Consider the following 69,255-nt stretch of genomic DNA (forward strand, 5'->3'; position numbering starts at 1 on the left):
CTCTATGCCACACAACTTTAAGTGATTTTATGCCTAATTGTTGCAAGTTTGAGGAACGTGCTTTCACTTTTTTTTCTTATCTTATGGAACTATATGCCTCCTCAATACTTTCAAAAACAAAATTACCAACAAAGATAAAATATTCCTTCCTTCATCTTTGTACATTTTTTTTTAATCAATGTGAGAATTTTTACTTTATTTTTTTTAGATCGTGCAATATGAAAGTTTAAAGTTTCTTTTAGATTGTATAATCAATCATTATTTTTTGACTTTTAAATTACATAATTCAAAAGTTATTTTAACTTTTATATTACACAATCTAGATTACTTTCATCATTTTAATTGTCACCTTCAGTAAAATTCTATAAAGAAAATCATCAGCAACATAAAGCTAAGAGATCACATACGCCAAGTGTCACCTTTACCACTGGTCCATTTTTTGACAAATAAATGGATTGCGCAATTTAAAAATATTTTTTGTTTCTAAAAAATTGTGCAATCTATAAGAAAAAAACGACTTTTAGTCTTGCAAAATTCAATTTTTCTTTTTAAAAAAAATGACTTTCAGTAACTTTCCAATTATGTTATTATGAAACTTTTCTAGATTGCAACAATGCACAAAACATTTTTGACTTAAATTGATAAATTTGGAAAGTACAAAATGAAAAAATTTATATTTATGGAGTGTAGAAAAAATGTAAGCAGGTGCAGACAAAATGCCCCAAACTAGGCCCAAGCTGGCCCTAAAGCCCGTATATTGAACACTTTTTAAACATATAACCTTATTTGACTCTTTCTTCCTACACCTCCATACCTTCTTGTGTCACCCCATACTAAATGTGAAAATACTCTTTTATCCATTTTTTTGTGCCTACCCCCTTGGATTTGAAATAAGTCTATGGATTATGTAATCCAGAACCGGATATATTTCATATTACATAATTCGAAAGTCAATTTCATATTTAGAAAATAGTTCTAGATTATATAATCTGGAAGCTAATCACACATCTGAAAAAAAAGGCTTCCGAATTACATAATCCAAAAGTTAATCTTATGTATAGAAAAGACTTCCGGATTATGTAATCCGGAAGCTAATCTCAAAAGACTTCCGGATTATATAATTCGGAAGCTAATTCTGGATCTAGAAAAAGACTTCTGGATTATGTAATTCAAAATATTAAAAAGAGTATTTTTGAAATAAAATAAATTATGAGAATGCACAAGAAGGTATGAAGTTGCAGGAAGAAGCAGCCCTTAGTTTACAATAGAAACAACTTGCGTAGTGTAATAAACGAAGTTCATATATGAAGAGCCTACTATGAATTGCTTTATTGAAAGGGAAAAAAAAAACAAAAACAGTATTTCACTTATTGATTACTGGGACTTATGAATTATTTGATTTTAGTAGCTCAATTATATATTTTTTAAAATTGAACAAATTTAAATCGTAAATTTTTTTTATTTTAAACATTACATTTTTTATTTTTTATTAAAATACTTTGAGAATCTGTAATGGATTTAGGATATAAAATAATGTTAAATTTATAAAATAAAATAGTAATAGAAAGTTTATATAAAATTGAAGGATTTTTTCAATGACAGGATAGAATTTGAAATGGATTTTTTTTGTATTTTTTTTTTTTTTTTGTATTGTGGATCATATTTAATATTGCTGTTAGTAGAACTTTAAAAGAAGGATGGAAATGCTTAAAATATATTAACTAGTTCAATTTGTAAAAAATAATTAAGTAAACAATTAAAAAAGCACATAGAAGAAAACATAAATTTCTATAAATACAAACAATGTTATTCTAACAAACAATACTCATTATTTATCTTTCAAAGGTGTCATAATTTTTTCACAATGCCTTCGGTTGAGAAATTTGGATCTTTTGGCCCACATACACAAGTCCACTTATCTAACACTTACTTTAATAAGTTTCATCCTGCACCCCATCATTCTTCTTTCTTCACCTTAAAAACATGAATTGACGAAAATGGTCCTATGATGTTTTTTTTTTCTCTCCAAACAACTTTCTATTACCAAGTATCATTTTGAAAAAATTGAAATAATTTTTTCGCTTCCGAAAACTATAATATGGAAACCAACTTTCCATTCCAGAACATTCCATCCAAAACACAAAAGTCTATTAATAAAAAATCTATTAATATTTTCTTTTCCAAAATCTATTTTTTAATTTTGGATTTTTAATTTTGAAATGGTGAGTAATTTTAGAATTTGATAAGTTGATTGGGTAAAATAATCGAGTATAACAATTGCTCTATGATTTAGTGGCCTACACCTCATCTTAGACACATTAAAGTTTATCCCATATACAAACTTATTCTAGTCTTATATTTAATTATATTGAAAAGAAAATATTTAGCTCAATTAAAATATGTGCAACTTTTTAAAGTCTTAATAATAATAAAAAAATGTTTTTTTTTGGAGGAGATACAAGAAAAACTCCCAACAATAAACTATGAAAAACCCTATAATAAATTATGATAATATTTGTAATCTAAATCTTTAAGCTGATAATTTTGTGAGGATTTCCTTATTTTATATTTTTGTTCTTACTTATTTTTATTTTATATATAACTTCAAGTCACAGATATGAAATATTTTATTGATTGTGCTTTAAGTAAATCTTGAAATAATATGAAGTGTGTACAAACACGTACTTGTCACGTTTTCAATTTTTTGAACCACATTTTTTTTCTCAATTTGATAAAAATAAACTGTTATAACGTTTAAAAGAAAAAGTAATACTTAATTAAAAAATTTAAAATTAGTAAAAGAATATTCAAATAAACTAAAAATATTGAAACAAAAATATAATATTAAAGATAATTTTAATGTTGTTATAAGTTTGTAACATATTTTATAAAATATCAACAGTGTAAATTAAGTTTTTTTAAATGTTTTGTAGGTGTGTGATTATTATTTTTTCATTTTTGTTTAATTTTAACCTAGTTTGTTAATGTGACTGGGTCATAACATAATAGTTAAGGTGTTGTCTGATAAATACACTATCGTGGTTTAAACTACACTTTTGACACCATACTAGATAAAAATAAATATATAACGACATTATGCCAATTATAAATTACACCTCATTTGTCATATTTATTGAAATATCATCATCTAGAATCTAAATATTCAGCTAAAGTAGATAAAAACACAAAAATACACTATTACTATTACAATTTGAAGATACATTTAATGTATTAGAAACAAAAGATACTAATAATTTTGTATTTGGATATGGGTGTATCAAACCGAATGTATGATTGATTTAAATTAGTATTAATTGATTTTAGCATGAATTGATTTTAAGTGTAGTTCAATAATTCGATAAAATAATAGATAATATGATATATTTAATAATTTTGATTAAAATACGAATCTAGGTAATATGATAAGTTTAACAACAATTTTTTATGAAACAAATTATAATATATAATTAAAATATATATATTATATTAAGAAGTAAGTTTAAAATTAATTTATTTTTACAACAATTATTTTTAAGATGAAATATTTTTATTTATATATTATAAATTAATATTATATTTAGAGTTAATGAATGTTTATTAAAAAATAAATTTTTAATAAAATTAATTTATAAAATGAAATTTGTATTCAATTTAATATTTTGAAATATTTTTATCTTTAAAGATCTAAATAATATCTATGAAAAATATTTTAATATTTTATTTATATGAAAAGGTATTTTCAAAAAGAGCATTGTTCACGGAAATCGTCTCTATTGTCGTGTTAAAGTGGTGTTGGGATTAGTTTTCAATTTTCATTAATCTCAAACTCTATATTTATATTTTGAAATCCTTGAATTTTCCATTCTTAGTACATTTAGCAATACTAAATTTGAAGAGTAGATATTTGATGAGGATTAAAACAACACTATATTTCCAAAAAAGAGAGTCAATAAATGAATCCATTAATAATGAGGCGAAAAAAGCAACAAATTGTGGGCCTTAGGGTTTTACGGCAAAGCTTTATTCAACAAAAGTGTGGGCCTCTAAGCCCAATTTTTCTGACACCTGTACTAAATAGCAAGACGCGCAACTACTTAACTACATTAATTTAATGTTGCAACAACGCCATTCAACTATCTTCTATTATTGCTGCAGAGTAATGACCAAAAATAAAAAACTATACTATAGCTGCACAGTTTATGCATTGTAACTTTTTTTTCTTTGATTTTAATTTTTAAGATTTTCAGAAAATAAAGACTTTATAAATAACTTTGATTAGCAAAATCTGCACAACATTTTTAAAATTTCGAAAGGGAAAATAATCCGGTAATTTGTATAGTCTTTTGAAAAGGGAAAAATAATATTAATGTTTATAGTTACTTGAATGTGGAATACACGAGATATCAATTAAAGTGTTTCAAAGTAAATTATGTGACAGCGAAACAGAAACTGCAGAATAATTATCCAAAGTTTGGAAAGAGTGTTATTGTGATTCAAATGATGTTCTTGAACATGATTATGCTTACCTTAATTAAGGAATAATAAGACAAGAAGCACCAAAATTAGAAAGGAATAATAATAAGATAAGAAATAGGATCCCTCGCCATAACTTGTTCTAAGTTTTTAGTATTATGAATTTGTGTAGAAAAAAATCATGAAATAGAAACTAATTTTAGAGATAAAAAGTAATTAGTTACTATAGTGATTAAATTAGATACCATTTTAGAAAAAAAAAATGGTTTCTAAATTAGTTTATATTAATGTTAAATAGTTTCTAAATTAGTATCTAATTAACTACCAATGTTTTAACTACCAATTATTTATATTTTAAATTTGGTAACAAAAATCTTGGTAGCTAATTAGATATCAATTTAGAACCATTTAACAATAATATAAACTAATTTAGAAACCAAAAGTTTTTTTAGTTTCTAAAATGATCTCTAATTTAGTCACTATAGCAACTAATTATTTTTTATCTCTAAAATTGGTTTTTATTTCATGATTTTCTTGTAGTCTTCGTCCTCGAAGAATGAACTATTTCATTTATTAGTGATGAAAACATTGTGAGTGTAAAGTTTATTTTATAAGGTTAAATTAAATTTAAAGTTTATTTCTTAATATGATATCAGAGTCATCTAAAGTCTATCATAACGAGAATTTATCGAACTTCTATTGGATCATCCACAAATATATAGTCTCATAATGTTTCACATACTATATAAGTAAGCCTAAAACTCATATTTATAAATCAATTTTATAAGGTTGACTTAGTTCAATTTTTAATAATAAAAAAAATTAAAAGAAAGAAAAGAAAGCTTACAGAGTAATTAGAGAGAAAAAAGGAAACATTCCTTTCTTTGTTTAGGCCCCAGTTGTAGTTTAGGACCACAAGGGAACTTTAATAATCACTACTTATCAAAATATTGATCATTGGCAAAGTTGAGTCTGATAAAGTTTTGAAAGAAGGATTGAATGAGTATAATCTAATTAAGGCTTAAAAGGTGTATCTCTCTTATTAAACAATTCGTCCCTTTCCACTTTAAGTAACAACCACTCGATTTCTTTTTCCTCTTCTGCTCACAAACACTTGCTCATTTTATAATACCACACAAAAGTTTGCATTAACTTTTATCAATTATTTCAGACACTACCTGAACATAAGCAGAAAAGATATTGAAACAGATGCTACTTTACTGTTTGCTTTTTATAAAATATATATTAATCTGGATATAAAGAGAAGTTGGAGTTGATTGAATCCTACTTCTTAATTATTTAGTTTATAAGTAGAAAGGGAGAGTTTATGATTTATATTTAAAGAACTTCCAAGAAAGTTGGTGTTTCAGGCAAATTCAAATGCAAGTAAGACATTAGCAATGAGTTAAGTTGTGTAAAAGTTAGAAAATGTATAAGAAGTGTTTTGTCCTTACAATGATTCTGGTGATAAAGGAAAATGTCTGCAATTTGAAAATGGTTTTTCTTAGCCTGAAAGAAAACTGAATAGAAACAGGTAAAAGACACCAACCAGGGAAGCTTAAGTAAGAGATAAAGAGATTCATTAACTCTAATCCTAACTGAAATCAATTAGTTCTTAATCTTAAGTTTCTACTAGTTTGAAATGTACCCAACATCAATATCTTCATTAACATATATTATCATTAGTTACTAATTGCTTTATAATACCCAGTTAATATAATAATCAGACTAGTGAAAGATCTTTCTAAACACATATGTTCCTAATTTTTGTGATTTTGTTAAATTAAAAATTAATTATAATATTAATTAATGAGTAGAAGTATTATTGAATTTTGTGTCAAATATTTAGATTTAAAACAATGATTTAAATAATGTTAATTATTTAAAACGAAATAATTTTTATTGACAAATTTTATTCTAATATATATACACTTATTTAAATAAAGACATTGCATACTCAAAACATTTTTATCTTTAAAAAAAAATAATGAATATTTACATAGATAAAATAATAGATAATTTTTTTAATATTTTACTTCATAAAAAAATATTACTATAATTATAGTTTATGAATCTAAAGAATCCATTCAAATAATATACAAATCCTTTAATAAGTTATTCCATTACAAGAAAATCATGAAATAAAAACCAATTTTTAGAGACAAAAAACAATTAGTTGCTATAGTGACTAAATTAGAGATATTTTAAAGACTAAAAAAAATTTGATTTCTAAATTATTTTCTATAATTGTTAAATAATTTATAAATTGGTGTCTAATTAGCAACCACTTAACATTAATAAAAAATAAATTTAGAAATCAAAATTTTGTTAGTCTCTAAAATGGTCTTTAATTTAGTCACTATACCAACTAATTATTATTTTTTTCAAAAATTAGTTTTTATTTCATAATTTTCTTGTAGTGTTATATAGAAGAATAAAAAAACACATTGATATTTTCACTTAACGTATTCTCCCATGGAAAAAATTGTACTTCTATTATAAACATGTATTATTGTTGTAAAAAATCTAGAGTATGTCATGATTTTAACAATTTAAATATAATTAAAAATGAATGAGATTAAATCTCTATGATTAAAAATAAAAATAAATATATGTTTTTATTATTTATTATACAATTGTTTATAAAAATTAATTAATACTTTAAGGAATTAAAATTTAGATTATTAAATATTAATTAAAATATAAAAAATATTGTAAACTTTATAATTTTAATAAACTCGTAACATTATATAAAACTTCCATATATTTTTTTATAATTAATATTAATTATATTGTGGATATTATACGTAAGTAGATACAAGTATATAAAACTGAAATAATATTATGATTAAATCTGAAAATAATTATAATGTAATTAAATCTAATGAAATTTATTATATTTTCTAAATAAAGTAAGACTTTTTGAAAAAATAAAGTTTATTTTGAATTATGGATCTGAGGAAGATTTTCATACTTTTTCTTGATAGAATAATTATTAAATGTAAATAAAGAGAGAGAAAATTACACTACTGATACTCATACACATTTTACCTAATTAGTTTCAACAATTAATACAAAATAAAATCGAAAGTTAATTAACAAACATTTTACTTATTCTTAGAGTAAACTCATGTAGCGTCACATTTTGTTATCGCCAAAAAGTAGTCGTTAGAGAGAACGGAGAAAATTCTAAATTTGAATACAGAGGTTTAATTATGAGGTTAAATATGTATTTTTGTTATGATCTTGATAATCAAAGTTGTTTTAAGAGAGTAAATAATTGATTAAGCACAATAATTATTGACATATTTTTTTTAATATAATAAAAAGTCATTTTTAATATAATAATTTTCATTTTGTAATTTTGTTTAAATTCTATTCATGATTAATATGATTGAACAAGTATTTGATTTTAATAATTATTTATTGAGAGAAAAATTAACATTAATATATAATTAATCTTAAATAAACCATAAAAAATAAATAATAGAAGACTTGTTTTAAGATTAATTACATATTAACTTTAAATAAATTTATATTTAATGAATACACATAATAAACACTACAAACTAAATACATGTTCATTACTTTAATCATTAATTTTTTTAAAATAAAATTAAGGGAATTAAAATTTAAACTAAATTTATAATTTTTTATCGTATTAAAAATAAAATATGGGAATATTATTGCATTAACCAACTTTTACCCAAAATTATTTTAAATTAGTTTCTTGCATGTTGTATGCGAAGTAGGTGAAAGATTCTTCCAAAGTACTTTATTTGTTGTGTTTAATACATCTACCATTTTTTGTTATCTATTTCTTATAATGTGATTTTTTGTGGTGAATGCTATCTAAGAACAACTTTCAAGGTGATGACATTAATAATAAAAAAATGGGAATTTGAGGTACTTGAATTCTTAATCTTCTCCCAAGGTGGTCACGAGCAAGGTTTTTGGTTTTTGTCATTTGCGACTAAGACACTTATAACCTAAGGAAACAAGCATGCACAATTGGAAGAAAACAGGCATTAAAAATCCGAAAACCCTTGTTCCTTTATTTGTTTGCATTTAACACAACAACAAAACTTTTCCTTATTGAATGTGAAATTAGGATAGAGGTAGATGCCTACAAAAAAATGAATGAGGATATCAAATACAGCAGAATCAAATTAAGTAACAAGAACAGCAGAAGTAGGGTTCATGAAATTAAGTTTAGAAGAAGCAAAGAGGGGACAAACAAGAGCAATAATAGGAGGAAATTGAAACTTGTAAGGATGAAGAAAAAAGTACATCAAATACCTCACATCCATTCCACACTTTAATTATGAAATTTTGGTTTATCCTTATGAAAAATTAACCTCTAATATTTAACAAAACGTGTTCTTCTTCTTCTATGTTGTGATGCTAAGAAAATCTATGTTTATCAAATATTAAACATCAAATAAAATTTTGTGATAGCAGTGAAAAAAAGTCTAAATATTGCTGTTATGAGGATTTATAACAAACATTTTCTAACATTTCTCTTTACACATTTTTTTTACTGGGCTATAAGTATTAAAAGGTATGTAAAAAATGTGTGTACCGAACAAGGTTGTCATTAAGTATATATGTGCCAGAAACCATTGGTTAAGTGAAGCCAAATTAATCACATTAGTGCATATTAGAAAATATTAATTTTGACATGCATGTAAGTTGGGTTTTCTTTTGTTAATCTTAAAAGACATGTTTTCAATAATTTTTGCAATCAAAATTTACATTCATGGCTGTGTCTTTTTTCAGTTTGACTTTTAGTCCAGCTGGGAACACTTTACTGTCTTTTTACTTCTTTTCCCTTTTCCTGCAACCAAACTCCCCTCTTTTTTCGCTCTTTAAGGTTGGAGCTGTGGTACCCTCTGCGTCGGTAAGAAATCAAACATTGCACGTTATCGTATGATGTTCATTATTTGTGTCTCTTCCTTTAACCTTCTCAACTCCCCATTCCTTAATCCCCACTTCTATCCATTTTTCCTGTCTCCTGAACTGTCCATGCCACAGTTGAATCTCCTCGCCATTGGGTCTCAGATGTTGTTCTTTTCTCTTGGATCATCCACGTACCAGCAAAGCCTCACACTTGATTCTTAAGAGGTCAGAAACCAAAGCACACACCTTTCATTATTATGTTCTTGTTATATTGTACCATCATTTGATTCTGTTCTATAAAGAAGTTTTTTTTTTTATTTAAGAAGAATAAAGTTTCACCTTTTGGGCTTTCTGCTGAAAGGGGTTTATAGTATTTTTTTTTATAGATAAATATTAATGTGTGGAGATGTTTATTTATTTTGTGATGTATGTAACATACCTCTTTTGCATGATGGTAAGATTCTGGTCAAATCCCGTTTAGTTATTTATTTAATTTCTTTGTTTTTGAGACAGATATTTTTCTTGGAATGGCCATTGCATTCCCTGCAGCCACGCTTTGATAATACTCTCTCATTGTTAAATTCTGTTGTATACTTAAGGTATATATTATGTTTAGGTTAAAAATGAATTGACAGTTCGTGAATCAGTTTATTAACAGTTCAATTAGCTCATAATTTTTGACTTATTTGTGAAATCAACCTAGTTTAAGCTTTTACAATTGGCTCATTAGTCCATAGGCTGATTCATATATAGTATTGTAGTATCCTGTAAGAATGAATATGTATAATTACAATGTTTTGATTTAATATATATTAGCATTCCATTTTGTTTTTTGTCTCCTCAATGGGATGTTTGTTTCTCAACAGTTAACTTGAGTCAATGTGAAGTAGTTTTTTGCTTCTGCATCATTTGCTCGTTTGGATATTATGACTTGCCGATTTATGTGCGTCTCAGATATCATTCCAAAGACGCACTAAATCTTTTTAATGGAAGAGTTTGTTTTTGTTGTGATACAAATTTGAACCCAATTGATTGAGCCTTAATTTAAAGCTCAGTTGGTGCATTTACCTAGATAGGCTTTGCTCATATGATTTCCAATCCTGACTGCGGCTGAGCCATTCTTAATCCTTTTATAGCATGGCATCAATGATGAAATATTGAAATAGTGTTTCTGTATGAACACGAGCTATTATCGATTAAAAGTAGTGAAAAGTGTACATCACTTCAGGTTACTTGCATAGCAGCAATTATTTACTCAAAAGTTATCATTGTTGTGATTTATTTTTTGTTAGCTCATCCTTTCAGTTTGACTATAGTAGCATACTTCTCCTTAACGAAATCTTCATTCAGGCTTCTCACATTTGAAGCCTTCTCATCATTATGGACCATAAGTCTTGGCTTTGGGGGAAAAAATCCACACAGAAGACAATAGCAACTGACAAAACAAATCTCACTTCAAAAGAAAATGGAGAGGTAATTTAATTGTGTCTCACATCAACTGTTTCAGTTCTCATTATATATATTTTAAACTTCTCATGAAGGCCACCGAAAATTTATGTTCATGTATTGATTAAGACGGCTACTGTAGTGTTCCTTCCCCTTCAATGCCTCACATCTTGAGTGGACTAATTAGTAAAGGTATTAATCCAGAAGGGCTTTTTTTCCTGTGCCCTTGATCTTGAAATATTTTGTAATTACAAAATGGACAAATTAATTGTTTATGTATTTAGTTGTTAGAAGAAACCTGGAATTTTCTTCCCCAGAGTTTTGTGAAATATAATGCTTTCTTTATTATTTGCTAAAATAGTTAGTACTTTTGTCTTGTTTGCCTTGCTGTTTTAGGTACAGGAACCTCTATCTGATAAAGAAAAATTGGAGAAAGACTTAAAAAGATTAAATGATAAGCTTGCTTTTACAGTTTCTGAATGTACTGCTAAAGATGAGCAGCTGAAGAAACAAACAAAAATTGTTGAAGAAGCAGTGGCAGGTAATGTTTATGCATTGCTGTGTGTGTTTGTTTATCCTTTCCCTTCACTTTGCGAATTTGAACAATAATAATCATAGATTATTTATTATTCTTAGAGTAGTTTTACCAGTCTCTCATTAAAGATTCCTTTGAAGGATGGGAGAAGGCAGAAGCTGAAATATTTTCTATGAAGCAACATCTTGAGGAATCAATACGGCAGCAATTAGTTTATGAAGAAAGAGCGGCCCAATTGGATGGTGCGCTCAAGGAATGCATGCAACAGTTACGTTTTGTTAGAGAAGAGCAAGAGCAAAGGATGCATGATGCTGTGATAAAAGTTTCTAAAGAATTCGAAGAGACACGCACAGTTTTGGAGGAGCAACTATCAGAGACCAGTAAAGGGCTTGCTAAATCTGGGGTTGAAAATTCTCGTCTTAATAAATCTATTATCGCTAAAGGAAATTTGATTGAAGATTTGAAAAGACAATTGGCTCATACAGAGGCTGATCATAATGCATTGATGATTAGATTAGAGTCCATGGAGAGAGATAATGCTTCCCTGAAGTATGAAACTCAAGTACTTGAAAAGGAACTTGCTATCCGGAATGAGGAAAGAGAATTTAATCGTAGAACAGCTGATGCTTCTCATAAGCAGCACTCACAGAGTGTTAAAAAAATTGCCAAGTTAGAATCAGAATGTCAGAGGCTGCGTGTTCTTGTACAAAAACGATTGCCAAGTCAAGCTTCCTTGGCAAAAATAAAAAATGAATTTGAAATGTTGGAACAGGATTCACTTCAAATGAGAACGAAACACTTGAACTCAACCAGTTTAGTGGTTGAATCTGCACTTGACAGTTCCGAGACTGCCATTAGAAGAATGACTACTTTGACTGAGCAGCTAAATGCAGTGGAAGAAGAAAACAAGACATTGAAAGAATCACTAAATAGGAAAATAAATGAAGTCCAATTCTCAAGAGTAATGCTTGCTCGCACGGCTTCTAAACTGATGCGACTTGAGTCAGAGATTGAATCTAGAGGCCATGAAACCTTGGAGCAGCCTAGAAGTAATCTTGCATGTCGAGATTTATCTTTGTCATCAATGTCTGACATTGGCAGTGATGACAAGGTTAGCTGTGCTGACTCCTGGGCTTCTGCATTGATTTCGGAATTGGAGCACTTTAGAAGTATACGGCAGAAGGAATCATTCTCATGCAAAAGTGTTGGACCCTCAGATATAAGCCTAATGGATGACTTCCTTGAAATGGAAAAATTAGCAGTGGTCTCTGTTGAAAATGCCACTGAAATTTCGCATGCTTCTGTAGAAGAAAACAATGAAATAGATGGCTTCTCAAAGACTAGACTGAACCAGATTGGCTTTGGAGTAACAGGTAAGGAGATTGTTCCTGTGTCTGATCATCTGTCAGAGTTCTCCATATCAAATCAGGAATCATGTTCCAATGACATGTTAAAGGGAGATATTCCTGGTTGGCTCCTGGAAGTAGTTAAAATGATAATGGATCAAAACTGTGTCACTCATAAGAACCTCGATGACATACGTGAGGATATTAGATTGGCTTTGAGCTATCTAAAAATTACGGATCAATATAGGTTTGATTCAAGCAAAGGATCAGGTCACTTTGATGGATCTAAGCCTCTCCATTTTAGTCAGCACACTTCATGGGAACCTTTGAATAATTCTGTGGAAGATCTGTGTGGTACTGATGCTGAGATTTTATCAATAAAGGGAACTGAACAGCAATCTCAAAGGGATATGGGCCAGTCAATAGGTAAGATAATTGAGCTTATTGAAGGGATTAGCATGCCTGCTGAGGATTATGATAATTCAGATTCTCTGTACAAAAGAGATGAAAATATCCGTACACACAAGAGTCAAGGAATGCCTACAGGCTACATGGTCCGTGTTTTCCAGTGGAAAACATCTGAACTAAGTAGTGTCCTGCAGCAATTTCTCCGTGTGTGTTACGATTTACTTAATAACAAGGCTGATCATGAAAAATTTGCTACAGAACTGACTACAGCCTTGGATTGGATTATGAATCACTGCTTTTCACTTCAGGATGTTTCTAGTATGAGGGATGCCATTAAAAAACAATTTGAATGGGATGAGACACTAAGTGAAAACGAAGTTGAAATGGGGATGTTTACAGATGCATATAAGTTGCATCTTACTAGAGAACAGTTATCATGTCTGCCTGCGCTAACTAATTCAGATTGTCATGATGTTCCAACTAAAGAGATGCCATATGTTGACAAGGAAGAAATTAAAAATATTGAAGATAAAGTAATCAGTTCTGAATCTGAGAAGGAAGCCTTGGAAGGGATGCTCCAATCAGCTACAAATCAACTTCAAGAATCAGAGAAGACTATTGGCGGCTTGAGATTGGAGTTACAAACTGTGAAAGAAGTGAATAGAATACTTGAGGATCAAATACAAAATCATGAATTCATAAATGCAGATCTTGACACTCAGCTTACAGAAACCGAACTACAAGAGGCTAATCACAGGGTTTTAGCATTAGAAGTGGAACTGGAGAACAAAAATCAATATTGTGAAGAATTAGAGACCAGATGTGTTGAACTTCAGCTCCAGTTTGAAAGGTATCCATAATCTAATCTTTCAATACTTATTACTATAAGATATGATTTTCAAACATTTAGTTTTTAATCTCTTATTTGAAGATTGACACTCACATCAAATTTATATTCACAGCATGACAAAGAAAGACAATGACATTAATCAGAAAGATGAGCCACTGCAAACTGTAAGCTCTTCTCAATCCCATTTTATTCCTGTTTTGTCTTTACTATATATGGCATTCTGAAAGATTTAATCAATTTGAAGCACTTTCATCTAGATATAGATTTGGCATTGAATAATATATAATTCTGAGGCTAACTTGGATTTTAAAACTAAATTGGGAGATCCCAAATTGGAGGATGATGAACAAATTACTTCTTCAGTTCATTGATTGTTTTTAAGTGCTTTTGAAGCATTGAATGCCAAAACTATATCCAATATACAATTCTCCTAAATCTAAGAAATAGCATGGAAATACCCAAGTCCTAGGCTGCTGTGATTTTAGTCTGGGAAGCTGGAATAGGATTTTAGATTAGTCATGAAACGAGACAATAATTTCAGGAGGCTATTTTATCTTTTTTGCATTTATGCAGAAAATATTAACAAAAATGTTTCCCTTTTTCGTTTTTACTTTTGATGAAGGTACTAAATTATACTTCTTACAAATGTTACCTACTGTTGTGACTTAGTAACTTAACGGATCAGGAATATCTAACTGAAGTAGTCTGATCGATGTGTCCATCTATCATACCATTTCTAACAATCAATCAGGATCCCCATACTTCCTGTTGCCACTATATCATAGCCTTTAGCAACTGTTAGATATGAACTTGTAGCAGAACACTAAATGTTCTTTCAGACTAAGATTGTAAATGATGGATGAATAATATGGTTGATGAAGGTAGAGATCCCTCCTCTTTTATTTTTTATACTGCTTCACTAGACTTCATTGTTAGATGAATGCTAGTTAGCTCCAAATTTCATAAATCTGACTATATGCTCTGATTCCCTTGTTTGGAAATCTATATGCTCTCTTTTGAGACCAAGCAATAAAACTCAGGCAAAGCCTTCCCTCCATAATTTTAGCTACCTGTACAGAATAAGTTATGAATCAGTAGTGTTGTGGGATGGACAGAAGAAAGTCAGTTCCACTAGGAAACAATTTCTAAGACCATAAATAAGCAGTAGCGCCACTCTCTTTAACACCTAATTCTTTCTTTATTATTGGTTGAAACTGATCAGAAATCACTAATTTTAGTAGATCTCACTTCTCATTTAATAAACCACTCCTGATTTAGAAATAAAACCCACCAAATTTTGCGATTTCAATGAATTTCAGCCAATAATACATACAGGTGTTAGAAAGATTGTTAGGGAGAGTATTGATAGCATTTCTCCTAGCTGAATCCTTTAACAAATGGATACAAATAAATGAAAATGAAGCCTGATTCTATGCTTAATGTTTGGAGAGTATTGATCATACAAAGTGGCAAAAACTGAGAAAAGCAAGAGCCACCTACCCTTGTGTATGAAGAATTGCTACCATTTGGTATGGTATAAACTTAACAACACCATTATGCAGTAACTAAAATATTGACTTGATTGCTTACATGTGCATATCTATCCGGCTCCTGCAGGACTGGGAGATAACAGCCGCCTCCGAAAAGTTGGCAGAGTGTCAAGAAACCATTCTTAACCTTGGGAAGCAGTTGAAGGCATTAGCTGCACCAAAGGATGTCTCCCTTTTTGACAATGCCATTGCCACGCAACGTCATACAGTTACAAACACGAGTTCTGTCCCCCTGAAAGAAATGAAAGTGAAAACTCGATCTTCTCTGTTTGATCAGATGGTGGCAGATGGTGGTACTAAAGCAAATGTAGGTGTTATCACAGCAAGTGAAACAAGCTCCAATCCCATCAGCATTCCTGGTTTCAAACAGCCCCTGGAAAAGGTTTTACTTTTGAATGGACTTAAAGGCCAGGAAGACACTGCTAGTGTTAATTCTTTGGCCATCGTGCCTACCAAGAAATCTGGTGGTAGAAATTTTTGGAGAAGGCTATTTGGGAGAAAGAAATCCAAAAAGAAAGCACAGTTTTCGTTGAACACATGAAAAGCATTTGTAGTGCTGTTTTAGTAATTCCTGAGACAGGGTAACAATTATATCTTTGCTATATATTTCTAATGGAGTGATGTTTGTTGTCTTTGGTCTTGGCTCTCTTGTTTATACTACTGAAAATTAACTGCTGAAAATTCAAAGTTATTGGATGAATGAAACAGTTGTACACTTACCAGGTTTTGTGAGCTCGTGTCAATCTTGCTATAACTTTTTTCTACGTGTTGGGCTAGAGTTATAACAAATTGGGCTTTCTGTGTAAATTTTATTGATGAAATAATTACTAAAGGATGTAAGTTGGAAATTTCAAATAGACTATATATAAAGACATTTTATAATGTATATAAAAACTTTCTAATATATCCATTTGACTATATAGTGTATCTTGTTTGAGCGCAAGTATATTTGTTTAAGGGTGAGTTTGTACTAAATTGAATTTGCAAAAATAGCTTTCGATATTTTGTTCCAAACCTAGTTAAGATAAAATTCAACTTACAATTGGATCAAATAAAAATAAATAAAAGCCTTCTCAGTTTTACTTTTTGAATGGATGTTGGAGGCCATACAACTCTAAATTTGAGTAAGTTCGTGTGAACTTAATTTTGCATTATCTTTCTTTATAATATCAGTTTCTATTAAAAACAATTGTGATCAACAAATATTTATCATAATTATTTTTGAGAATATTTTTAAACAAAGATCTTTAAACATAAAATTTATTATTTATATAATTTTACACTAAAAAGAGAGATAAGATCGCCACTATTTAGAATGAGATTTTCTATAAAAACTTTCAAAATAATAATAAAAGGCTTATATTTTAAATTCTCTCCCACTAAACAAAATTAATTGAGACTAACGAAAAGATATTTAAAATCTTTAAATGACATAAATGTTTGGTGTTTGGTAAAAGATACATCTACGTGTGATAAGTAGCTTCGACCAGAAGATGAAAAAAAAGAGTTCCAAGCTAATAATCACTAAAGCTTAACAAGTTACTACTGGCACTGACGTAGGCTTCGATTAGCTTCCACACTAATTTACTTGGCCAATCTGCAATAACATGATAAGTATTGATTGCAGGAATAGGGAATGTAAATAATCAAACAATGACATCTATTTTTGCATGTAGCGCGGAAAAACAAAATAAACAAGCATCTGAGGAATTCAGGTTAAAATTGACTGATTGCAATGAAATGAGAATTCAAGGAAAAAATATCAAAACCTGCGGAATAAATCGTATAATTTTCCTCTAATTATTTCCAAAACTTCATAAGAAGCACTGGACATGCCAAAATAAACATGCACCGAAGCATGTTGGAGAGAAAAAAAATCAGTTAATTAAATCAATCTCTATAAAGTATAAATTTTGCAACATCCGGAAGTCCTGCTTCCTCGTAACATTTGGCTATCCGCTCTAAGTAGCCATCCCATTCTCCCTCTACAGAAGCCAAATCCAACAAGAAAGCCGCCTCATCTAGTACAACCTGCAGTTGATTTAAAGATAAAAGCAAGATCAGCAAACACCCCAGCCATGAATGTTTGATGCTATAGACATGAATTAGATATTCAAATTAAATTAACAAATGGTTCACAATATGTTGCACCTGTGCGGGGGCCTTTCCTTTTTTAAGATCTTCTTGCCTTCCCTCTTCGGTCACCTTCTCTTTAATGTACTCAATTTGCTCATCATCCCATTGGGCTATATTAGCTACGTCCTAAACAAAAGATGAAAATGACAAAAAGGGTAACACAGGAAAGTATGTACAGAAAGAAAAGAGATTGGGCACAATTTTACAGTTAAACCAGAAAACCAAACTGAGGATGATTTCATACCTCATACTTGCAACCCAGAGTCCACCACGGTGATTTCAAAGCTCCCCTAGCAGCATCTTTAGCTTCTACTTTACGCCCAACCCTGTAGAAAATTATTAAAAAGAAAGGCAGCAGAAGATGAAAACAGTAAGCTCAGTTTTCCCATCTTGAACAACTTGAAGAAGTATCGGAAAATGTTAATACCAACCTCAGCAAAACCTCCGCATTGAACACAAAAGGTCGAGCAAATCCTGGAAAATGCTCCTTGTTGGTATAAAATTCTCCAGTTACCAATGCCGAAACCTTCCCATACACAGACATAATCAACATGCATAAACTTGTACGAATGGCTAATAATTGAGTTGCAAACTAAAATGCAACGGAGTCTTACATGATCTCCTTCCTCAAAATGCCGCATCACTTTGCGCTCTATGATATCTGGAAATATACCGACCTGAAAACAAGTTAGGTTCGTGCATGATTTTCCACGAAGGTCAAAAACACTGTCTGAAATTTTGTTAATACCTTTTTCAGAAGATAGACATCAAGGTTAGAAATTCCAGACTCTGCAAAATCACCAGTTCTGTAAAGTTTCTTCCCAGCATCACCCGAAGCATTAAATACCGCTTCATTTCTCTCTTGACTGTTCTTTGCATCTTCCTCAACTATCATACGGTGTATAAATTGGTCTACCTGCAAGTTGAAAATAGACAGTTGAAATTGATTCCCAATTAATCAACATCACAATGAAGTAAAACCAAACACAGTGATGCAGTGACTCCACTTACACTCTTAGCTAAAAGCCATACTCCATGTTTTCTTACTTCCACCACTGGCATTTCCATCCTGCAGGTGTTTGTTCATAACCATGAGATGATTCAAACAGTAGTAAGTAAACCACGGCAGAGAACAGCCATTGAGCCTTACTCGGGTGGAGCCGTGGGCCACCGCAGCAGTGCAGTCACATCACCTACCAAGAAAGCAGTCACAAACAGTGCTGAACTTGAAAATTTCTCACAGTACATAACTCGTTAACCCTAAACCCATACCAGAACTATTTTTTGACAGTGGAATAGCAAGAGGTATTAATCCTTGCCTGGCACCCGGTGAGACAATAGTTTCACCTGTTAAATACAAAAGCATAACAAAAATTAAACCTAATTAGATTATTAAAATCACTCCTCAGAGGAAGGAATTCAAAACACATCTCTACCAAAATAAAGACAAAATAAAGATTCACGGTTATCCTAAACTTAAGATTCATGAAGGAATTGATTTACCTCTGGTTTTCAAAATACTTAGCAGATGTGAAAGATGTTGAGGAGGCTGAGTCGCAGCTACATCCTTCACGAAAGAAACGTGGTCTACGGAGGAAGAATGAAAATGAGAAATGAAAAGAAAAGTGCGAAACGGTTTAAAGGATAAGAACAAAAATGCATTACCAGAAATGGAAGAGTAGGAGGAAGAAGAAGAAACGCGGAGGGAAATTCTGCGGCGGCGGAGAAGCAGAGGCACGACTCTGCCACGTGGAGCTCCGCCGTATAAGACCACGCCGCCGATCTTCATTGTCTATTCGCCTCATTTGATCCCATTCTCCCTCCCTTTATCTATTTTTCTTTTTTTTTCTCCGAAAAAACATTGCCACATAAAACGAAAGGTGAGTTGATATTCCAGCAAAAACAGTTAAAACATGGGAAGATTATTTTTCTAAGAAAATAATTATATATTAATAATGTAAAATAATATAAATATACAAAGAGAAAACTGAAAAATGTGTAAAAAAAAATCTAAATTGGTAATAGTTATAAATAAAGTAAAATAACTATTTGTTGAGAGGAGAAGTAAAGGTTGTGATAGAGAAATGGCAGCAACAAAATAATGAAAGTAGTTACAATGATAACATGGTGGTTCTCAATATATAAATGGAGGAAGAAAGAAAATCAAATCATGAAAAATGAAAGAGAGAAAAGATGCAATGAAATATTTGGACCAACTTATTTTATAAATTTATGGAAAATAAGAAAAATGTATGAAATAAATTAGTTTATATAAACACATTTGTATATTTTTTTATTTTTTAAAAATTTGTATATAAATTAACTTTATCAATTCATAAAGAAATCCATTTAAAAAAAAACTTATGAAAGATAGTGGAAAAGCTCATTCAATGCCTCCTGCATTGGGGATAAGATTATTTATTTTCACAGATTCTGAGACACATCAAATGGCATCACTGACTTCTATTGGACATCGATTGACGTTTCCAATTACACAGAGAAAAGAAAAATATAGGAATTAAATTGATTGATGTATAAGAATGAAAAAATAGTTTCATTATTTAGCTATTTTTATTGACATTATTTATTTACTATTATAAAAACATCTAGAAAAATGTTTTATTAACATTTTTTCTCAGTAACAGATACTTTACACCACTTGCGTGACATTAATTGACGTTGCAGACGTGATATTTAGTGAGGATGTGACACTGACTCTATATTATAATATATGACATGTAGCACACACAAAACTGGTTACCCGTGTGGTTGTAAGTGGTTACTTATGTAACACACGCAAAATTGGTTACCTATGTATCTGTAAGTGGTTACTTATGTGAGGTTTATGTCACCCACTCTTCATAAAAGAAAATCAATTTTTTTAATAAGAACCATATATTACATCGGTTAAATGACTTAACCGGTGTAATAACCCTACCAGAACTACCCAGACACAAGTTCCTCCACATATACTGGCACACAGAGAATTGGTTACCCGTGTGTCTGTAAGTGGTTACGTATGTAACATTTGTGGTCACCCACTCTTCATGAAAAAAAAATCAAATTTTTTTAATAAAAAATCATGTATTACATCGGTTATATGACTTAACCGATGTAAAAATCATATATTACATCGGTTAGATGGCTTAATCGATGTAATAACCCTACTATAATTGGTTACCCAACCACATCTTCCTCCACATATACTGGCACACGCAAAACTGGTTACCGGTGTATCTGTAAGTGGTTACCTATGTGATGTTTATGACCCACTAACTCTTTATGAAAAAAAAATCATTTTTTTTAATATAGATGATATATTACATCGGTTAAGTCGTCTAACCGATGTAATATAAGTCATTGTGAGTAAAAAAAAATATATTACACCGGTTGTTTTTAAGAATCGATGTAATATATATTTTTTATCCTATTTTGAAGCTTGCTCATTCGTACACAATCTTACTCTGTCACATAATTATCATGTTTGCAGCGTCAAATGTGTGTCAATGTGCAGAGATGTCAATATATCAGGACTGAAACATTTATTATTTATTCGTTTTTAAACCATAAATATTATTTTTATTATTATTAATATTGCTGATGTTGTTTTACTACTTTATTCCAGAAAGAAAAAATTGAATTGTTATGTGTAGTATTATTGACACCATTTCATAACTTAAGACTTTTGGATTAATCTATTATTCTCAATTCATAACTCATTAATCATGGAAAAATGTATATTTCCCCCTTTCAATAAATTAAATACTAATTTATTTAGCTATATTCTAAATTAGTTTGATATTTTGAAAGAATTTAATCAGATATATAAAGTACGCTATTTAATAAACTTTTAACTTATATTTATTTCCTTTATATTATCATCTTTTGTATTTTAATATATATTTTGTTATTAAAATTTATTTATATAGTAAAATTAATATAAATATATCTTTTTATGGTGTTTTAAATTTATTTACTGTCTTATTAATTTATAAGTTATGAATTTATCAACTAATAATTAGTTTATCAATTGTAAACTATTTTTTCAGCTATCCGTTGATTTATAAATTAGTTTTTTCATATAAGTTGTTTTACTTAACATATCCACGTAAATTAGTTTTTTTTGACACGGTTTTATTACATTTGAATTACAAAACTTGGTGTGAGCTTTATTTCAAATGTTGAAATTAAGTATTTTTAAGTTTAATAACATTTTTATTAAAATAATTATATTTTTAATTAAACTTTATTGTTAATAATTTTCAAATATGCAGAAATAATTGTTAAATAATTATAAATATTTCACCTACCAATTATTTTCAACCAATTCATTAAGATTTAATTAATTTAGTCAAAGGTATCTGCTTATCAATATATAAATTCTTTAGATATGATAAAGAGACATTTGATATACTTAATTAGGAATATAAGTTAATCAATTAAAATTAACGAACAATTAATTTCAAGTGGAAGAAGAAGATACAAATAATTATAGCTTATTAAAACATGGAATTAGTTTTTTTTAATAGGAAAAAACAAATCTTAATTGTCAAATGTTTTGGAGCCTAAATTAAGAGCTCTATTGTTTTACCATTTGTTCTTTCACGATTTCATTATTTTACTTCATACCAAACAACCATAACTAATTGAAGATTTGTAAACAAATAAAACTCAATATTACAATTTTATATATTTTTTACCGATATGACCGACTGAGATGTGATGACGTGTCTCGATCTCCTTATTCGAGATGACCAAGGCACACGTTGACGTGTTCATGCTTGATCGAACTAGCCGACACATCACGCACGGTCTGACTGATAGACACGTATAACCATTAACGCTCAAATCAAGGTTAGTGAAGTTAAACTATCATTAAGAATTATGTAATTCAACCTTAAGTGTGATATAATAATATAAATAGCACACATTCCAATAAACAATGTACGTCATTTATTACGGAACACCTACCTGAGTGTCGATCACCCGCTTTACTAACTTGAGCGTAGAAGTGTCTTTCAGGTACCGCATTTGGTATTCACCCGAGACTGATGACCAAATAAGATACACGAAGCGCGAGAAGGATCCCAGCCAAGCACCTAGTAACCTGCCCAATCAAAGGAGGAAGACGAAAACTGCAATAGTTCTCCAGGTGTCATCTTTCTAATAGAAACAATTTTCAATATTTTTTCAAAATTTATACATATATAAACAATGAATGTATATTTTAAATTAATAAGTTTAAAGCTTATTTCAAGGCCCATTATTACGGTGAACACAATATTGTCACAAACAACAAATAAACATCACCATAACATCAACGCAATATTTACTACTTTTTATTACTATTTCTACAATGTTAATACAACGTTTTTTTTTTTACAAAAATTAAATACAATATTTTGTGTTTTTTTCTAATTAAATTCTGTTTTTTATTATTTTCATCAAACATCATATGTAATATCAAGATAAAATTATATATGTAATAACAGCTCAAAATAATATTGTGCATAAGTTTTGTCCTTATATTTTGATCAGCAAATACGAAAATAATTTTTTTTTATAGAATTATTTATTTTGAATCAATAATTTCGAATTCAAATTATTAATACGCAACTATATTAACTTGATAAAATGTCCATTCTTATTAACCATACTGAACACATTATATTTTGTGGAGATTTCGCATGACATTATTTTTTTTTGTCAGAGTTATTCTTAGTATAAAGAAACATTTCATTACTCAAAAAAGGATAGAAATAATATAATATTTTTGAGTTTTTTTTAGTAAACTGAAAATATTATTTAATGTTAGAGATTATTTTCCTTAAAATATTAATAATTTTCTATTTAATAAATTATTTTTTTAAAGATGCTATTTAAGTATTCCATAATTCACACTGGGATCATATAGTATCTTCGACGGTTAATAAAAAAAAAAGTTTTTCTTTGAAACCTGAGTAGTTGCAACTGAAGTGTGAAAACGGAAACAAGGATAATAATATTTTAAGTTGTGAGTGGCAACAACCGAAGAAAAGAAATCTAGGGAAGAAAATTAGCAAAGGGGATAAGAGCGTGGTTTGTTGTTGGTTTCCACAGTGCATATAAATTCAAAATCGCGTTCCCCCCATTCCAGTCACTTCCCCCAACAAACAAAATACGGAAAAAATAAAACGAAAAAAAATATAAGAAAAGGTATCGTGAAAAGCGGCGGAAAAAAATTGAAAGCATTTCCCTAATTTTGTTTTTAAGGATTTTGAGACGTGACTTAGGGTTTCAACTTTCAACTCGCCCCGCCAATTCCACTCCTCAAACTCAAAATCCTTAACCATCGGCAATTCCTCCTGCATGATTCGGATCTCAATCCGATTACCATTTGCGAATCGGCTCCGATAAGCTTCGCCACCATTGCCGCAGTCAATGGCGTCGAAGCCTTCGCCCTCGCCCTCTTCTTCCAGATCGGAGCTCATCATCGATCCTTCCGTACTCTTTCTCTCTCTTTATCTCTTAAAATGCATTCATTAACTCATCCTCGCCCAAACTCGTGCTTGTTGACTTGATTTCGCTTCCGATTTTATTTCTTTATTTTATTTCCAGTTTTGCTTCGATCTGGTTTGATTATGTCTTTGATTTGTGTGTCTCTCTCGCTTCGTTTTTAACCTATTTATGCCGTTTCAGTATAAAGTAACTCTGCTGCATAACTTTTGGGGTAAATGCTTCCTAAAGTAGGCTGAAACTGGAATGTAACTGCATTGTATATTGAATAGGCTATTCAAGATGCGCTTTGGTTTTCCATTATTTAGGGAAGCTTATCGAGCATTTATGACTTTCCTGGTTCTTTTGGTTACATGAGATTGTGGTTGTTTTGAGCTGGAGTCTTTGTGCATTGGTTGTGTTGTGTCAGATTAATTGTTTACTGCAATCACTACACGCCGGCTGTGACTGGGGAATTTGTTTGGGTTTTTCTTTTGTAACGTAGCTGTGAGTGTTATATGGTGTTATCGTTTCAATGCAGGGTGACAAAGTGGACGCTGTTAGTCAGACTGTTAAAGATGTGTTGCCGGTTATTGATTCTCTAAAGAAACAAGTTGCCGTGGAACGGATTGTTTATGTAAAGGTGTAATAGCTGAGCTTATGGCTGTAATTAGTTGTTGATTTTGATTGGACCATATTCGTTTTTCTCATAATGTGCGTTTGTATATCAGAATAGAATAGAGGAAAACAGACTGAAGCTGGTTGGTGTCACAAATCATGTCTGCAAAATGGCAATGGAGAGAAGGAACATCAGCGTTGGTGATTCTAACAGAAGTCTAGACCTACTTACAAAGAGGCAAAAAGATGCAATTGATATGCACAATGGCGTTCATGCAAGTAACGGTGATGTAGAGAGCAATGGCTATCATGAAGATAGCCATGGTTCTACAGCAGTTCTTCTAGGGTCTAACGTTGCTGTTAAGAATGCTGTTCGTCCAATCAAATTGCCTGAAATAAAAAAGTTGCCTCCTTATACTACGTGGATATTTCTGGATAGGTTTGTTTTTTCTTAATCTCTGTTTTTCTTTCTTGTTTATAACACCTACAATGCTGTATGTCACTTTATGTTAGGTTGCCACTACTCACTATTATCATAGGGTCAGTGTTGCAAAGATGAGGATGTTGCAGTTGACGATCCAACAAAAAAAATAGGATCATGAATGAGTAGTGTAGTGTGAAAAGAAAACCCATTAAGAAGAGTAGATTGGATGGAGTATAAATCCTATGGTAGAGGAGAGTCAAGGAAAACTATAGGTGAAATTCATGATAAGGTCCTAGATCTAAATGTACTTTCTGAGAATTTGGGTCATGAGATGAAATAATGCTTTCAATGAATTCATATAGCTGATTTCACCTAGTGGGTAAAAGCTTTGGTTGTTGTTGCTTTGCTGTTTTCCTGTCATTGGTGTGATTTTTAACTAGTGGTTAATTCTGGGATAACCTGAATTATGACTCATTGCCATCTGTTTGCAAATGTAATCCAAATGTCTCAGGTGAACGTATCATAATAACTGAAAGAAATCAAAGGCAGAGAAAATGGTTATTTTTATGTTTACCTTTTCATTTAGCCCCTCAAATTTTCCCCATTTTTGTATCATGGTTTCTCTTTTTTAAATTATTTAATTCCTATATATATATATTTTTCTGTTTATGATATTAAAATGGGATCTTTTGAAGATACTTTTTTGCTTGTGTCCATTCTGGTACAGAAATCAAAGAATGACTGAGGATCAGTCAGTTGTAGGCCGAAGACGAATTTATTATGATCAAAATGGTGGAGAAGCACTTATATGCAGTGACAGTGAGGAGGAAATTATGGAGGATGAAGAGGAGAAAAGAGAATTTATAGAATCTGAAGATTATATACTTCGGTTGGTATAGCTTAGTAAACTATAATTTGTTGCTTTCACCGTCTCTTTTTCCCTTTAAGATATTTTCTGTTTGGATGTAGGATAAAGTTTCAATGTATGCCTACTGTGTTGTAACATGTTCACAAGATAAGTTTTTAGAGCAGGAAGCTGTGTGTCTATTTTGTCGTATCTCCCCCGTATTTTTTCTTTCTTTCTGTGTTTTAGAGTAATTCAGAAGTTATTGTTTTCTGTTGGACCTCTGTTGACTGTCTATGTCACGTGGGTTTACTCTTTTGTGATTATTTTTCATGGGAGGATGGGTGGCAATATCTTTCAGTTATTTTCTTGTTATTATATTTCCTATGTACAGAGAATAAAATTAAAGAAGATCTTTTGTTAAATGTATAATTCAAACCTTTGTTGGAAAAAGAAACCAGTGCATATACTTTTTGTATTGACAGAAATATTATATGCTTGTTTAATCTGTTAAATAAACTTGTTGATCCCATTAAGATCTTAAAAACTCTGCAGTTATTTTGCTACCTTCTGCTCTGCTTTTTTTGGTGAAGCCTCTTTTGGTCATGTTTGCATGTTGCTTCATGAATTTCATGTTGCATATATAATATTTAGATATTGCTTATCTTGTGTTGCATGACAGACAGTTTTGTGGATTTCTTAATGTCTGATTTGATTTTACAGTATGACTGTCAAAGAATTTGGTTTAACTGACAACGTTATGGAGTCATTGGCTCAGTGCTTTTCTAGGAATACTAATGAAATTAAGGTATGTTGTTATCATTCGATGAAAACTGGTCGTAGTGTAAGCTTTCGTCCAGCTGTTTCCCATTTGCTTTGTGCTGGCTTTACAGAGATATGAAACACCATCAAACATCTTATACAGGCAAGGTATGAAGCTCTTAGTATTCATCAAGACAATGCTGATGGGTCTTCCAAGGCTGTAGATTCTGTAGAGAATTCTCAGACTGGCAATTCTTTTCTGGAAAAGGATCTTGAAGCCGCTCTTGACTCTTTTGACAACCTCTTTTGTCGACGATGTCTTGTGAGTTATTTTTCCCATGAAGGCATTGTATAGTTTGCATTATCTTTCTCTAGATATCTCATTGGTTGCCATATTCTACTTTGCAGGTTTTTGATTGTAGATTACATGGATGTTCACAGGATCTTGTCTTCCCTGTAAGTACTATTTATTGGCTACTTTTGATGAAATTGTGTACAGTTTCTATTTGAGTTAGGACTTGATACTTTAACAGGCTGAGAAGCAACCTATATGGATCCCTCCTGATAGTGAAAATGCACCCTGTGGGCCAAATTGTTTCCGATCGGTATGCATTTCAGTTCTTAGGGATCTGTTTATAATTTTTTTTAACAATGAACTCAATTTGCTTAAATCTTGATTTAGGTGCTTAAGTCTGAACGATTTGCCAAAACATCTTCTGCCCAGGCTGATGGTGAAGATAAGTGCTCTGGTGGCGTTTTATCTAGGAAAAAGCCTTCTACTAAAAGGCGGGTAAAAGGAAGCCAAAGTGAAAGTGCTTCATCTAATGCAAAAAACATTTCTGAGAGTAGTGACTCAGAGAATGGTCCTGGACGAGATGCTGTTTCAGCATCTCACTCAGCTCCTCCTAAAACTAAATCTGCGGGGAAAGCTGGAATTGGTAAGAGGAACAGTAAGCGAGTGGCAGAACGAGTCTTAGTCTGCATGCAGAAAAGGCAGAAGAAAACAATGGTTTCTGATTCTGATTCCATTGTAAGCAGTGTTCTTTGTTACGCTACTTCATCTTCAATTATAACCAAAATAAAGAAGAAACGATTATTTTATCACATAAATGTGTCATAATGCTTTGCATGGCAAGATCTAGGAAGAATGTACTTATAATAATCTGTAAATAATGCAGAGTGAAGCTCTTGAGCGTTCATCAAATGATTTGGTCACTGATCAACATGCTATGAGCAGTGAAGACAAGACAAGGAAAGAAGATTTTGTAGATGACAACGTTTGTAAACAAGAAATCATAGACAATAAATCTTGGAAAGCTCTTGAAAAGGGGCTTTTAGAGAAAGGAATGGAGATTTTTGGTAGAAACAGGTCAGCATATGTTTAGATTAGGGATGCTTGTCTTAATTTTTCTTTATTAAATATAAATATATAATATGATACAAAGCATGAATGCTGTTACTAGTGCTGATATGAATATAATAAGAGTATGACCTCTTTTTCAATTGTGTAAATGAAATTAATCTTGTTTTCAGTCAATTTCACGGGGAATGGATGGGTGCAATTTTGATGTATTGCATCAAATTGTTTATAATTGGTTTATTGGTTTTCATTTTTTAAAATCTTATTCTTGAAACAAATCTCAATGACATTCCTTGGCTACTTGAAATAAGCACAAGCCTCTTGGTAATGTATATCTCACTTTTATTTATCAACTATCAAAGCCATAGATTTTAAAATGAAAACTGAAAGGTTCGCAAGAGTGTTTGAAGCTTACTACTTAACTAGATTAAACCCACACAATGCATGGGAACCCTAGACAGCTTTTATCAGGGAACTTAATTAATTTGAATTATAGTTATTTAAAATAGTTCACTTATAGACACCTATTATGAAAAACTAAAAGTCAGGTTCATACTCATGGCCAACAAAATTTTCTAAACATGTTATGATTTAGGATTGTGTTGTTAAAGGCTTTTTTAAACCATAAAGTAAAAATACAAAATTCCCTTGCGCAATGCTTAATTATTTTTTTTTGTAGAAGATATTTTTAATCTAGATTTTAAGTCTAGAAATTTTTCCTAATGAGAGTTTGACATCATAACATTTATCAAACACATTATCGTATTTAATTGGCATATGATGTTAGTATAAATGGATTTAAAAATAATATCCACCAAACCAAAAGTTTTGACTTGTTTTTTATGAAGAGTGACAAATGATGCAAAAATAATAATGTCATTTGGTTTCCTTAAGTACTTATTCTGAAGTGGTAACAAGTGATAATGTGATACCATTGTTTCTATATATAAGACACATAACTTATTTGAAGTTCTTAATTTAGTAGCATTAAATTTGTTAACAATTTGTATCTTTTTTCCAAAATTCAAAAATTGATGCGCATCATATTACGCTTTCCTCTTATTTAAATTGCACTAGTAATCTTCTCCAATCCTCCTAAGAGAGAGAATGATTTGGCCTATTACTAATATATAGTATTTATTGTAAAGTAATTAAGGGTATTTCGGTCAAAATAATTAATCCAAGACACAACTTGAAAGTAATCTTATAAAATCAAACTAACAAATTCTTAAAAAGTGTCTTGCCTACCGGGATGGAAGTAGTTTTAAGTGTTTGCTTGTGTTAGAATCATTTATATTATTTTTTGAGTGAAAGATGTTTTGTGTTGTATTTATGTGTAACTCTATCATGTTTTTCTCTCTTTCCTTTAGCTTTTTGTTGTAAGCCCTTGATCCATATGCTGTGTATTCAAAATAGTGTTGCTAGCATTTTTCAAGTGTAAATGTAAAGTATCAATGAGAAACTATTAAAGTAATTGTCAATAAAATTTATATACTTATTATATTTAACATCTTTTTTGCGTATTCTAATCCTACCTAGTTGTTACACTATTAATTAATTATTTGTAAATAAATCTCATTCTTCAATATGTTTGTATGTTCAAGGAAACTTTGTTGCAGAGTGCATCAATTGTCCCATGGTGTATGCCAGATGAGTCAAGTCACAATCAAAACATGGCACTTGAGCTATTATTCTTTTAAATAGAAATAGTTGTTCCTTGATTATCAGCTATAGTTTTTGGTCTAATGATAAGTGCTCGATCCAACAATTAGTCAAGTTGTGGTTTTGGTTGTATAAGGTTGGATGGAAAGGCTTTTGTAGTTAATGGTTTGGGCTGAGGTAGGATGTTTAGGTGGTTCTAAGGTGGAAAACATTTTATCTAAGGCTTGCATGATGGTAGATCCTACTGGGTTGGAAGAGATAGATAATTTAAAGGTTGAGCTAATTGTCTACAACTATTATGAATTGATTGACTGATGATCTATTCCTCAATGAGAAAGTGAACGAAACTGGTATATTGTATTTTTAGCCTTGGTCTAATGTAATGAAAAAGTTAATGGTTAACAAGTTTTATTGTTAATTTTGTTTTTAATGTACAATGAAATTTATTAAAACTAGGAAAATGAAAATAAGCGAAAACTAGTTGTGACATAAGCTACTAATTTGCTGGTATAAAAAAAGATGTTTAAAGAATAAATGTGGTTCCAAATCAAGCTCAAACTTCTTACATAATAAATCACAAATATAGGGTAAAGTAGAGAATGTGGTTAGGGTCTACTTTAATTTTAATAAATGTAGTTTCAAATGTATCACTTTGCCCACTTGTGTCTTGTTTGAATTTTGTTATTATTTTTAGGCATATTGACTGTCAATGACCTACTAAGTTACAATTTTTGCTTTTAACTGCAGTTGCTTAATAGCTAGGAATCTATTAAATGGTCTAAAGACTTGTTGGGATGTTTTCCAATACATAAATTGTGAAGATGGAAAGATGTCTGGTCCTCCTGGGGATGTTGCAAATTCCCTTTTGGAAGGCTATTCCAAGGTTGATTTAATGCAATTATACTTAATGTACTTTTCTCTTTGGTCTTTTTAACTTGCAAATAGTGCTTAAGAAAGCCTTTTGTTGTAAAATTAAGGGTAATAATGAAGTGAGAAGAAGGTCTAGGTTCTTACGTAGAAGAGGAAGAGTCCGTCGATTGAAGTACACCTGGAAATCTGCTGCTTATCATTCTATCAGGAAAAGGATTACAGAGAGAAAGGATCAACCCTGTCGGCAGTATAATCCATGTGGTTGCCAATCAGCTTGTGGAAAGCAGTGCTCCTGTCTTCTTAATGGAACCTGTTGTGAGAAGTACTGTGGGTAAGCTTTTGACTTTGCTGCATACAACCTTGATGAATGAGAGGCATGTAGAATTGTAGTGTTTTACTTCTTTTCGGCATTTCTCGCTGGCTAAACAAAGTCTCGGAAGGTTTGTTTCACTGCAGCGTTTTTCATTAATGGAAGCATTAAGATGGAAATAAATATTCCAATATTTATTAGGTAGTTATGGAAATATAGTCCTCAGAATCTTTATTTCCAGGAAAATGACCCATTTTAAGATGTTTCTATTTCCATTAGGAGGTGGGTATTTGATATTCCAATGAGAATGAAAATTATTGCCTATAATAACTACATTCTTCTCCCTTTCTTTTTTATTTTTTAATGTTCAAATTAAAAAAATTATATTTTTTTTGTAGTTTTTTTTTGGTAGTTCTTAGATACCAACCAAACATGTTCATGGAATACGGTTCTTGTGAATACAAGATGATGGCGTGAAACAAACTCCCCCCTAGGAATTATTGTACTTATAGTTTACATGGATATTTTACTCTAACATTCATACTTGCCAGCATGTGAACCCAACACCTGTTAATTTCTGTGATGATTCCTTTTTTCCCCTCTTTTCTATATCAAGATGCCCCAAGAGCTGCAAGAATCGATTTCGTGGCTGTCATTGTGCTAAGAGTCAATGCCGAAGTCGTCAATGTCCATGCTTTGCCGCAGATAGGGAATGTGATCCAGATGTCTGTAGGAATTGTTGGGTCAGGTGAGATTTACCTGTTTATGGTTGTGTGCTGATCCTTGAGAATGATTTATGTGCATATTTAATAATCTGTAAATAATGCGAGTTTGGATGGTAGCATTCCCATGTTTAGTGCAAGATATAGAAATATGTTGCTCGACATAATGTATTCCTAGGAATCTATATTACAAGTTTCTCCTCCTTTTTCCATGTAAAAGGGCGAGAATCCTTATTCCCATGGGAATATAAGTTATCCCATTTTTTTGTAAATATTTTTATTTTAAAATTAGATAAATTTAAAAACATTCCAAGGAATGATAAGTATTTATCTAACATTTTTTATGTTAATAATATTCCATGGAATATGAAATTTAATCCAAGAAACAAATAACTTCTAAGTTCTTGGACTTGCCTCATCATTGCTCAACAGATGTCTGTTTTAGTTCTCACACAATGAAGGATGTAAATAAATCATTCGGCTTTTAGTAAAAGATTTGGTTGTCTGTTTTCATGACTTCTCTGCCTTTCTTCTAAAGTGCTTATAATATATTTTAGTACTTCATGATTTGGTTGTCACGATAGCTTTTGCTATGTGGGTCAATTATGGTTGTAGTTGCGGCGATGGTTCTCTTGGGATTCCTAGCCAACGAGGGGACAATTATGAATGTAGAAACATGAAGCTTCTTCTCAAACAGCAGCAAAGGGTATATTTTCTTACTGCCTTTTTTCTTTTTGAAATCTTACAAATAGATTTGTTTGCTTTCTTTGCTGCAAATTTATTCTATTATCAAAATAATAGGGGCATATTTATCAAGATTGAGAGAAGTGGTTGGAATCATGTTTATAAAAGAAACTCCCTCTGTAGATATAATCTAGATTATCAGAGTGTGATTTTTCATGAACTTTGATCTATCCCATATCGTAATCTTTGTTCTCAATATTTTTCGTTCCTGTTCTTTTGTTATGCTAATTATACTTTAAGATCATGTTTTGTTACATTTGCTGTGATTGTAACTAACATCTAATATGTTCACAGGTTCTTCTTGGAAGGTCTGATGTATCAGGCTGGGGAGCCTTCTTAAAGGTATATCTGTAAATAATCTTGTTTGGACACGTGTAGTTTTCCTTTTCCTAATTCAATCTCTTCACTCTCCAGAATAGTGTCGGTAAACATGAATACCTTGGAGAGTATACAGGAGAGTTAATTTCTCATCGGGAAGCAGACAAGCGAGGAAAGATATATGACCGTGAAAATTCATCTTTTCTGTTTAATTTGAATGATCAGGCAAGCTTTTTACATATATGTATCTGTTGTACTGTAAAGTTCTCCATGTTACATTAATCATGTATCAAACATAGGATGAACCACAAATTGTTGTATGCAGTTCGTTCTTGATGCTTACCGAAAGGGTGATAAATTGAAGTTTGCGAACCATTCGCCCGATCCAAATTGCTATGCAAAGGTATTTCTTAGTTCCGACTCTTGTCAAATGTGTTAATCATGGAGCTCTAATTTACATTTCGAGCATTCCTAGGGTTACAGTGTCATTCACAATCTGTATAAATGCTTAAACTGGCAGGTTATTATGGTTGCTGGAGATCATAGGGTAGGCATTTTTGCGAAGGAACGGATTTGCGCCGGGGAGGAACTGTTCTATGATTATCGTTATGAGCCCGATAGGGCCCCTGCCTGGGCTCGGAAGCCTGAAGCATCTGGGTCCAAAAAAGAGGACGGGGCTCCTTCAAGTGGTCGTGCAAAGAAGCTTGCTTAATGTTGTTTTCAAAATCAATTCTTTTGTTATTCTTTCACACGTAGGGAAAGCAATCTCATTGGTAGCGGAAAGAAGTATTTTTTGAGCTTTTTGTTCGTAGCAAGGACATGCCATTGTTGCTGCATAGGTTACTACATTTAAACAATTCATTTTAGTATCTACCTACAGTATTCGCCATTCCTAACGGAAAATATCAGCTTAATCAAATTTTCATGCAATTCTTTCCCACAGAGGAATGTACAAGTGCAAATCAGAAGACCTCATGTATATCATTTCTGTTCTTACAACTACCATTTTATTCATTCCATCGTTGAGTTTCTAATGGTATAAATGTTTTATGATAGAAGATTTCTTATAAATTTATACTTGTGAATAAATAAAATACATCTTTTATATTGGAATTGACCTTGTGTTAATGTAAAATTGTAGAAGTTATAATTGAAAACACCGCTGAAATTTACGAGGAATTTGAAATTTTATTTATATCATTTTTTAATTTTTCATTTAGATACATAATTAATGATAATGATGTAAGGTAATGTTATGTTATTTGCATTAACAGATTTAAATAATAGAGGTTTAATTAAAAAATATTAAAAAAAAATGATTTTTTTAAAATTTTAATTCAATATATTTAAATTTATTAATTTTAATTCAAATTGTACCTGTGTGGATGTTAGGATCAAAATAATGTTGATCCATGATGCTCAAGTCAGTGCTATTGATTAGTCTGGTCTCTCAGAATATAAAAAATGTATATTTTTTCCCTTTTATATACTCGCGTGGGCCAGATAACTGGTTGTCAAGACATGTGTAGTGATCTTTAGGTCGTGTGTAGTGATTTCTTAATGATATCGGAACGTGTTTCAACGTGTCTTTGACCCATTCAACCTTAACTATAACTGTTTTCTTACCACGTATTTACTACATTATATTATTAAATCATACCCTTGGTCGGACCTCAAAATATTTAAATTTATTGTAAATTATTATTGATTTGAGTGATGTCATATGAAATAATATTAAATTATTGAATTTTTTAAATTGTAATTTAATCAAAAGTGAATTTATTTGTGATGCATTGGATTATTAGTTTATTTGGGCACTTGTAGAATAACTATTTAATAGTTAAAGTACTTGTTTGTAAAAAAATTATAATGAAAGAACTAAACTAAATTATTCATGAAAGTTGTAAGTATTTTCAAATTTTGATAAACTTATTAAAAAAAGCAGAAAGTAACGTATGAAGTTTTTATAAATTATGATAAACTTATTTATAAATTGAATCATTCCTAAAAATATAAAGATTTTTTAAACACTTTTTCAATTGATCATAGTGAATTGTTTTTTTAGCCAGCAATTGTAATTCGACTTTAAAACTTGTCCAAAACTATCAAATTCAGATCCTTTCTTGAATCCAAAACTTCCATTAAAAACATCTGTTTTAGTGTAGAACCTGAGGGGGCAAATAAGGAGTCTCGTGTGGCCACCAAAAAAACCCCAAAGACAAATTTTCCCTCCCTACTAAGGTAATAAACACCTGTGTTCTGGTGAGAGATTAATCAGATTATTTTGCTGAGCCCTTTGCCTGAAAGACATGAATATGTTGCATGCTTTGTTGCCTAACATGAAAGTGTTTGTACCAGTAATTTCTGGGCAGAAGCAGACTACCCCACCATGTGAAAAGCATAAAGAAAGGGACACCAGGGAGTGCAAGAAACAGAGTGGAGTGGAGCAGTGGGCGACGTAGAAGAGGTAAAACTTGAAAAAGTGGGGAACACTCAAGAGATGACATTGCATTTGGAAGAGGTTAGTGCCTTTTGTATCCACCTTAACCCATCTTCTCACCCTTGTATTAAATAAACATTTATCTCCACAATTTTTTTTTCTTCATTCAAATAATATAATAAAGTGCATCATTATACATAAACGTTAAGTATAGTTGCCTCAAAATAAGAGAAAAACTAAAGGTGACAAAGCCAAAACTTTGATCAACCTCTCTCTCTCTCTCTTTCTCCTCTTGCACAGTAAAATCTCTTTCTTTTCCTTTCAACCTTTCCTCTCTCTCTGGTGCCATGTGCTCGCGTTTCTTGGATTCCCTCACCAAATGCAGAAGCCCCACCATCTTTGCCTCACTCTTCTTCTCCCTCTTCCTCACCTCTTCCGCCGCATGCTTCAACGGGAATTGCCAGGTTCACTTCCTTTTCTCTCTCACCCTTCACACTCAATTATGATCCATGCAAACTGGTTTCAGTTTCTGAGATTCACCTGAAAAATTCACGAACTTTCGCAGGTTTTGGAAGCATGTACAGCTGCCACCGATTGTGGGCCGGGTCTCTATTGCGGCAATTGTCCTGCTTTGGGCCGGACTCGGCCCGTTTGCACCAGAGGCCAAGCCACCATCGTTACATCTCTCGTAACCTCCAACAACATATCTGACATACCATACCAGACAACATAACATATCTATGTAACACAACAATATTAACTGTCTCTTTTTTGGGACATTCATGCAGGTGGATGGTTTGCCCTTCAACAAGTACTCGTGGATCATGACTCATAATTCATTCAGCATCGTGGATGCACCACCTTTGGCTGGAGTTCAGAGACTCACCTTTTACAATCAAGAAGACACTGTTACTAACCAGTTGAGGGTATGCCTTCTTGTCCTCTAAGTGGGATTCCTTGGACAGACAAAACGTCACACCGTTTCCTTCTTCATTTTGCATTTCCTAGATTCTAGTTTACCTTCATGATTAAGGGAATATTGTCTGTTTTTAATTTTTTAGTGATTTTTTTTACATGGCTTCGGGATGAAGGAGTTAAGTGAGTGATATTAATTCTTATATGCTCATATCTATCTATAATTTTGTGTTTTACTTGTTTATTTAGTGATTCTTACACATTTTTTTATGGATGGTGTTTAGAATGGAGTGAGAGGATTGATGTTGGATATGTACGACTTTGAGAACGATATCTGGCTCTGTCATTCATTTGGAGAGAAGTGCTTCAACTTCACTGCCTTTGTAATCTAACTCTAAACTCCTCTTTGATATTCGTTTTACTATCTAATTTTGCGGGTGTTGTCTAATGTGGCAAGCTGAAAATATTTTCAGCAACCTGCTATAAATACTTTGAGAGAAGTGGAGGCATTCTTAACAGCAAATCCGACAGAGATTGTCACCATTGTAATTGAGGATTATGTGCGTACTCCAAAGGGGTTGACTAATCTATTCTCAAATGCTGGACTAGATAAATACTGGTTCCCTGTGTCTGATATGCCTAAAAAGGGTGAAGATTGGCCCACTTTAACCGAGATGGTTCAAACAAGTCGTCGACTACTTGTTTTCACTTCTGATGCTTCTAAGGAAGCTGAAGAAGGAATAGCTTATCAGTGGACTTACATGATTGAAAATGAGTGTAAGTACAATGTCATTGTAGCACAGATATCATTATTCTAAATGTAGTGAAATGGCAACTTCATAATTTTACTACCTTGCAGCTGGAGATCATGGAGTTCAAGGGGGTTCTTGTCCACACAGAAAAGAATCGAAACCCCTAATTTCTAGAAGTGCATCACTTTTCTTACAGAATTACTTTCCAACATATCCGGTTGAAGCTGACTCATGCAAAGAGCATTCGGCTCCACTTGCTGATATGGTGAACACATGTTACAAAGCTGCAGGAAATGTGTTGCCTAGTTTTATAGCAGTAAATTTTTACATGGTATTCCTTCTTCTGGATTACTGATTCCAATTCAATAGTGTAGAAAATAACTCAAATTCATTTCAGAATTCTAAATGAATTTCATGCAGAGGAGTGACGGTGGGGGCGTTTTCGATATCGTGGATAAAATGAACGGCCACTCACTGTGCGGCTGCAATACAGTCTCTGCTTGCCAGGTTTGCTTGCATTTCTTGTTCAGAAATGTATTGCCTTAATGCCATTTGTGTGTGAACTTTCTTCTTTATTTTGATAATTTTATGCCTCATAATTCCTTCGGTGAGTGGAAACCTAATTTAGATTAACTTCAGTCCTACATTCTGAAATTCATCTTATTTCAAAGTTAAACAGTTGCCTATTCAATACTGATTGTAAACATGAACAGGAAGTATCTGACCTTTCAAGCCTGACTGGTATTATCTATATTACGTTAATCTGTTTGATTCAGATATTCTGTCTGAATTTGAGGTAGACAGTTGGTCAGTCATCAAATTTAAGTATCCCTATATGTAATTCAGTGTTTGTTATTATTCCTTGAAATCAACCCTAATGCAAGAGATAATTAATCTTGAGAGGAGGAGAGAAAGGTTTGGTTTTAGTTATTGTTGAAAATAGCAAAAATGTAAAATCATGTTATGGTTGACTTTGACTGTATCATCAAAATTTCTTTTTGGCAAAAATGTAGAGAAATAAGCTTCTCCATACCTGCTTTCTTTCCCAAAGATGTCTGGCCCTCATGTAAAAGTAAGGTATAGGAATAACATTTGTGTGTATGATGAATTGATGTTATATCGTGTGGAATTCTTAATGTGGATTGATTTATATCCTAGCACAGCTTCTACCAACCTGAGCATTTTGGTGATAAAAAAATAGATCAAGGACAATTAGATAATTGCTGCAATTATGCAGGAGGGAGCACCTTTTGGATCTTGCAAGAATATAGCTGTACCTAATACAAGTCCAGTGACCAACACAGCTGGAAGCTTTACAGGATCTGTTCAGTTCTCTAGATCAGCTTCACCTGTCCTTTCTCCAAACTGCTGCCTTTTCGTCTTGTTTTACTTCCTCCTTATTTATGTTTTATGGCGATTGTAATCAGTACTCAAGCTAAGTCTAACAGGAGAAGCTCTTAGTGTTATTATATTTGTCTGTCATAAATGAGAAAGTCTTTAAAGAGGGGCTTCTGCTTATAGGTTAGCAATTAGATAAAACAAAATTTTGGAATTGCTGAGGCTATAATACCTCTCAGGTAGAGGTAACCAACCAAGAAAGACTAAGATGCATCCAGAGAAGTTCAGGTATGTTTTATTCTTGGCTGTCTAATTCAATTTCTAGATATTGAAACTCTGTATGCCCACACTTCCTTTCATTTTCTCTCATTGCATTTAGGTTCTTAATGTGGTTAACAAGGTAATTTGACAAATAATTGTATGTGTTAACCAGAAGTTATTTACCAAGCTCTGGTTAAATGATTTATTTCCCTGAAAACAAATTTGACAAATTAAAAATCATCTAGCTCAAGTTTTGCCATGTCGGTTTAGAGAGTTCTTTTTCTCCAGTGAAGTTTGTGATTCAACCTGTGATTCAACCTGCAATGTGTGATAACCTTTCTCATTGAATGAGCTCTTTTGTTTGCCCGAGTTTTCCTAGTTCAAGTCTCCAATGGTTCAAAAACCATTGTTGTTGTTTGTGGTTCCATCGATATTGTGGCATTCCGTTGTGATAGTGGATATGATGTCTTATCAGCTACCCCTAAGTAATGTTCACTCTTATTATATTTGTAATATTTCCTCTTATTGCTTTTCAGGATATGTACCAAGGTATCATTAGTGAAGACAGAATAGGAAATTTGCAATATAGGATCAGGATGTCAAGAAGCTCTTGGTCTTTGTTACGGTTTGTTCCGATTGTATTCTGACAATTCTTACCACTTGTCCTTCCTTCATTCACTTTTGTATTGATGTTTGAACACTATAGTGGTATTCTCGTACATTTAACCATATAACATACGGTTAGCATGGATCCTGAACCTTATAGTTTAACAGAGGAAGTTCCAGAACATCGTGTAAATTTTTTAGTACACCCTAAAATTTGTCTGTAAAAATGAAAAAACAAAATCGACTAATAATAGCTAGAGGTATCATAAATCCTTGAAGAAATCTCACAATTTGACCTTAATTATGCAGTTAGCAGGTATTTCTTTCCTAGTATTATTAATCACTTCTTTCATCCTATTAATAATGCCTTTATCTGCTTTCTTTCATTCTCTTTCTGGCCTAACTCGCAATTCCTTATTTGGAAGAATCTGATGCAATTTTTTGCATGGATTTTAATTGTTTACATACTACTATTTAATAATACTAAAAAAACCTTGTTGCTCTCTCTCACTTCTGTGTCATTAAACATTTAGGGGGCATAAAGAATATAATTATAATTATACAAACAAAATTGACGTGAAACAAATAGTTTTATTTTGCACGCTAGTTACCATCTAGAAGTTGAGTTTCCAACTCAAAACCTCTTCCATTTCACCTGTTGGGTTTGTATCTCTATCAGCTATCAGATTTCAGGTGAGTTTTTGTTCTTTTGGATTAGAAATTACATGAATGCAAGTATCGAATAAATACAACACCTTAATATAATGAGATCTCTCATTGTTGCATATTTTAAGAGATCTTTATCTCATAAAATAAGTCATATCATGAGAGAGAAAAATAAAGAAATCAAACACCTAACTTAAACAAAGCTGTTTAAGCGGACCAAGTTATTAGTTATTATTATAAATTTTTATATTTGATATATTTTTTAAGAATATTTTATTATTTATGGACTTTTTTTAATAGTTGTAAATTACCCGAGATCTTATTAAGGAATTAGTATTTAATTAGTTTTAAAAAAAATCAATAAGTACTTTTAGAATAGAAGAAAATAATTAATGACTAAAGTAAAATGATTTAAAATCTTCTTATAATTTCAAATCAACTTTTAAAAACTAGATAAAAAGGATTCTAGAGTGTATAAATTAATTTTAATGTATGGGAAAAAATTGATCATTTTATCTTAATTTTTTTTCTTATAATACTTGTTAGTTAAGCAATTTTTCTAAACTTGGTCCCAGCTCAGTACAGTTCTGCACTTTAAATGCAACTTGCATAGGTAAGTTAAGTCATTAAATGAATCGATAGAGTTCAATAATCTTTTATTACACTTGACTTTGTTTTGTGAATTGAACCTTTACAGCAATAGCTACTTGCAGAAATGTATTTTGACATATTCAGATGATTTTCAGGCATGTTGAATCTAAGAATACAAAAACGAAACAATCTGTACATAAAAATAGCAGTAAAAAAATACAGGGACACCATTGTACACAAGTAGTCTAGTTTCAAACTTTGATCTCAAGGGCTGGACTTAAAATAAGTAAATTGTTGATGCAGTCCACAGGAACTCTTGTTCCCCATACATTCATTGATTTTAGCTCCAGGCATTTGTCAACTAAGGCAAAAAGCCCATTCTCAGTTACATGACGACAGCTCCAAAGAACAATGGTCTGAACAAAAACAATAAGCAATCATTTATAATGCAATGGAATATCACAAACATAGAATATAAACCAGTGAAGATTGATGATCAGGCTCATACATACTAAATACAGCAGTGAGATGATTGAAATGCCATTTCTAGACAATTGTAATTTTTCTTTTAACCATGAGCATCAATGTACCTTTGCTCTGATGTTCTATATATTAATTTCTTTTGTTATGGATGGAGGACAATAATTGAACACAAAAACCTAACATTCAAGTTCTTATAACTTGCCTCCAACTTTGGACAACTCCTTGCAATGCCAAACAGAGATTCATCCGTGATAAATGTACCACCAACATTCAGATGTTGTAAAGATCTAGTTCTGGTTATCTGTTGTTAGAAGCAAAGGGAAATAAAAACAAAACAACACATTAATTGACAATGTATTGATTTTCTCTTGGAACGTGTCCTAATTATGGTTTGAGGACAAATTTTGTGGCTATCAACTGAAATCCAAATAGCTATTAGTCAAGCTAGAAACAGAAAATAACAATTCCCCTGACAAATGTCAGAATACTATCTGCACAATCTAGTCATGATAAACTCCCAAAACTAATCTAATTCCATTCCAACTGCAATAGTCTGCACAAAATGAATATATGTTGGAAGGCAAGTGAGACACATTGAAGTGAAAATATCAATTCATATTTTGGGTTGGATTTAATTTCAACTGAAAACAAGTATTGTGATTTAATCCCCTTCTATTTTCTAACATCATTCCATGTAATATGTCCCAAACCCAAGCATGTGTGTTACAAAATCAAAACAATGGCATACCAGTTGAACAACACCTTCATCTGTGATGCCAGTCAAACCCCACAAAGATATAGATGTGAGATTGCCGACACACTTTGCAAAAGATATTCTGACAAGTCCAGCATCAGTTATCTGACAACTCCAACGGCTTCTCGGTCTGAACATACAAAAGACAATAAAAGTTGTTCATCTTAGATCTACATTCTTGACACCTTGACGATGACAACATAGCTTATAACTGATTATAAACTACCAAACTCTACTATTTCTGGTTTCAGATTCCAAATTTTACAACTCAAAGCTTGTCAAAGTTATGGCACCCTACTTATTTCATGTATTCTTTACAGGTTAAAATGAAAAATGAACCGACATGTGTAATGTAATCTATTCAAACTATATTTGCGGTTGCACGATAACCACTTACTCAATATTGCATCTCCATATCAGAAAGCTTAGAAAAACAAGAAAACCAAATAAAAGACACCAAAACGGTGCCACCACAAATCAAGATAAAAGGGTTAGAGGTTCGGCCTAGGACAAATGGTGCAGATTCTCATCAAAATCAAAAGCAAAAATACTGCTTTTACTTAGGTTCGAAACTCTACGAGATTCATATCCCTAAACAAACATGTTATCAACCTTCTCCATATTCTAGTTTCCTCCTGAACCTAAAATAGCACAAATATTTTCCATTGAATTGTTAATTTAATCAGGAAAAGCACAAGTACATAACCGAAGAACAATAAAAGAATAGGATAGAATAGAATTGAGGGTATGAAAAAAAGAAGCAAGGTATATATATACACACACGTACATATGTAGTCTTGTGAGATTGTAAGCATGACAAACAAGGCGAGCAGTGGAGTCATCATCCATTTTCCAACCTGCAAAACTGAGATTCTGTCTGCATGCCAGAGACTCATTCACCCCTTGTTTCCATTTCTTGCAAACCCCGCTCGCCCTTTCAAAGCAAAACCACATCACAAAGTCAAACTCATGGTGATTGGTGAATGAATTATTAAAGCAAAATGAAACACTGATGCAAAGAACATGAAAACTTACTGGGCCAAATCAGTGAAGGAAGTAAAGAGAACAAAAATATTAGCCAACAAGTCAACGGGCAAGCGATCAATCTCTGCCTCAACTTCCATTTGATCCTCTCACTAACAATCACAAACCCAATTGGCCCTTTGGAAAACACCACACAACTTTCACCTCAAAATAACCTTATACTCTGCGCAGTTCTGTTCTATGAAAAGTGTCTTTTTTGTGTCAGAAATATATAATAATACACTCAACAAGGAAACTGAAAAGTGTCCTCATGTTTTCGTCATCCTGTTTATTGTCACGTCCTTCCTTACTGTGTTCACGCAACTTTTCTCTTCTTTCATTTGTTTTTTTTTTTGTTTTCGAGTTAAAAACTCTTTATATGCAATAAAATTTTCTTTGCTTTAAAATATTTAGAGCAATTAGATATCAGAATCCAAATTTGAAATAACTTATTAGCATGAATAACTATCTGCCAGTTAATTCAGGCGTGGATGCACTTTTATTAGTTAAATTAGTTAAAAAACGGTGGAACATCATGTTTTTATTCACACACACACACAAATTAAGGAATACCCTATCTGTTACATAGATTCAGATTCTAGATTCTCTTTTCTGTTTAACCGAGGATCTATATGGATATGTATGCGCATTATAGTTTCCATCCATCAATCATTTTTTTTGGAATATCTAATTTGTTTATTTTAATACATGATTAAATAATTGGAATTTGGAAATGATAACGAGTTAGTTGGGTAGTTGAAATAAAATGTGGTTGGAAATAATTTTTGAGAATGACTAATATATAGCTCATTCCAAAATGGTGAAAAATTTGTATGATGAGTTATTTTTATTATATTATTTGTTATCTATATTGTTTTTTATCATGAATTAATCTTTTACTTTTAAACGTTTGAAATAGCTTTTGGAGATATATATATAATTATGGTAAGCATTTTTTTATTTGACTTGGTTAAGATATATAGCTGTATCTGACTCACTAATCTTGAAATATCTTCAGTGGATAGTTTTAAGTTTCCTTTTTTTTTGGGTCCATTTTATATATTTTTTTAAAGGTTAAATAATTTTTTGTGTAAGTATCTTCAATAGTACTCTTATTTTCATTCACGTCTCTCTGTTGACTTTTCTTGGTGGATATGTTAAAAGCTAGAGCTTCGGGATACACATAAATTCACCTACCTCATTTTTATTTTCCACCAATATGTCGTCATTTTTTTAGTAGTATTGTTTAATATTATAAAATATTGCAAATTTAGGGGAGTTCTATTTTTATCCAATGTTTTTAAACCTTCACCAACATGAGAAAATGAAATGACAAAACGGACCTTAAAAAATGCATTTTAATATGTTTTTAAATTCAGAAAATACTTTCCCGTAATTCATAATGCATTTTTAAATCCAAAATATATTTTTTATTAAGATAATACATTTCTGGATGGAATACATCTCCAGAAGGCATATTTTGTTTCATATTTCAGAATGTAGGTTATGCAATTAAAAAATTTGTATTCTAAAATGTATATTTAGAATACAAAAATTTGTATTCTAACGGACAATTCAAAATAAAAAATAAATAAAAAATTAAATATACAATTCAACATATAAAACATGAATCTAAAATACAAATTTTGAAAAAGATAAAATTGGAATTTTAATTTATATGGGCATTAGATTTAAAAACATGGGTGGGAGAATTTAACGCCCCAATTTTAGGCAGTGGTTCGTGAAAGGGTGTTTCTTCCTTCTTACTCATACATTTTTTGAAATACTCAAATTATTTAAATTATTTTTAATAGTTTTGGACGATTTTAAAATAGTAAAAAAAGAAGAAGTTTTTTCAGAATAAAAAATTCAGAAGATAAAATATTATTCTCAAATATCTTTCTCAAAACATATTTTTTGACTTCTGAAATAGTAAATCCAAAATTTATAAAATGTGTTTCAAAAATATTTTGAAAAGAATAATGTGGAAATTATTTTTAAAAAGAATAAAACAGTATTTTCAAACAATGATGGGGTGTAAGGAGAAATTTGTTGGGACGAAACACCCTTCGTGAAAAGGCTTGAAAAATAGCCCAAGAAGAAAGCTAGGTATAAAATCTAAGATGGTCTCTTTTTGTAATATCTTTTCAATCAAAACAAGGCTCAAGAATTTAACATGTCTTGTTCATTCTGACATTTTAAGAAGATAAAGAATATTATTTTTAGACTGCAAGATATTTATCTTTTAACATAATTTCTTTTATATTTAAAATAACATCATTTAAATTTCAAATCCTATTCGAATCTGATTGTAATTTAATTCACTCTATACATATTAGTTATTTTCTTCGTCATATAATATTACCATCAGCCATCACCAATTCTACCAGGATAGTTTAAAGTTGATATTTACTACATTTTTTTCATCAAAAAGGTTTTAATTGGAAATTTTGGTTTAAAAAATTAAGTTTAATAGATGATATTCTAACTCTATTTTGCCAGCCTGTTATATATAATTGAGCTTATTACACGCACATATAATATATATTTAATTGTTGTAAATATGATTTGAAATCAATACATGTGTTTTGTGTTGAGGAAGAGACATGGTGAATGCATTTGCGTAGAAGACTAAAATTAAAATTCATCGAAAGACAACATTATTTTATTCATGGATTAGGTAACATAGTAGAAACTCATGTTTTTCAGTCCGTAGCAGGTAAAAGGAGCAGAGTGATCAGATGATGCGGCGGCACAGGGTAATGCCGTCACCAACGGGAAGCTGGCAAATCTGAACCCTTGAATCAACTGCAAGAGCTTGATTGAGCTCTATCACAAAATCGCGATAATATTTAATATAATCCAAGAGAGGAGCATCGGGTGGAGCGACGACAGAGCCGTTCCACAGGGTGTTATCGTAGGCGATCATTCCCCCGACCTTCACAAGCTCAATCACCCTATTGTGATAGTTCAAGTAGTTATCCTTATCAGCATCCACAAAGATGAAATCGAAGGTTCCCTTATTCTTCTCCTGTTCATCAGATGCAACACATATATTACATAATATTACATAAGTCTAATTATTACTAAATGAATTTTAAACTTAGTTTATGAAATGTGGATCGTCCTAGTTTTGAAATAACATATTACGAACTTTAAACCTAACTCAATTCCTAACTCAATTCCTGAGTTGAGATTTTCACCCACTTATATATAATAAAATGTTTTAATCTCTAGTTGATGTAAGATCTCCCACCACATTTGATCAACAACAAAAACATCTTTTTCTTCAAAAATAATGGTAAGACATATTCATGGATTGATTGAACTCACCTCTTTGATAAGTTGATCAAGAAGAGGAAGAGCTGGCCCTTCTCTGAAGTCAATCTTGTGAGCCACTCCAGCCTTTTCAATCACAGGCAACCCCAGTTCATAATATTCCCGGTTAATATCCAATGCCAAGATCTGTTTCATTTCAACAAAACCTTTCATCACGCATATGCAGGTTATATATTATGTAAGAATCTATGCATTAAATACAAACTTTTTTTCCTTTTTTACTTCTTCCTACAGAAATAAATGAGGTATGCGTATCTATGAATTAAGACCTTTCCATCAGATGGGAGAGCGAGGGCAGTGGAAAGCAAGGAGTAACCAGTGTAGACGCCAATCTCCATGGTGTTCTTGGCATTGATGAGCTTCAGCAGCATACCTAAAAGTTGTCCTTCGTCAGGCGGTGTAGCCAAGAGGTTCCTGTTTTACAGCATCGAGAAAACATTGAGAAAACATTGATTAATAATTCTAGGGTTCATAATCATGATCTTATTACCAAGGGTGTTTTTCCGTCAACTCTCGTAGCTCCTTCAAGCTCTCGTGCTCTCTTGGGTACACACTGGTTTCAAGTATATACTGCATATTTGTGTTATATACAGATGTTGGTGTTGTTGTGGAAAAAGAAGAAGAAAATGTTTGTGATGGAATGAACCTGATAGAGTGCATCACTCTGAAGGAGACTCTTATGACGGAGTTGTTTGTGGCCAGCCATTTGATTTTGTTGTTGCTCTTCGTTGATGATAGTCATGATTGATATCTCTGTCTTTGGGATTTGTTCTCTGAATATTTGTTGCAGGTAAACAATGGCTCAGAACTCCTATTTATATAGAAAGTGAGTGCATGTGTTTGCAGCTATTTTCTATGATTGAATTTGATGACAAAATTTCAAGGGTTGTTATGGGGTTGGTAAGTTGAAGCTTCCATTTGTAATTTTGCAGGATTCCTTTAGGGTGTGTGAAATAATATATTTCAAAGACTCTTAGCATAACTAACACATAATTGTCATAAAGTGTTTGGAAAATCTTAAATTTTCCATATATCTTCTATCCCTACTAAAACAACCGTGATTACCTATTCAAAAATATTATTTTCTTTAATAAGCAAAAGAATTCATTAACGATGAAAGATGCTTAAGTTATTCACAATTGTTTTAACACCCTATTAAAATTGTTACAACCCAAAATGACAAGAATATTTGTAATTAATTGAAAATAAAAGTAGAAATTAGATATAAAAAAATTAAATAATAATTACAATTAATAGATATGAATTAGACTGTTTTAATGTATTTGTCAATTTTTTAAGTGTTGATCACACCGAAAAGATCAAATCAATACATTTGAAATCAAATTACATATAAAATTTAAACATGAAATCGTATAAGCAAATATTCAAAAACAAAAAAACACAAACATATTTGTAAGAAATATAACTACCAAAATATGTGTATATGAAACAATATTATTTTTTAAAGCACAAATCAACAAATTTAAAATAAGGAACATAGGATCAATAAGAGCAAAGCAGTAATTAACAAATTTAAGAACTAATATATAATTATATTGACAAAAACTTTTAATTAGTCGCAAAATATAAATAAAAAAATCAATGTAAATGACAAAACATATCACAACCAACCAACAATAGCAAATAATTTAGGATTTGTGTTTTTTAGGATTTTGAATAATTTATAAATTTTATTTATTTCATATCTTCATTTAAATAGGATATTAAATAATTTAGGATTTTTATTTATTATGATTTTGTATAATTTATGGATTTTATTTACTTCCGATACTTTATTTAAGTAGAGAATTAAATAATTAAGAATTTATATTTATTTAAAATTTTAAATAATTTAGGAAATTTAATTACTTCAAATTTTTATTTAAGTAAGACATTAAATAATTCATGATTTGTATTTGTTTCATATTAAATAATTTGGAATTTTTAATAATTTATAAATTTTATTTATTTCAAACTTTTATTTAAGTAATTAAGACATTAAATAATTCATGATTTTTATTTATTTAAGATTTTGAATAACTTAAAAAAATTATTTATTTCATATTTTTATTTAAGTAGAAATTTAAATAATTTAGGTTTGTATTGATAAAAAAAATTACAATTTAAGATTTGTATCTATTTAGGATTTTGAAAAACTTAGAAATTTCACTTATTTTATATTTTTATTTAGGTAGGCCATATAATAATTTAAGATTTGTGTTTATTTAGGATCTTGAATAACTTAAAAATAATTTAGTATTTTTTAAATTCAAATAATGGAATAGATTTCAAGGTTGAAAAATAGTTCTATACATCACACATTCACTTGTACATGCATAAGTTATAGACGTAGGGTTTATACTTTAGACCATGTGTGTTCCTTTAGATACTCCCTATAGTGCAACTATTAGCTTGGGTGGTGGTTGTAGAAGGAGAACATAATTTTTACTATATAATTTAAGTATTTAATACTATTATTAATAAAAACAAACAATAAAAGTTAAAAATAATAATTTAAATTTGTATTTATTTAGGATTTTGAATAACTTAGGAATTTCATTAATTTTATATTCTTATTCAAATAACACATTAAAAAAAATTCTTATTTTTTATATTTATTTAGGATGTGGAATAATTTAGAAAATTTATTTATTAATTTTTTTTACTCAAGTATAACATTAAATAATTTATGATCTGTATTTATTTAGAATTTTAAGTTATTTAATAATTTTATTTATTTCAGATATTTTTTTAAGTAGGACATAAAATAATATAGAATTTGTATTTATTCAGAATTTTTAATAGTTTAGAATTTTTATTTATTTCACATATTTATTTATGTAGGTAATTAAATAATTTATGAATTTTACATATTTCAAATTTTTATTAAAATAATATACTAAATAATTTATAATTTCTATTTAGGTTTAGTGACCATTTTTTTCAATATTTTTTTTAGAAAAATACAATTTTATTCTTATATTTTTAGAAAGTTGAGTATAATCGTAAAGTTTGTATAATAGTTCAGTGTAATTTAACTTCTATTGAATTGTCATCATTATAACAGATTTATCTGATAAGGTTTATTTGATTCTAATATAAACAATAAATTTTTTTTATCAATGTATCTTATTTTGAATAATTTTTTAATAATAATTTTTAACATCATATAATTTTATTCTACTTTCATTTTAGTATTTTTTTTTTCTCAACTCAATCATAAATCACCTTTCCATTACAAGGGATCTATATTAAATTCCTCCTCTATCAAAGTTTGAAAATATACAAATGTCAATGTGTTCCAATTATTACAATAAAAAAATTAGGAATCAGGTACACACAAGTTGATCCACAATTATTTAATCCATATAATATATGATACAGTTCATATGTTAAATTACGTTCATTATTTAATTTTAGGATAAGATTTTTAGTGTTTTTCATTGTCAAACATAAAATTAAATATCACTAAATTATAGAAAGGAGGAAAATAAGAATGAAGAATGACTATATAATATCACCATTAGTTATTACATTTTTCTGATTTTATTTGTCTTAATTTTTTTTTATTAATCATAGATTCTATCAGAAGATAGATATATATTTCAAATTCCAAAATAAATCTAACATTGAATCATTATAAGGAAAAAAGACATTTACATCAGAAAACTGTTAAACAAAATCCTTCTAATTGAGCATAATCTAACTTCTAACCGACCATTGCAAATTTAATTTCTTCTAAAGAAAAAAACTTACAAACATATTTTAAAAGATTTTGAGTTATAAATAATGTTATAGTGAAAAAACGCACTCATAAACAACACATCATCACAAATCAACTGCATAAAATAAACAACATACAATTTAACGTGGTTCGGTCGTCCATCTGGAACATATGTCTATGGATAATTAGTTAGATTTTCATTATGTTTTTTACAATTTTATTACAAACACAAAGATCTTTTAAATAAAAATTATAAAAAAATACAAAATCACTAAAAGATGGTATCTAGTGAGCTCAATTGGTGATGTTTTGCATTTCATAAGAGTGTCTAATATGATAGTATATCTGGACACACATTTAGTACTTTTCCAACAAATGCAAGTATTCTTGGAAAAGTATTTTATATTATTTCTCTTTATGGTAGAGAGTGAAAAATAAATTCCTTCTCAAAAATCATACTTTTTCTGTTTAAAAAATAAAATAAAAAGTCTTTACTTTGTAATCATTTGACATTTAACCTCTGCAACTTACTAATTAATTATGAGAAAACCTACCATGCTATAATTTAAACTTCTATTACCAATCTTGTTAATCAAAATATTATTTATAGACTGCAATATATAAAGACCAATAACCACACCTGTAATTTTCATAGATCAATCATATATTGACTATTTTTATTATATATTTTCAAAGACTTTGTGTGTACATTCTAACAATAAATAAAAAATAATAAACTTTGGTCATATAAAAACTGACTTGTGCACACGGTTGACCAGTTCTTGTACTCAATATTTCAACCCAATTTTAGGTCAAACTTGTAATTATATCTATAGCATTAATTAATGGCATGCATGTATAATGTACATCTTTCTTATATTTAAATAAGAAAAACACGTTTACCTATTTTTTTAACTTGTATGTATAGTGCACAAAATTTGAATGCACAGCTTATATTAAAACAAGTGATATATGTTAACACCATAAACAGAAAACATATCCTTCACAACTAATTAAATAATATTTAATTTATTTTTTAATTTTAAATATTATAATATTATCATAATATTGTGTTAAATATATATATTTTTATTATATTTGACGTAAAGAAATTTTTTCCTTTTAATTTATATATAAATTTTAAATTCTTTTACTTGCACCACACTATAGATGCACAAATTATTAATACATGTTTAAAATAAATAAAAATATAAACTAAAACTAGATTGTGCACAAATAAAAAAAATTATCAACTTATATATAAATTAATTATAATTTAAGTTTATTGATATAATATCCTTAGAAATATGATTCTTATGAATGCAAAATTGTCTCATGAAACAAACAGCCCTTAGTCGTCGATCCACCAAAAAAAACTGGAGTTATTTTTCAAACAAAATAATGAAAGTGGATGTTATATAAATATATTTTCTGAAATGACATTATATTTGTTGTAAAGACAATTGACTTTCTTTTAATTTCAGGATTGAATAGTTAATTTAGTTTTATTATTTTTAAATTGATTTTAATATTATTTTTATTGTTGATATTGTAATATAGTACTCTTTAAAGTACGAAATGTCAAGGAACAATTCTAATTAAGATGTTTTGTTATAAAACTCATTGAGTATAAAAAATAATGTTGAGAACTTTTTCATAACCAAATTAAAGATTTCACAAGTAACTTAAAGGTTTAAGATTTGATTTGTAACAAAATTAACTTATCAAATATAGATAAAGATACTTGGGATTGAATTAAGTTTATTTCAATCATCTCTATTTTGGAATAATACAATACATAATACTCAAAACTACTTATTTTTTATGCTTAATTTAAAATCATTCACCTTGATTCCTCACAGATGAAATTCATAAGATAATTTTTCAAATACTGATTCCTCATATATCTAACAAATCAAATCATCCCGGTTTATGAACAAAATTATGATTGTTACAAGGGGCGAAGTTGGATCTGGGAGAGGCGGATAGTTGGGGTTGGAAGGTTGGGGGCTATCAAACTTTTACAGTTAATTCCGCTTATGTTCAGTTAAGGAGGGATCGTGTAGGGGAGATTCTTCCACTTTACAGTAGGTTGTGGAGGTGTAAAGTGTTACCTTCTGCTTTGTTCACTGCTTGGAGGGTGTTGGAGAATAAGATTGCTACTAGGGTTAGCCTGGTAAGGCGCGGGGTGGTGGTTGAAAATTCTTTTTGCTGTTTGTGCGGGATGGAGGAAGAGTCTTCTAGCCATTTGTTTTCTACTTGCAACTTTGTTTGGCGTGTCTGTAGTCTTTGTTTTGAGTGGCTTGGAATTTCGTTTGTAGTTCATAAGGACCCTAAGTCAAACTTTTTACAATTCAGGTTGTGTTAGGCTTCAAATAACGTTATGTGGAGTATAATTTGGGTTGGAGTAGTGAGTGAAATTTGGAAGCACAGGAATTCGGTCATCTTCAACAGGGGTGTGGCAGATGCAGTAGAAGTGTTTGCTTCGATGCAGGTAAAAATTTGGTCTTAGATTTTTGCAAAGTCCAATTGTGTTGTCTTTCCTTACTCTATGTGGGTGATGAATCCTTTGAATTGTATGAGAATGATTCATTAGACCATTTGGATCTCTGGTAGGTGTCTTTTGTTAGGAGGTTGGTAAGGTAATTTTTGTATAAGGGTTGGACCACCCTTGAAGTGGCCCCCATTTATTTATTTATTTATTATTGCTCATAAAAAAATGAACAAAATTATGATGCAATTAATAACCTGAAATCTATTCCTAGCATTATAAATTACCAAGTATTTTCGTCTATTTCAGATCCTTAAAGGTACTTTCCAGTTAAATTTAAGGATCAAAATCAAGACTCCATTGATAAGATAGAATCAAGTAATAAGCATGAAATGAAAAGAATAAGTAGAAAAGAGAATATTATATATATATATATATATATATATATATATATATATGTATGTATCACCAAGAATACATTTGATCAAAGTAGATTACATTCAATCCCAAGTTAGAAAACACTTAGCCACTCATGATAGCTCCTTCAATCTTCATTCTTGATCTAGATTGCATAAGAAGGGCTTATATGAGCAAGTTCTTCTCCTAAGAACAAAGATTATCTTCTCTTTCTCTCACTAACTTCTGTCTAAAAGTCACTTCTTGTTTCCACCGCTCCTGTTTTAGCTGTGTTTCAAAATTTATATAATGAACTTTAGCTCAAGTGAGACAATTTAGCTTAATCTAGGTCATTCGATGTTGTTTTAACTTGAGCTAGATTAGTACTGCACCATTGATTTAATCTTGATACTTTTAGCTTGAGCTAAATCTTCTAGCTTGAGCTAAATGCTTTCTTTATGTTTTTCTTCTTTGCTCCTTCTTGTGATCCAATTAAGTCTTTGCTTTCTTTCTTTTAATACTTCATTTTCATCTGAAATTTACACAAAAATTGGGATTAAATTTCTTCATTTGTTTCCTGGTTCAAAATATATAATCGGATTCAATAATTCTCAGATTAAGGTAATTTACTTACATTAAGCAACAATTAAGTTCCAAAGTGTTCAATTTTCTCAATCATAAAAACTATACATTAACATTTATCATCTATTATTTCAAAAATTTAATTAGATTCATTCTTTAAAATCATAGCAATTTTGTTTATCTGATCAAATTGACAAAAACGTAATTAAAAAAAATATAACTTAGCAAGTTTATTTATAACTGTCATCTAAAATTGTGTTTATACTAAATAGTGGTTGATAAAAAATGTATTAATTATACTAATATGATTAAGAATTAAAAAGGAAGGTAAATATATTAATATTTTTTTGAAAGTATTAATATGTTACATACTCTTGAAAATGAAAATAAATTTAAAAGTAAAACATGTATAGATATGCTTTATTGACTAATTTATTATTTTTTGCTGCTTGAGCCCATAACTTGATAGGTAATGAAGTAGCAGAAAGAAGAGTAAGCCCCATGTTAGTGATATGTGTGTGCTTTCTTTCTATGGATCCATTTTGCTCGTGAGTGCGAGGACATACGAGACGGTGATGGATGCCAAAATCGGTAGTAAACTTTTTGAAACATAAAAACTCTTTTGCGTTGTCACTTTGGATTGCTTTTAGTTTATAACCAGTTTGGTTTTCAACAAATATTTTAAAACGAGATAAAGCAAGAGAAGCCTAAGATTTATGTGAAATTACTATAAGCATCCAGAAACAAAATGTAATATCTTGAGCCATTGGAAGAATATACAGGTGAAGGTCCCCAGATATCAATGAAAACCAATTGTAAAGGTGCATTGTAATGTGTAGTGGAAACATGAAAACGTAGTTGGTGTGACTTACCAATCACACAAGTATTACAGAATTGTTTCTTAGAGGTATATTGTATGTTACAAGATTTCAAAACACGTTGAACAACAGGAAAGTTGTTGTGTCCAAGTCTGTTATGTCAGAGTTGTAAAGGATGAACATTAGGTTTGTAGGAAGCATGGTTAGCAGTGTAAGATAATGAATCAGTAGATAAAGGAAAAACATATAGACCATTTTTAACTATTCCTTGAAGTAAGATTTGATGTGTGTCCTAATGTTTAACAAAGCATGAGTGAGGATAAAATTCAAAATAAACATTATTGTCTTTTGCAAATTGAGCAATGCTAATCAAGTTTTTTGGTAATGTGTGGAATGTGTAGCAGATTACATAGAAGAAACTTTTTGTTTGTGTGTGGTGAAATATAGAAAGCATAGTCTGTGTGTCTAATGTTCATACCTTGACCGTTGCCAACCTTTAAGGATTTTGATCCATGGTAAAGCGATTTGTTGTGAAAAACAGAGGGATCTTTAGTTAAATGATTGGTAGCTCCACTGTCGGGGTACCAGAGAGGATCCTCAATGGCTGACGATGTATCCAGAATAGATGGAGCAGAGTCATCATCATATGAGAAGGAAGATTGAGATACGTTAGCTGTGAGCGAAGAATTGGTAGGAGGATCTTACCATGTATCAGCAGTGTGGCCTTGCTTGTGACAGATTTGACAGTGCAGTTTTATGGAATTCTAGGGTGCGGGAGGGCGAAAAGAAGGACGGATGATGGTTCTTGATCCAGAAAAAGAATGCAGAATGTTCAGATGCGAAGGACGATTCTAGGTGTGACCACCGCAGTAGGATTTGTGTTAAAAATTGGGTTTCTTGTTCGTACGAGGACCATGGTGTAGAAACATGATTAGCTTGAATGATGGAGTTTTGCATGAGTTTATGTTTTTCAAACCTTTCTTCTTGAGCAAGGAGTGAAGATTCAAGCTCATCAGCGGTGTAGGGGTCACAACGAGAGAGAACAACAGTGATGAAGCCATCATATTCCTCCGATAGACCATCCAGGATTGCATTTATGTGTTCAGCAGTAGAAATGGAGGCACCTATGGCAGATAGAGAGTATTGATGTCAAAAAGATAATTTGCAATGGTTTTGCCATTCTTGGTGTGCGAAGAACAAGACGAAGCTTCTTGGTGGCCCTTGTGTGAGATGCATAGTGCGTGGATAAGTGATTCCAAATGGCAGCAGAAGAGTCTAAATCTACCATTTTGGTTTAAGATGGAGGGTGACATGGAGGCAAGCAACCGGGCTACTAATATCTGGTTTTGCTTATGGTAGTGTAGAAAAGCAGGGTTGACGGTGGGTTCTTGATCTTGATCTTCGGATGGAAGAAACTTTGACGGGACATTGGTACCATCCAAGAGATGCATGAGATCAAGACCGCGGAGGGTGACAAAGATTTAGGGTTTAGGGTTTAGCTTGATAGTGATCGACAGAGAAGAGAGTAAAGCAGCGGAAGAGATCTTGGGAGAAAGTTAACTCTAGATACCATGTTAGAAGAGAGAATGAAAGAATGCATTGATATTATGAAATTACAATACACATAGGTGGCTGAAATACATGTATATATACATGAGTTACGTACGTATACGTAATTGTCATAACAGAAGCATATTAACTAACTGCCTAATATTGAGTGAGATAAAATCAATTGAAGAATATTTTTTTAAAAAATATGTTGGTCTATGCTGTTATCTCACTTGTCCAAAACTACTTCACCCAAAAAAAACACTCTAGAAAAACTAAACTAACTCATCTGACAATTCCAACATGTTGCATAGAACCTAAATCAACATATAAACTTGCAAATTACTTATAATATAGCCAAATCCACGATTTCAGCAACTATAGAAATATCTTGTATCAATTCTCTTCACAAATTAAAATAATATTTATTTGAAATTACTTAATTAGCTAGTAAACTGAGATCAAACTTATTTTCATACAAAAAAATTCCTTTACCTTTTTTTATTAATTTTCAAACTTGAAAGCCCACACATTTATGCTAATTCAATATTTTGGCCATCATAACGAAATTCATAAACATACCTTGATCTCATAGTGACACCTCATGCATTTATTAATTTCCAAGACTGACTCAAACCACTCCAATCTCAAGTAAAAAAAAAACATACAAATTCAAATTAATTAATTCTAAACGAAGAAAAACAGCATATTTCTAAAAGTACATATGACATATTTATAAAATTTAAACTTTATTCAGAAAAGTTATAACTTTCCTTATCTCCAATCACTTAGAAAACTAAGTGGGTCTTGGAAGAAAGAATAATAAATCAAGATGGCAAAGAGCTTAAAATTTAGTTCTCAACTCCAAAACCTATTCATACCAAAACACCACACGTGAGATTAAAGCTTAAAATAATCCAGAACTTTTTTTTTTAAAGATCGCTTAGATGCGATTTAGAAGAAGATGATAAATGAAGTTTACCTTAAGGATTATACTCCAAATTATTGCTCTTAATAACATAAAATTGTAAAAACACAAGGAGAATGGAGAAATTGAAAATCTGATAATTAATGAATTTTAAAATAGAATTTAAGAGTATAAAAAATCATGAATAAGGTCTAAAATAGTGTAGTTTGCAGTATTAATTAAGACTTTTAAGAGAGTGGTTTTTGAAGGCATCTTAATATCTAACTTTTGAATATAGCTGTAACGTTCCCATGTAACTAGGCAATGGTCTCTTCAATCCTCATCTTTAATCTAAATCCAACAACACAACACAATACAACACCACAAACGCGCTTCTATCCTAACGTGAAAGTCACACGCAGGCTATTCCATTTTTTGGATACACGTCAATCAATTTCAGGTCAAATTACAAAATGACGCAGAAACTAATGCCAACTGCTTCTTCTGTTTTGACGCGAATATAGTGTTGTTCAATCACAAAACAAACACGCCATTACCCTCCTTCTGTTTCTACCATTGGATCCTTCTTCTAAATCATATCACCAACTTTTCATAACCATAAGCCAATAACAACACGCCACGCGCATCCTATGCTATGAAATCAAATACAGCGTTTGGTTTAACTATCATATCGCGGTCCATCACATAAATCATAAATACTCTTCATTCACATCCCTCAAATAATCTCTTCCCAGAGGTCAATGACGCGTTTCAAATTAAAAAAAAAATATTTTTTTAACTATCACATTAATACACTAAATAAATATATTTTTTATTTATGTTGGAAATCCCATATCAAGAGATAAGAATATTATAAGTGGGTGCAAACTTCATTTCATGAACCGGTTTTATACGATTGAGTTAGGCTTAAAGTTTATTTTGTATTATGGTATCAGAATCATTTAGAGTTTATCCTAGCGAATCTTTCTTGGATCTATCGTGTCACCCACTACTATCAGATCGTTATCGGACTACCCATAATATGTTATTTCACGCACAAACTGTCACTCTTAACGTGAGAGAAATATGTTGGAGATCTCACCTCAACTAATTATATAATTAAAAAAAAGTAAGTAACTTTTTCTTTAATCACTTATCGAAATCTTTTATTTATTTATTGTATGGGCACAATATTCCTGAAAAAAAATAAGAAATAATGATTTTGTTATGTCCTGTGTGTCTTGCTTTTTTACTGTTTTTGGATAGGAAACAAGAGAGGATGAGAGAGAATAGTGTTTGATTAGATTAGTGATGGTAGGTGTTACTTGCCGTGTATGATGGTTGATCGATCCTTGCACTGTTTGTGTGACGTTGGATGACATTGACGCAGATACTGTGGTGGTCCCTCCCGCAGAACAGAGTTTGCAGCGCTGCGTTCGAGATTCCCTTCGCCAATCATAACTTGACACGTGTTGGAAGGAATAAATAAGTTTTGCGCAAAGATATTAATAAATATTTGTGACATAGTTGTATGTCCGGTTAAGGTGATGTTGAATCGGACAAGACAATGATATAGCGGTAGAGACTCAGACGTCTGATCAAGTAATCATACCTCATTTTAAGGTATGCTTCCAACCATTTTTCTAACAAAAACCATTTCCGTTTCTAATTACTTCTTCCTTTAATATTCTTAAAATTTTAAATTATCCTTCTCATTATTTTTTTATTTTTTTCAATTTAAACATTAAATCTTATCTTATTTTTTGCTTTGCTTGTTGAATGCTATTTGTTTTTACTCACCTACTTAACCACGTAAAAATTTGAAGGAAAGAAATGTATATGAATAAATTCACTAAAATATATTTATGCTAATCACAAAAGTATAATAGTACTTTTATTTATTTGTTTGTTTTATATCAGATTGTGTTTAATTGTTATTTCAATTGTTTTATAATTTATCTTTTCCTGAAAAAAAAACTTGTTTAATGTTATTAGTAATGTGTGTGCAACTTTTAGATTTGCGTCAATGTTTTGGTTTCTAGCAACGGAAATATAGGGGAAAAAACTACACAATTTTTATCTATTTTTCTTTAACTTAATCCAAATAGTTTTATTTTTTTACTATTTTTTCCCTCTAAATAAAACATAAAAAAATATAAATAATTTAAATTGATTGAATAAATATAATAAGTAGATTGTTGATGATAAAACAAGTGGATGCTTACAAGTCACCACAAATAATAATGTATTATAGATTTTAGTTGGGAACTCTTCAGTTGACTTCCAACTTTAACAACCTCGAAAACTCAATGGGATAATTAGGTATTTTTAACAATTTGCAACATTTTTTAAACACTATATTTTAGAATGTTAGTTTCTAGAATTTTATATTATATTATATATACATATATATATATATATATATATCACCTTGTGTTTTATACTTGAATAAAATGTTTTTATTTTGGAATAACTCAATTCAAATTTATTGAATCTTTTTAACAAAGTGTTTCAATTATTAATAAATACAAAAAATAATTATTTAAATGTTAAAAAACCATAATTAATGTTGGCTAAAATTTCTAAGTCCATTTAAAAAAAAATAAAACAAACTATTAAAAAAAGAATAATATTTATCTAAATAGTAAAAAATTATCATTATATATCGGCAAAAAATAATAATAAGAGACACCAATTAAAATATATAGTTCACATTTATTAAAAAATAATTCATTAATTTTGACTGATAAAAAATATATAGTTCACATTTATTTATTAAAAGATAATTTCATTGATTTTAATTGATAAAGTTGTTAACAAAATATTATGTGTTGAATTTATGGTGATTTTGATCATGTTATTGTTTATTATATTAAATTAATATTATCAAAATATAAAATATGTTCAATCTTAAATAATTTTGAATAAATGTGTATTGAGAAAATAGTTTTTCTTCTTCTAAAATCAATATAAAAGAATATAAAAAAACCTTTCTTAACATCAAGGTGTAGCAAGAGTAAGGGGCTTTTAGTTAGTTTGATGCTTTTTGTTTTGAGACTGATGTGTAATATGTATAAAGGTTGAAGTAATTTCCATTTATTTATTTTTATTACTCGTAAAAAAATGAAAATTTTATACTTTTAAGTAATCAAATTACTTTCATAAAATTTTATAAAGATTTTTACTCAAACAACCTTTTAAGTCTAAAGCATCTCAAGTTCTTATATAAATGAATTAATCTTTTATTTTTTTTATAAAAAATTTAGAATATAGTTTATTTTCTTTTATTTCTCTTATTTCACATTTAGGGAAAGGTTTTGTTACTTTTTCCCTTATTTCTTATTGTACAACTTTTTATTTATTAAATAAGGTACTAATAATTGATAGTAATTATTTTATTTTATTTTATTATTATGATTTTTGTAGCACACTATTTATGCTAACCATTACAATACTGATAAATGGTAATATACTTTTTGAATATTTGTATTAAATATTTATTTTAAGTATTAATTACAGTGCCTGTGTTCCAATGTTAACATTATTGTTCCGTATATATTTTAAACCAGTATTAACATAATGAAAGTACGATATTAAGAGTATTATTGTTTTGTTTTATAAGTTTGTTTAAAAATATTTGAAAATACAGTATAAAATAAACATTATGAAAACAGTATAATAATTAAAATTTAAAAAGTAATTAGAAGAATTCATCAAAAACTACAAGATTTAAAAATTAAATAAATATACAATACCTAAAACATATTCATTGATAAAAAAATTAAAATTTAAACATCCCATAAATATACTTATCAATTGTTTTTTTTTCAATCTCTAACTCGCTGTATCTTTCTAAACAAAACCTAAGTATGGATTAAATATAGCTTTTGTATGCAACTCATACTCAACACCAGACTCGTATAAATGCATTAAGATCATTCGTACACATCACTTCAGCACCACCTCTTGTACAGAACATATGCAAAAAAAACACAAGTGGGTAATTAATAAATGTTCCACGCTTCTTAATACATTTTTTAACACTACAAAGAAAAACTCAACATAGATAATTCAACGGATTATGGGCGTAGATCGTTATCCATCAACTTCCGTAGGTAAAAGTGTTTCCATAGGTAAACCATAGATAAATTCTAACATATTTTATTTTTTATTTTCAATTATTATAAATGATACGATAATTATTATTAAAATTTGAAATAACTATATTAGATGAGACTCGAATTCGAGTTCTTTGAGTATTTACCAAATTTTTTTAATAATTATTAAATTTATTGTCATGTTATTATTAAACTTATTAATATGATCATTAATTTTAATATAATTAATAATACAAATTTTATTAATATTATTTATATATTTAATATTATTCATAATATTAATATTATTAGTATTAATATGATTATTTTTATTAATATTATTATTAGTATTAATATGATTACTTTTATATTATATTGTTAATATCATTAATACTATTAATATTACTAATACTATTATTATTAATAATATTATTATTAATATAAAATTATTATATTAATATGATTAATTAAATAATATTAATAATATGTATATCTACTAATTATGGTTATTATTATTTATAATTTTATAATTATTCATATTATAATAATATTTTTAATATATATATAATTATTATAATAATAGTTTGTAGGTAATAGAGATCGATTGATAATAGTTTATAGATAATATAGATGTATGAGTAATAATTGGTAGGTAATAGAGATCCGTGGGTAATAATTTATAAATAATACTGAATTTATTTGTAAGTAATATCCGTAAGTAATGTTGAATTTAGTTACAAATTCAAATATGTAGGTAATATCTATAGGTAATGTTAGATTTACATACAAATTCAAATTTGTGAGTAAAAATTCGTAAATAATATTTTTTTTAATATAAGTTTATTAATTGAATTAACATGTAAGGTTGGGAATGGAAATGGATTTAGCTGAGAAAAGAAATAATTAAAGTGGTAAAATGTATTTTGTGATGGAAGCTAATCTCATTATTATTCATTAACAGTGTATATATTAGTAGTTTAATTATTTAAATGATAATGCTTAAGAAAAGCAGAAAGATAAGGATTTGGGAATGTGTTGTTGCCTTCATGATCAGAAGGAGTGGTCTCATCGAAACCATAGTTGAGTAATGGTGTGTTGTGGACTTGTAACAGAGAAATCAATACATATAAGTAATATCGGTGGTGGTTGGGTGACACAACGTGACTCTATTCACTCTTACAATTAATCATCATAAATATATAGGGATATTCAACCACGGAAAACGAGAAACCCAATGTACATAAATATAATCAAGGGATCAAATTCGCAAAAATAAATTATTACTCTTTATTTATTATTTATCATGATTACTTTCATGTAGTATGAAAACTCCTATATTAGGTGAATGTAATGAACTTTTTTTCATGAATAATTATACTATCAATTAAGTTAAATACATTATTTGATTCACCCATAAGTATTGTTATTATTAATTTAGCTTCTAATAGAAAAATATTAAATTAATTTATACATAAATAAATATTTCTGTTTTTATTTTTATTCTTATGATCTCTAGACAACTTTGCTTTGACATGTAACTTACTCATGCATTATTAATTTGTATTTATATATAGTGTATTATTAATATGGCATTTATCGACATAATTGCCAACTTTAGCATATTATTCATTTGATCCTTATAATAATCAAGAATATGCTACATATAAAATAGTTGAATTAAAAATAGACATAGAAAGACTATATTAAAGGTAATATAAATTAAATTAGTAAAGCGTAAGAGAATGCAGTATACTAGATACATTATGAAAACAAATATAAAATTGATAATATATGTATATATATTAAATAAAGACATCTTGAGATAGTGAAATTCAAAAGATTTGACAATGAAGTGGTGTTGGTGGAAGAAAGGACTTGCTTTATTTTAGTTTATTTTATAATAATAAGAATAATAATATATTATTATTATAATAAAAGAAGCGAAAGTATGGTATTAAAGAGTAAGAGTAAAAATAGTAGAAAAGACGGTAATGTGGGTCACGTGCCACTGGCACACGTAGTGGAGCGTGCAACCACGGGACTTCCACTTCACTTTCTGACATACCGAAAACAGAAACAAGAGCAACACCAGCCACCGCAGGCCTCGTATTTGTGGTCATTAAGGTTAATAACATATTCTCTTCGCACATCACACATATCATCTTCATACTCCACTCTTTTAATTTATTTAACATTCTTATTAATCATTATTTCAATAAATATTTTCAACATCTTCTTGCTAAAATCTCCTTCTTTATATCTGAAAAATAATTATTTTAGATGTTTTAATATTCTGATTATTAATAATTTGTTAATAACCTTTTTGTTTAATATTTGATTCAATAGACATTAAAGTGAAGGAGTGAGAGGGAGGGGGAATTATTTTGATTTTTGACAGCTTTAAGTGGAAAGTGAGGCATAGTAAAAGGTGATAGCGCGTGAGTGTGAGTGTGAATGTGAGTGTGTGAGAGAGATAGGCATAGTAACACAACAACACAAGTCTGATCCAAAACCCGCCCACAATTCCCCATATCATGTCGTGTTCATGCCCTTGTTCGTTTTCCTTTTCCTTTTCCTTTTCCACAAGTTTCTGAAAGTGGTTGGTTGCATTACCATTTACTACTTTCTTTCTCAACACACTGAAACAAAATTAACAAAACCACCCCAACTCAACCCCTCTCTGCATTCTTCTTCCTCTCTTCTCGCACACCTCCAGGAATGGGCGACATGTACCACTTTGACAAGAATCTCTCTTCGCAGGACGAAATCTCACTTTTTCTGCGTCAGATTCTCCTCCGTTCATCTCCTTCTTCTTCTTCTTCACCCCACTCCATGCCCGGATCCTGCAACTCCAACGTAGCTCACCAAAACGTCAATTCACACACTTCTTTCTCGCCCTCGCAGCTCCAACACGGCAAGATCTCGACCCTTGCTTCCACCGCCTCTTTTCTCTCGGCTTCTGCCGCTTGCGGTTCCTTCAAGGGCCAGACTGCTTCTGCTGCAAATGTGTCTTCTTCTTCTGTTTTAGTGAGCGAGAACGAGAATGATGACTATGATTGTGAAAGTGAGGTACACATCACACTTATTATTATTATTTCCACTCTTTAAGTTTGAGGTTCTCTTAGCAGTTTTGCTTTGCTTCTCTAGAAAAAATGTTTTTTTTTTATCGTAATACTGTCGGTTCCCAGTTAAACACTCTAACACCAACATGTGTAACTTTTTCTTTCTTTCGGGTATTATGGGTTAATTTCTGGTTCATGGTGATATTGATGACTGTGAGTGTGACAAAAGAAGAGAAATTTGTTTCCTGGACTGTTTTTAGCGGTGGATCTTTGAAAATTATTTTGGTCGGGGTGGGAAAAATTCGAATGAATTTGTTTTTTTTTTTGGAGGGGCGGAGCTGGAATTTTTAAGTGGAAATTGCACTGTTTCTTTACAATTTCTTCTTAATTTCTGAACGTAGGAGGGTGTCGAAGCTTTCGCCGAAGAAGTTCCGACAAAACCTGCTCCTTCGAGGAGTTCATCTAAGAGATCAAGAGCTGCAGAAGTTCATAATTTGTCTGAGAAGGTTTGAGAATTTCTGTTGATGGCTGTTGGTTGTGCTTGGTTTGGTTTTATTTTAATCATGCTTATGTAATTTTCCTTGTGGGCTTTTGTTCTGGTCTTGGACTTGTTGAGCAGCGAAGAAGGAGTAGGATCAACGAGAAAATGAAGGCCTTGCAAAATCTAATTCCGAATTCAAACAAGGTACGCAAGTTTCTTCAACCTTGGTTCTTACGATAGGTGCAGTTTTTTGTTATTAGCTGATCTTGGCAATTAATTGCTTGATGCTTGTGGCAGACGGATAAGGCTTCAATGCTCGATGAAGCTATTGAATACCTTAAACAGCTTCAGCTCCAAGTACAGGTCTGTGTCTCTTTTTATATGCTGCAAATTTTGTCGTATTTGAGAGGCTGAAAGTTTTATTTTTTTCGGCACTTTCTAACTAAAGTTGCAATTTAAATGAAAACAATTGTTAGTCTCTGAATTTTGATGTTCTAGTTATTGTTTTCTGTCTTGACTGAAAGTCTTTTTATGCGAACAGTATATATGGGAAACTGCACAATATCGGAAAATTTGAGAAAATCCTAGCAAACTGTTGTCTTCTGGTCAAATATAAATTGTAATCAATTCTATGTTGATACATCTAATAAAGATAACGAGTTTAAGTATCCAAATTTTACTATCATTCGAAGTCTCATAGATTTTCTTTGATGCTGTGATAATCCAGTGAACTTGCCAGTAGTTTCTTCTTACTAAATTTATATATGTATATATATATATATATATATATATATATATATATATATATATATATATTGTTACTGGACATTAAAAATTCCTCGCATTGTTTAAAAGTTGAATTGAAAATAGCTTATATAGATCTTCTTTCAGACTTTGAGGAATGGTATTGAATTTTTACATGGTAAGCCTCTAGTTGCTAGAGTAAAAGAAAACCTTTCTCTGAATTGATATTACAACTTAATTCTCAGGTTAGAATTAACCCGAGTCTTGATTACTTAGTTTCATTGTAAAAGAGGATGCCATAGAGAGGATGTTTTAAAATAATATTTTCATAAGCAATACAGGCCCCATCAAAACAAAACATATTCCAGATAGTTTGGTTCTCCTGATATATGTTTTTTTTATACGTACCATTTAGATGATTATTAAAATGTATTACACTCTGAAAATTCCAAAAAGAGTTTTATACTATATAATTGGCTTTGTGAAGGTGGAGTAGTCCTGAACTTAATGAGAATTTGGTCACAATTTTTCAGATGCTGTCAATGCGAAATGGGTTGACTTTGCATCCTATGTGCTTTCCAGAAGGCTTGCAGCCACTGCAGTTGTCTCAGATGGGCATGGAAGCAAATGAAAGAAACAGGTCTACCCCTTTAAACATGACAGCTACTCTGCCTCTCCACCAAGAGAACCCCTTGCACTACTCATCCAATCTACCTAACAAGCACATTCTGCCAAATCAGCCATCAGCACCATATCCTTCATTTATTAACAACCCAGAAACGAAACCTCTTCAACACCAAGGAGGGTCTTCTGAGGTAAGCTCATCGACTTTGTAGTGTGTCAAATGTTGTTAAAAGCATTAGTCATCGTTACATGTTTCCCTTGAATTGTAAAGCCAATACGCGGGGAAGACATTTTGCATTACCAGCAACCAAGTGCTATCCATTCAGATGCCAATACTCTAGGTGGTTCTCAAGGTACGTGCACTATAAAATGAATTATATATATATTCCATCACTATGCTATATACAAATATCTCATGCTCCAAAAATATATTCTTGGAAACCCCAGTTGTGAAAGAATTCGAGTCAGGCACAACAGTTTCACTCTCCTTTGACACGCAAACATGTGAACCATGCATTGGCATTGGCAGAAGAGATGAGTCAGCAGTGATCATAAGAAATAGTGAGGCCAACATTGTTGTGACATCCCAGTTAAGTAGGTAACTGGTATAGAGCTAGGAATATGATTCTTAAGGAAGCATATGGCATATGTGAGGATATGTATGTATGTATGATGTGTTCATGCATGCAACAAAGTGTCTTGAAAAGCTTTTCAGCACACGAGATTGCAGTGCAGAGGGGAAAAGGTGGTGGCAGTGGCAACTCGAAGACCGAGATTTTTGAAGTTTACAAAGTCTAGTCTTGCAATGCTTTTTGAATTTTGGTTTCCGCGAAAAAGTAGGAATCCCAATCCTTTGAGTTGTGGATTTTGTAATGTTCTCAAAAAGCCTATGGCTCTGGCCTACGTGACATACACAAATTATTTGTAGCTTCTCGAGTTGTTACATTATGCAATGTATAATATTATTATTATTATTATTATTATTGTATGCAGAAAAAACTGGCACTACTTGTACGGAGTATCTGTAAACTAATGAGGGTGAAATATCCAACTACCATGATTTCATTTCACTTCACTATAAAACTAATTTCCCTATTTTGTGGGACTTTTTCTGAACTGCACCTTGGTAGCTAACAGTGTGCTTGTCTGGATGTAAGGATTTACTATTACTAGCATTAGCAACGTGAGTTGGGCCATATGGATAGGTTCGAAACCCGTTAAAAAAAAGTGAGGTTAACTCACTATTTTGATATTTTAATCTGTTCGTAATCCGTGAAGGTAAAGGGTGGGATGAAATGGACCAGCCCACATAATAATAAAAAGGATGCTTTTCTTATATTTTCTAAAAAAATAAAAAATTACCCTATTAATTCTGGAAATCAAATTTTAAAAGTTAAAGTAGTCCTTCTAGACTCTAGAAGGTAAAATAGTCCTTCGAGAAAAAATATTTTGGATTTTTTTTTTTAATTTTTTTTTTTTGGAATTAACTTTTATGATATGAAATTAAATTTTGAAATTGATAAGTGCAAGAAGAAAATTGATGGAATGGAGGAAGTAGGAATGACAATGAGGGTTGACCTCTTCAACAAAATACGGGTTGGGTTGGCCAGTCCCGCGTAGAAAATGTGAGTTAATTTTATTGGACCTTCTTACATAAGAGTTGACCTGCGGACATGTACGTCAACCTACATAAAAAAAAATAATTTTTAAATTAATAAAAAATAATTTTTTAAATATAATTTTTTAATAAATATAATTTTTTTCTTATTTAGATGAATTAACTAAATGGTCTTACAATATTATCCTTACAACATATGCATAATAAGATATGGATACAAATTTTGGAATTCAGAGATTTTCAGGGATATAGAATCTAGAAGTTAAAATTTATTTTCAAATTGTGCAATATTCCATATTACACAATCCATAATACAAAATTGTATTTTAAATTGTAGAATGGATAATTTTAATTTTGTTGAGAATGAGACTGCATGAAGAAATTATGGAGGTGCAAAAAGAAATTTCTAGATTTATAAGACATGTCGATTATGCGGGCTAGCCTGTCCCACCTGCACTTGGCCTGTTAGGACTGCAGGTTATATGGGGGGCCTAAGTGGGCCATCAAGTTGGAATAAGCAGCCGGTTTCACATTTTTTCTCAATGGGCCGGCACAATCTGCCCTGCTTTGCCATCCTTAGTAGGAAGAAACACATTAATACAAAATTTTAAAAAAATTGTGTCTTCCAATTTTTATTTTCTATATATATTACAAATGAATTAATACTTTTTTAATAAAATTTAATTTTTTATTAGGGTTGACCTGTAGACCACAGGTCATCCTTTATGCGGGGCGGGCCAACCCGACCCACATTTTGCGGGTCAATGTGGGGTGAGCCAATACGGGGTGGGCCAACACACTGCTACCCTTAACTAATACATGGTAATCATAGGACGGAGAAAGGGTAAATATTGTTCAAGTTTGGATTGACCAATATTTACCAAAATGAACATAAAGAAAGGAGAATGAGAGGGAACGAGCACCCCCTCTCGGATGAGAAGAAAAGTGTGGAAGTTATACCATGGGGTGGTGGATTTACAACTTTGTCCTTGTTGTATGGTTGTTTTATGTATGTGTTTTGATAGAGAATTGATGAAGTACCAATGAAAAAGTCATGATGTAGGGATTGAAAATTGGTCATGATCGATTATGTGTTAATAAGTAATCGGTTACACATCTTATCATAATCGATTATGATCACTTTCTACCTATTTATATTTCTAATAATTAAATTTAAAAACCATAATATTGGTGATTTTCACTATGTGTCATTTGTTTGGGTGATTAAGATTAAGACTAAGTCAAACCAAAGTAGTTGGTTAAAAAAAGTGCAAGCAACCTTTGCATTTGTAAGATTGCACGGAGTAGATTAGTGTATGTTATTTATTATAAATTAAACAAATATAAAACTTCATACATTAGAAAGACAAACTTATGCCATGAGAGTGAATGTAGGTGAAGCTTGTTTGCATCTTGCGTGAATAAGCAAAGTAAAGAGATTCCTCTATGACGTTTCAAATGAAAAAAAAAACCAATAAATAACATCACATGGTTGAGCAATTTGTACAACCTGTGTGGGAAGGGAAACAATGTATTAAATTTGAAATAAATGTTTGACTTTTGAGGGAAGACAACATGGTTCATTTTGAGTAGGAGGCGAGTGGTCTTGACTCTATTTCCTTTATTTTGTAAGGTTTGACAATGAAAATGGTTTATTTCGGGTGTAGAAGGTCAAGTAAAATGGAGAATGTTGTAGAAGTGCACCAGAAAACTTATACTACAAGAACTTTTTTATTTACATACTGATTATTACATACGGATCCAAATTCGTATGTAAAGTGAGTGTTACATACGAATATTTACATAGTATGTAAATAGACATTACATATGAATTTTTCGTATGTAAGCCAAAAGTGATTACATACGGATTTACTCAGTATGAAATTTTGGCGCCATAAAGCGAAAATAACTACATACAGATTATATCCGCATATAAAATATTACATACAAAATTAAAAAAATAAAGTATTTTTAATAGACGTGCAATAAGTTTTGCCTATTTCAAAACCCTAGTGTGCACCATTCACCTCTAAGGCCTCTCCACCACCTCCTTCCTCAGTTCCCTCCACCAACACTCGCCTCCGTCACCACCCTCTCTTTCTATGCTCCTCCCAACCTCCCCTTTCCCTCGCAACCTCATCTCCATCGATGCCTCTGGCTCCCTCTCCATATTCGATGTTGACGACTTCGTCCACATCACCACGCTTTCCCTCCAACGCAACTCTGCCATCAACGACCTCGCCC

General features: G+C 30.7%; 7 protein-coding genes across 13 annotated transcripts; 4 read left to right on the forward strand and 3 right to left on the reverse strand.

The window, feature by feature from the left end:
* The first annotated feature begins 9,215 nt into the window (after positions 1–9,215).
* On the forward strand, positions 9,216–16,142 carry LOC137810102 (filament-like plant protein 7). Of its 4 annotated transcripts, XM_090298052.1 has the most exons (8): positions 9,243–9,373; positions 9,508–9,597; positions 9,886–9,971; positions 10,723–10,845; positions 11,215–11,359; positions 11,494–13,957; positions 14,070–14,121; positions 15,575–16,142. In XM_090298052.1, exons 4-8 carry the CDS (start codon positions 10,753–10,755, stop codon positions 16,046–16,048), a joined length of 3,228 nt encoding a protein of 1,075 aa, XP_090154178.1. In that variant the 5' UTR covers positions 9,243–9,373; positions 9,508–9,597; positions 9,886–9,971; positions 10,723–10,752; the 3' UTR covers positions 16,049–16,142. The 4 variants fall into 4 exon arrangements, with proteins under 4 accessions (XP_068467331.1, XP_090154178.1, XP_068467332.1 ...); XM_068611230.2 differs by lacking the exon at positions 9,886–9,971 and having other exon boundaries at positions 9,216–9,373; XM_068611231.2 differs by lacking the exon at positions 9,886–9,971 and having other exon boundaries at positions 10,678–10,845.
* A 1,068-nt stretch (positions 16,143–17,210) lies between these two features.
* LOC137810103 (protein IN CHLOROPLAST ATPASE BIOGENESIS, chloroplastic) lies at positions 17,211–19,758 on the reverse strand. The gene is made up of 11 exons (XM_068611234.2): positions 19,309–19,758; positions 19,147–19,230; positions 18,916–18,990; positions 18,794–18,836; positions 18,655–18,712; positions 18,392–18,559; positions 18,258–18,320; positions 18,075–18,169; positions 17,888–17,969; positions 17,659–17,769; positions 17,211–17,538 (listed from the first exon to the last, which is right to left on the reverse strand). Exons 1-11 carry the CDS (start codon positions 19,430–19,432, stop codon positions 17,398–17,400), a joined length of 1,044 nt encoding a protein of 347 aa, XP_068467335.2. The 5' UTR covers positions 19,433–19,758; the 3' UTR covers positions 17,211–17,397.
* A 3,885-nt stretch (positions 19,759–23,643) lies between these two features.
* CLF (SET domain-containing protein) lies at positions 23,644–33,768 on the forward strand. Of its 3 annotated transcripts, none has more exons than XM_068611215.2 (18): positions 23,644–24,126; positions 24,659–24,760; positions 24,849–25,174; positions 25,887–26,048; positions 26,727–26,811; positions 26,929–27,087; positions 27,174–27,221; positions 27,299–27,370; positions 27,448–27,795; positions 27,944–28,134; positions 30,535–30,670; positions 30,765–30,988; positions 31,584–31,715; positions 32,305–32,395; positions 32,728–32,775; positions 32,848–32,976; positions 33,077–33,154; positions 33,272–33,768. In XM_068611215.2, the coding sequence occupies exons 1-18, from the start codon at positions 24,064–24,066 to the stop codon at positions 33,461–33,463; spliced, it is 2,586 nt and encodes an 861-aa protein (XP_068467316.1). In that variant the 5' UTR covers positions 23,644–24,063; the 3' UTR covers positions 33,464–33,768. The 3 variants fall into 3 exon arrangements, with proteins under 3 accessions (XP_068467316.1, XP_068467317.1, XP_090154180.1); XM_068611216.2 differs by having other exon boundaries at positions 23,673–24,126; positions 27,490–27,795; XM_090298054.1 differs by having other exon boundaries at positions 23,723–24,126; positions 25,887–26,052.
* Positions 33,769–35,109: 1,341 nt separating this feature from the next.
* On the forward strand, positions 35,110–39,266 carry LOC137810090 (PI-PLC X domain-containing protein At5g67130). Its single transcript, XM_090298055.1, has 9 exons — positions 35,110–35,655; positions 35,757–35,879; positions 35,980–36,117; positions 36,391–36,489; positions 36,580–36,883; positions 36,966–37,189; positions 37,279–37,365; positions 38,096–38,484; positions 38,994–39,266. The coding sequence occupies exons 1-8, from the start codon at positions 35,539–35,541 to the stop codon at positions 38,279–38,281; spliced, it is 1,278 nt and encodes a 425-aa protein (XP_090154181.1). The 5' UTR covers positions 35,110–35,538; the 3' UTR covers positions 38,282–38,484; positions 38,994–39,266.
* A 1,094-nt stretch (positions 39,267–40,360) lies between these two features.
* On the reverse strand, positions 40,361–42,929 carry LOC137810091 (F-box/RNI-like superfamily protein). Of its 2 annotated transcripts, XM_068611218.2 has the most exons (5): positions 42,593–42,929; positions 42,345–42,491; positions 41,552–41,687; positions 41,006–41,104; positions 40,361–40,736 (listed from the first exon to the last, which is right to left on the reverse strand). In XM_068611218.2, the coding sequence occupies exons 1-5, from the start codon at positions 42,679–42,681 to the stop codon at positions 40,572–40,574; spliced, it is 636 nt and encodes a 211-aa protein (XP_068467319.1). In that variant the 5' UTR covers positions 42,682–42,929; the 3' UTR covers positions 40,361–40,571. The 2 variants fall into 2 exon arrangements, with proteins under 2 accessions (XP_068467319.1, XP_068467320.1); XM_068611219.2 differs by lacking the exon at positions 41,006–41,104 and having other exon boundaries at positions 42,593–42,927.
* A 2,288-nt stretch (positions 42,930–45,217) lies between these two features.
* On the reverse strand, positions 45,218–46,787 carry LOC137810104 (caffeoyl-CoA O-methyltransferase 2). Its single transcript, XM_068611235.2, has 5 exons — positions 46,566–46,787; positions 46,410–46,489; positions 46,189–46,333; positions 45,914–46,045; positions 45,218–45,611 (listed from the first exon to the last, which is right to left on the reverse strand). The coding sequence occupies exons 1-5, from the start codon at positions 46,659–46,661 to the stop codon at positions 45,318–45,320; spliced, it is 747 nt and encodes a 248-aa protein (XP_068467336.2). The 5' UTR covers positions 46,662–46,787; the 3' UTR covers positions 45,218–45,317.
* A 16,202-nt stretch (positions 46,788–62,989) lies between these two features.
* Positions 62,990–66,373, forward strand: LOC137810106 (uncharacterized). Its single transcript, XM_068611237.2, has 7 exons — positions 62,990–63,551; positions 63,946–64,050; positions 64,164–64,229; positions 64,323–64,388; positions 65,303–65,584; positions 65,665–65,746; positions 65,841–66,373. The coding sequence occupies exons 1-7, from the start codon at positions 63,201–63,203 to the stop codon at positions 65,993–65,995; spliced, it is 1,107 nt and encodes a 368-aa protein (XP_068467338.2). The 5' UTR covers positions 62,990–63,200; the 3' UTR covers positions 65,996–66,373.
* The last annotated feature ends 2,882 nt before the right edge of the window (positions 66,374–69,255 follow it).

This window comes from Phaseolus vulgaris, chromosome 2, assembly GCF_051622355.1.
Source record: "Phaseolus vulgaris cultivar YP4 chromosome 2, ASM5162235v1, whole genome shotgun sequence".
Classification (NCBI taxonomy): Eukaryota; Viridiplantae; Streptophyta; class Magnoliopsida; order Fabales; family Fabaceae; genus Phaseolus; species Phaseolus vulgaris.

Bases quoted from the DNA above. Each gene is read 5' to 3' on its own strand.
- LOC137810090 (XM_090298055.1), top strand. From the start codon at position 35,539: ATGTGCTCGCGTTTCTTGGATTCCCTCACCAAATGCAGAAGCCCCACC. The intron at 36,490-36,579 runs GTAATCTAACTC...AAATATTTTCAG, and splicing joins GCTTCAACTTCACTGCCTTT to CAACCTGCTATAAATACTTT. The intron at 36,884-36,965 runs GTAAGTACAATG...ACTACCTTGCAG, and splicing joins TTACATGATTGAAAATGAGT to CTGGAGATCATGGAGTTCAA.
- LOC137810103 (XM_068611234.2), bottom strand. From the start codon at position 19,432: ATGAAGATCGGCGGCGTGGTCTTATACGGCGGAGCTCCACGTGGCAGA. The intron at 19,231-19,308 runs GTAATGCATTTT...CTTCCTCCGTAG, and splicing joins CTCCTACTCTTCCATTTCTG to ACCACGTTTCTTTCGTGAAG. The intron at 18,321-18,391 runs GTATTAACAAAA...ACTTGTTTTCAG, and splicing joins ATGTCTATCTTCTGAAAAAG to GTCGGTATATTTCCAGATAT.
- LOC137810091 (XM_068611218.2), bottom strand. From the start codon at position 42,681: ATGGAAGTTGAGGCAGAGATTGATCGCTTGCCCGTTGACTTGTTGGCT. The intron at 42,492-42,592 runs GTAAGTTTTCAT...TTGCTTTGAAAG, and splicing joins TCCTTCACTGATTTGGCCCA to GGCGAGCGGGGTTTGCAAGA. The intron at 41,688-42,344 runs GTACGTGTGTGT...TTGTATGTTCAG, and splicing joins AATCTCACAAGACTACATAT to ACCGAGAAGCCGTTGGAGTT.
- LOC137810102 (XM_068611230.2), top strand. From the start codon at position 10,753: ATGGACCATAAGTCTTGGCTTTGGGGGAAAAAATCCACACAGAAGACA. The intron at 11,360-11,493 runs GTAATGTTTATG...ATTCCTTTGAAG, and splicing joins TGTTGAAGAAGCAGTGGCAG to GATGGGAGAAGGCAGAAGCT. The intron at 14,122-15,574 runs GTAAGCTCTTCT...CGGCTCCTGCAG, and splicing joins AAGATGAGCCACTGCAAACT to GACTGGGAGATAACAGCCGC.
- CLF (XM_068611215.2), top strand. From the start codon at position 24,064: ATGGCGTCGAAGCCTTCGCCCTCGCCCTCTTCTTCCAGATCGGAGCTC. The intron at 24,127-24,658 runs GTACTCTTTCTC...GTTTCAATGCAG, and splicing joins AGCTCATCATCGATCCTTCC to GGTGACAAAGTGGACGCTGT. The intron at 30,989-31,583 runs GTAAGCTTTTGA...TTCTATATCAAG, and splicing joins TGTTGTGAGAAGTACTGTGG to ATGCCCCAAGAGCTGCAAGA.
- LOC137810104 (XM_068611235.2), bottom strand. From the start codon at position 46,661: ATGACTATCATCAACGAAGAGCAACAACAAAATCAAATGGCTGGCCAC. The intron at 46,490-46,565 runs GTTCATTCCATC...ACAAATATGCAG, and splicing joins AGAGTGATGCACTCTATCAG to TATATACTTGAAACCAGTGT. The intron at 45,612-45,913 runs GTGAGTTCAATC...TCTGATGAACAG, and splicing joins TTGATCAACTTATCAAAGAG to GAGAAGAATAAGGGAACCTT.
- LOC137810106 (XM_068611237.2), top strand. From the start codon at position 63,201: ATGGGCGACATGTACCACTTTGACAAGAATCTCTCTTCGCAGGACGAA. The intron at 64,051-64,163 runs GTTTGAGAATTT...CTTGTTGAGCAG, and splicing joins TTCATAATTTGTCTGAGAAG to CGAAGAAGGAGTAGGATCAA. The intron at 64,389-65,302 runs GTCTGTGTCTCT...ACAATTTTTCAG, and splicing joins AGCTTCAGCTCCAAGTACAG to ATGCTGTCAATGCGAAATGG.